Consider the following 72,089-nt stretch of genomic DNA (forward strand, 5'->3'; position numbering starts at 1 on the left):
TTCTTAATTTGCAAACCATATCATTGTCATCTGTCAAAGAAAATCCATCAGGTTGTTCAATATAAACTTCCTCTTCAAGATCTCCATTCAAAAATGCACATTTAATATCCATTTGATAAACTTTGTAATCCTTGTGAGCTACGAAGGCCAAGAATAATCTAACTGCCTCAATTCTGGCTACCGGTGCAAAGGTTTCATTGTAATCAACTCCTTCTTTCTAAGAATATCCCTTACACACTAGTCTTGCTTTATTCCTGACAACCTTACCATCTTCATTGAGTTTGTTTCTAAATACCCATTTGGTTCCAATTACATTTTTATTTTCAGGCCGGGGAACTAATGTCCAAGTATTATTTTTCTCAATTTGTCTTAATTCTTCTTCCATAGCTTTAATCCAAAATTTATCTTCACATGCCTCATTGATAGATAATGGTTCAATTTGAGAAATAAGACATACCTCTTCATTTGCCAATCTTCCTCTTGTCATGACTCCTTTAAATTTGATTCCAATTATTTGATCTTCAGAATGATTCAGTCTTACATACCGGGGTGTCTTAGTCTGTTGTTGTTCTTCAATTACTGTGGTATCCTCTGATGATACCGGAGTAACTGGATCATCATTCTGTACCGGTGGATTTACTGTTGGTTCATTTGTCATAATTTCTGTTACCGGTTCAGAGTCTATATACCTTGAAGTTCCTCTGAATTGTTCATCAATCTTTACATTTGTACTCTCAACAATTTTTTGTAATCTTTTATTAAAACATCTATAAGCTTTACTCTTAGATGAATAACCAAGAAATATTCCTTCATCACTTCTAGGATCAAACTTGCCAATATACTCATCTCTTCTAATATAACATTTACTTCCAAAAATTCTGAAATACTTAAGAGTAGGAGTATTACCAAACCATAGTTCATGAGGGGTCTTACTGGTTTCACCTTTGATGTGAACTTTGTTGAATGTATAGATAGCAGTGCTTACTGCCTCTCTCCAGTACACATGTGGTATATTTGCTTCTGATAACATACTTCTTGCTGCATCCAAAATAGTTCTATTTTTCCTTTCAAAAACTCCATTCTGTTGTGGTGTCCGAGGTGCTGATAACTATCTTTTGATTCCATTTACATCACAAAATGTATTAAAATCTTTGGATGTGAATTCTCCTCCTTGATCTGATCTTAAACATTTAATTTTCTTACCGGTTTCATTTTCAACCATTGCTTTGAATAGTTTGAACTTCCCAAGTGCTTCTGACTTTTCTCTAAGAAAAGTAACCCAACACATTCTAGAATAATCATCAATAATTAGCATGAAATATCTATCACCTTGTAAGCTTTTCGTTCTAGCCGGACCACATAAATCAGTGTGAATTAAATCAAGAGCATTATTGGATTTTTCTGGAATACTTTTGAAACTAGCTCTAACTTGTTTTCCAAATTGACATTCCTTGCAAATTGTATTATGAGGTTTCACAATTTTAGGTAGATCTCTAATTGCCTTAGAAGTACTGATTTTTACCATGCAATCAAAATTTACATCACATAGTCTTTTATGCCATAGCCAACTTTCATCTATATGAGCAATTAAGCATGCCTTTTCACTATTAATCAAATGAAAAATATTACCTCTAGTCTGATTACCGGTTGCAATTTCCAAACCAGTTCTATTCATGATTTTGCATTTTCCATTTTTAAATTGTAACTGAAAACCTTTCTCAACTAATTGACCAACACTTAAAAGATTATGTTTTAATCCTTCAACATAGTAAACATTGTCAGTGTTATGTTTACCATCAAGAGATAATGAACCCTTACCTTTGATTGAACAGGCTTTGTCATCTCCGAATCTTACTAAACCTCCATTGTATTCTTGGAAGTTCTAGAATTTACCTTTGTCTCCAGTCATGTGATGTGAGCATCCTAAGTCAATAATCCATTCATCCTTTGATTCCACTTTAGCTGCTAGGGCTTGTTCTACCGGTTGAGCAATAGGTATCGGTTGATCTTCTATTATAGCAACAAAGACCCATCCATTGTTTGCTGGATCCTCATCAGAATCATTAGTCACACCTTCATCAGCAATGTAACAAGATTTATCTTTGTTTTTCTTAAATCTATATCTCTGATATTCAGGATTGGGTTTGTATGTTCTTCTAGCTTCTTCTCTTAGTCTAGCATGTCTATCAGGGCATCTTGAAGCCATATGACCAATCTTATTGCAGTTGAAACATTTAAAGGGTGCTTTACCTTCATACTTACTTCCAATTGGACCTTTTGGCATTTTTCTTGCAAATAGTGATTCAAGTTCTTCAAGCTCTTCATTCTCCTTCCTGGTTTCTTCAAGTTCTCTTGCATAGAAGGCTCTCCAGTCTAATTTGTCAAAAGATGGAATAGATGATGTTGATGCTTTGAAGGCCAAATCAGTTTTTATAGTAGCAACAGGACCAAATTCCTCAATTTCAAAAGCTGAAAGTTTTCCAATCAATGTATCCCTAGTTACTGATGTATTAGGCATTGTTCTCAACTCATTAATAGTAGTAACCTTTATTTTATATGCCGGTGGCAAACCTCTTAAGATTTTTGAAACAATCTCATCTTCACTCAATGTTCCTCCACAACATTTGATACCTAAAACAATTTCATTTACTCTTTCCATAAAAGCAGAAATTCTTTCATCTTCTTCCATTTTCAGATGTTCATACCTGACTCTGAAGCTTTCAAGTTTTGCAATTTTGACTATGGAATCCCCTTCATTCAGTTTTTCCAAATGATCCCAAATAGCTTTTGTAGTTGATCTATCTGATAACCCCATGATTTGTTGATCTGATAATGCGCTCAAAAGTGCTTCTCTTTCTTTGCAATCATTTTCTTCATCTTTAGCTAAAGTAATGGGAGTAGTCTGACCAACTACAGCAGCAGTATAACCATTCTTAGTAACTTCCCAGATATCTTTACCAATGCAATTCAGATGTGTCTCCAATTTGATTTTCCATATTCCATAGTTGGTTCCATCAAGTTTAGGACTATCCTTTCTGAAATAATTAGTAGACATTGGATCTCCTCAAGTTGTTAAACTTCTGCAAAAAGAGGACTAGGCTCTGATACCAATTGTAGGTCCCAGGGAAAACTGAGAGGGGGGGGGGGGTGAATCAGTTGTCCAATAAATTCAAACCAAAATCTTATTAACAAACTTAATGCTTAGTACCGGTAAGACAGTTAAGTATGCTGGTAAATAGTGTTAACAGAAAATTGCTATACCGGTAAGAATTAATGCATGAAACATAAACATAAAGTCATCCACAACACATGACACAAATATTTGTATATGGAAACCCTGTAAGGGGAAAAACCATGGTGGGAAACCTTACCCACAATCAGATGATACTACTGCAGATAGTAAGTGTACAAAGAGGGGTCTGCACATGCAAAAAGGCCAACAACCTAGAGCTCACTGCTCAATCATAGATGGGAGTCACACTGACTACAGTTGGATGGTTAAATCCAATGAGAATGTACTGCACAAAATAGCATCTTCATATGCTGGATTCAGTACCGGTGTAATGCTGATATGCTTCTACAAAAACCTAACTTCACCTTCAAATGATGTCTTCGTGTATATCTCTTCTTGATCTCACATATACCCTTCCTTAAATCTTTTTCGCATTCCACACTTGATCTTACAAGTAAGATCTTACATTTATACCATACCCTAAGACCAATTTTAGTAGGTCAGCTCTACAAGATATTACAATAAAAACATTTTACAAATAATACAATATTCGATGCAATAACTGATTGAACATGTCGGCTTAATGCATTTACAACAATAATAAATCATCTCCATAGTGTGCCATGCTGATCTGGAAAAGATAAACCTGCTGGTGTAACCCTAGATAACCTGGACCTATTCACCGGTAAAAGCAAATATGCAAATGAGAATATACCAATGATTATTACTTCAAAGAAAAGTGTCCACATGATGTCTTCGACATTACCAGGTGTCTTCCATGTCAATGCAGGTACCGGTGAACATTATATCCTACCGGTTAACCATATATCAGTGATTGTTTGCACAGTTTACTGTTTGTCGGTGAGTGTTGCTGGATCTCCAAAGTAGGTGTATTTAGCAGGTGTTGACATCAATGACAAAACCATACCAAAATACCAATAGGCCTAGCAAAGCCTTTGTAAATCCTATAACAAGGTGGTTCACAACTGTGGATTTGAAATCCTCTCACAAGGTAGTCTTTAATCAGACTTATCTCCTAATAGAGATTGAGATTCCTAACAGGGTCTGTTCTGGTGAAGAACATTGTATGACCTTAACTGGTCTGGTTACTATTCTGCAGATAGTTACTTGTGAGTTTTATCTCACCGTGGTTTTTCCCATTTGGGTTTCCATGACAAAATCTCTTTTGTTATGGTGATTGTACTTCTGTGGGTGAATGTCTTATTTGCTATTTGGTTTGCATTTGTGTTAACCAGTTTATTAGTAAAACAGTTATACCAACTTACTGCTAAACTATTTATGTGTTTGAGTTCAGTATTTTTTGGTATACTAATTCACCCCCCCCTCTTAGTATTCATCACTCTCAGTACCAGTTAGGGTATTTGTTGTTCATCGTTATTCATTAATTGGTATCAGAGCAACTCCAGGTCCTTGGTGATATGAGCTTAATTGCTTGAGGTAAAAGATCCTACTTTAATGATGAAGAGGGAAGGTCCTAAGTTCAATAGAGATAAATTCAAAATATGGAAGGACAAAATGAAGATTTATATCAAGATTTTGGGTGCTCAACACTGGAGCTATGTTGAGAATGCCTATGTAATCCCCACTGGCACTCTAACTGATGATCAGAAAAGAGAGATTCAAGAAAATGGGCAAGTCAGGGAAGCCCTTATTAGCAGCCTATCTGGTATTGAGATCATTGGTGTATAAGATAAGGACACTCCTAAGGATGTATGGGACACTTTGGAAACCATTTATGGTGGTGATGAGCATGTCAAGCAAGCTAAGGAAGAAAGCCTTAGAGGAAAATTTGAAGACATGAGGATGATTGAAGGAGAGACCATTCAACAATATGGCATAAGGATAAAGACTGTGGTTGGAGATATCAAGAGAACTGGTGGAACAATTGATGATGCCACCGTTGTTAGTAAAGTTTTGAGATCATTGTTACCGGTCTATGCAATCAGAGTTGCTGCTATTCAGGAGCTAAGATCTATCGACAAAACCAAGGTATCCTTAGACTCTCCCATTGCAAAGTTGACTGCATATGAGTTGAATAGCTATGATGGTAGTGTTCAGAAGACTGAGTCAGGCTTTAGAGAATTTGTTGCACCAACTAGAAAAGTCAAAGAAGTAAGTACCAGTTATGAATCCATGCAATGCAGAGGTATGGATGAAGAAGAGATTCTGATGGAGTTTGAAGCTCTTCTTGCCAAGAGACTTCCAAAAGGCACCGGAAAATACAAAGGTAAGATTCCTTTAAAATGTTTTTCCTATAATAAGATAGGACATATAGCTTTTAACTGTCCTAACAATGACAATAAGGATAAACCAGAGAGGTTTAGAAAGTATAAAGGAGGAAGTAGAAGAAATTGTCTTGTTGCAGTGGATGATGGTGTTACTGATGAAGAATTTGAGGATGAAGAGAATGAAGACATACTATTTGTAGCTGTAAAGGAAGAAGTGTCTGACAAGAAAGCCCTTGTCTCTCACATTGATAACTCTAATGAGTGGATTATTGATAGTGGGTGTTCTCACCATATGACTGATGATCAAAGAAATTTTTTGTCTTTAGAAGAATATGATGGAGGTGTTGTCAGATTTGGCAATGATGCACCATGCTTGGTGAAAGGTAAAGGATCCATCTCACTAAATGGAAAGAGCAGTGCGGATGTTGTCTATTGGGTAGAAGGTATTAAGCATAACCTTTTGAGTGTTGTTCAGCTAAATGACAATGGACTCATTCTAGAGTTCAAAGGTGGAGTTTGCAGTATAATTGGAAAGAGTGGTGAACTTATTGCCACCGGTAAGCAAACTAGAGGTAACTTGTTTCAGTTGAATGCCAAGATTAGTCAGTGTCTGATGGCAAAGTTTGATGAAAGTTGGATATGTTATAGGATACTTTGTCATATGAATTTTGACAATATTGTAAAAGCCAGTAAGATCAAGGCAGTAAGATGATTACCTTTGCTGAACAAACCTAAGAATGCTTTATGGAGAGAATGTCAACTTGGGAAGATGTCTTCCTCAACTTTCAAAGGTAAGTCTTTTTCAATAGAGAACTTACTTGATCTTGTGCACACCGATCTGTGTGGTCCTATGAAAACTAGAAGTATTAAGGGAGATAGGTATTTCATGATTCTTACTGATGACTTCTCAAGAATGATGTGTGTCACATTCTTGAAAGACAAGTCTGAGGCATTTGGAAAGTTCAAAGCCTTTAGAGAATTGGTAGAGAAGGAAAGTGATCAAAGGCTAAAATGCCTAAGAACTGATCAAGGAGGTGAATTCACTTCTAATGAATTCAACAAGTACTATGAATAGAACGATATCAAGAGGCAGTTGTTTGCCCCAAGGACACCACAACAAAATGACATAGTAAAAAGGAATAATAGGACTGTAGTTGAAGCGGCCAGAACAATGCTGATCAAAGGAAAGGTTGCTCACACTTTTTGGAGAGAAGAAATGAGCACTGCAATCTATACCATGAACCAGGTACTCATCAAGAAAGGTAAAGATAAAACCCCTTATGAGTACTGGACCAGGAAGACTCCCACTATGAGCTATTTTAAAGTATTTAGCAATAAGTGTTATATCAAGAGAGGTGAGAATCTAAGAAAGTTTGATGCTAAATGTGATGAAGGAATATTTCTGGGATATTCCACTAAAAGAAAATCTCTCAAGTGCTACAACAATAGGAATCAAAAAATTGTTGAGAGTATCAATGTCAGGGTTGATGAATCTCCTGAGAAACCTGAGGAAACTTGCAGTGAGCAAGTGGAAGATGAACCAGGTGTAAACTTCTGGGAACCGGTTAAGAAAGAAACAAGCAAAGGCCTAAGTGTTCCTATATCGATAGAAGCTATAGTAGGTGAAGAAGAAGATAGAGAAGAAGAAGAAGAGGAAAAGAAAGCAAAACCTACTAGAGTCTTTCCTAGATATGTGAAACTATATCATGGTCCAAAGCAGATCATAGGAGATAAAGATGCAGGGATACTCATAAGAAGAAAGGTGAAAGAAAATTTTTGCATGATTTCTGAATTTGAGCCTAAGACTTATAGAGAGGCACTTACAGATGAAGACTGGATTAAGGCAATGGAAGAGGAGCTAGACCAGATAGAAAAGATTGCAACATGGTCTTCGGTACCCAGACGAGAACACAAGAATGTCATAGGTACCAAATGGGTCTTCAGGAATAAGCTGAATGAAGAAGGCACAGTTGTAAGGAACAAGGCAAGACTTGTATGCAAGGAATATGCTCAAGAAGTAGGAGAAGACTATGGAGAAACCTTTGCCCTGGTGGCTAGATTGGAAGGTGTTCGAATGCTAGTTGCATTTGCAGCATTTAAAGGATTTATGGTATACTAGATGGATGTGAAGTCCACATTTTTTAATGGAATCCTAGAAGAAGAAGTGTATATTGAGCAACCAGATGGGTTTTCCTTATCAGAAGATAGTAACATGGTGTGTAGGTTACACAAGGCCCTGTATGGATTGAAACAATCACCAAGGGCATGGTATGAATGATTACACTCTCATCTTTAGAAGATAGCATTTTAGAGAACAAGTGAGGATAGCAACATCTACCTAAAATCTGAGGGTGATCAGATTCTGATGTGTGAAGTGTTTGTAGATGACATAATCTTTAGAGGAGATGATGAAATGAGCCATGCATTTGCAGATGAAATGAAGAAAGAGTTTGAGATGTTGTTGATTGGAGAGATAAATCTCTTCATTGGTCTACAGATTCAGTAGATGAAAGAGGGTATCTTTATTACCTAGTCCAAGTATGTCAAAGAGGTATTGAAGACCTTTGGCATGGAAGAGAGCAAACCGGTTTGTACACCGATGGTGACTGGCTGCAAATGATGAAGGAAGATGATTCAACATTGGTGAATGAGAAGGAGTACCAGTCAATGATCAGTAAGCTTCACTATGTGGTACACAACATACTAGATATTGCTCATGCAGTGGGCATTGTGGCCCATTTTTCAAAAAAGTCCAAGAGAATCCCACTTGGTAGCAGTCAAGAGGATTCTTAGATACTTGAAAGGGACAGTTGATTATTGATTGTGGTATCCATACAATGGTAATTTCAATCTCAGAGTATATACTGATGCAGATTAGGGAGGTAATGTGGATGACCGAAAGAGCACAACCGGTGGAGTGTTCTTTCTTGGTGGAAGAATAATTTCCTGGACAAGTAAGAAGCAGAGCTGTATTTCCTAGTCTACAACTGAAGCAAAATATGTGACAACATTTATGAACTGCACTCAAGCAATCTAGATGAAACATGTATCGGATGGTTTCAATGTACCTATATCTGAACCAATGAGTATATTTTGTGACAACACGAGTTCAATAAATATTTCCAAGAATCTGGTATTGCATGCTAGAACTAAGCACATTTAGCTTAAGTATCACTTCTTGAGAGAGAAGGTTCAAAACAAAGAGGTTGTATTACAACATGTTTCCAGTAAGGAGCAGCTAGCAGACATATTCACTAAGCCCTTACCGAAGACTACTTTTACCTACTTGAGAGGTGAATTAGGGATTTTGCCCCTTCATGAAGTAAATTGAAGAATGTGTGCTCCACATCTGTTAGGTACTATAGTGACAAATCTTACAAGGTTGATGTGTTGAAGGATGCTACTCCATAGGGGGAGCAACATAGTGGAAAATGGAAACTTGTGCCTCCACTTTGGCATTGTTGTCAAAGGGGGAGAAGATATTCGATGTATGAGGGAGAAGATATCTGAAGTGATGAAGATATATGTTATAGTTGCACTAGTCTATGATGTTTATAGTTGCAATGCTACATTGAGTATTGCCATCAATGCTAAAGGGGGAGATTGTTGGCATATAATGAACCAATATGATGATAACATATGTTGTCATTGATGTCAATAAGTGCAGGTGAACCTGTATGAAGATTGGAAGAAGTTGTTATTGATGTTCAAGTTGGAGAACTGGTATGAAAGGATGAAGTAAACCGGTGTCAGGGTTTCACTAAGTATGACTACCGGTTGGTAGTCTCAGCTCTAGGGTTTCTGGTTTGGCAATCTAACTTGTGCGATGCAACCAGTGACATTCTATGATGAGTTAGCTAAGAAATAAGGATGAGATCAAGATGCCATGTCATTGTTATGCACGTGAAGGATTTCCTTGAGGATCTTGCATGTGAAGATCGATTGCATTAAATGTCTACCTTGGGAATAAACATTCTTCTTAGCAGTATGAGAAGAAAGAGTGATGGGTTACTAATTTCCATGTGCGGTGAAGAATTGATGATGCAGAATGACTTGTGATCTATTTGAGATTGTTTTATTCTATGCAAAGTGTTTTAACGGTCAGGATTGGACTGCTTGTAATTGTAAACCTAAAATGTTTAGGGTTTAGGGTTTATGCTACTGACCTAATTTTTGTCTATAAGGTCAATGATGGTTGTTATTGTTTGTGTTGGCAAATGTTGTGTTTGTATCTGAGTGATGAGATACTTGCCAAACCAGTGAGTGGAAAACTGCAGAGTGTGATTGCAGAGTAGAGGAACTAAAAAGGATTTGCCTTAGCATGTAGTGCTATTATCAGATCAAAGCTTTACCTATTGTCTTCTAACCATTTCAATAGTAGGAAAATCCCTTTACCGGGTAGCTTTACCATGCTTATTGTAAATCCTCTAACCAGGTGACTCAAGATCATTAAGTTCTTCAAATCCTCTAGTGAGATAACCTTTAACAGGGTATATAGCCATCCCTTAACTGGGTGATCTTTAACAAGAATGGTTCCTAACAGAACCTTATTGTAAAGTCTTTAACCAGACCAGGCTCCTAACAGAGCGAGCTTCAAAAGAGTTCAAAAACAAGCTTGTGGGTATTCATCCCCACCGTAGTTTTTCCCATTTGGGTTTCCACGTGAAAAAATTGTGTGTCATGAGTTGTGCATTTTTCATGTAACGATTGAGTATTCTTTGTTTAGGTGAATATGCATGCAAAGCTAATGGTTATGGTATTACTGATACAACACATGCATGAGTATATTGGTGAAGTAGTTATCAAGTGTTGAATGTTATTTAAAGTATTCGGTTTTATTGGTTTAGTTGTCTGAAGTCTTACTATGTTTAAACGGTATTGCCATGGTTAAGTTTAGTGATGAAGACAACCGTTTAGCATTGTTTTAACTTGATAAGTTGTGGAGAATTTTTTGTCTATACTGATTCACCCCCCTCTCAGTACCAGTTAGGGTATTTGTTGTTCATCATTATTCATCCGTAATAACAAAGATAAGCAAATTGTGAGAACAACACACAACACCAATATTTTAATGTGGAAAACTTGGTTAAGGGAAAAACCATGATGAGAACTTACCCATAGTAAGATGATATTCTGCAGTAGTATGTGAAAATATTACAATGGGGAATGCACATGCATTCAGGCACACTGCCTAGAGACAAGTCTCACTAACTTACAATAAGAGTCAGACTACAATCTAGAAGAAATGAACTAAAAGAATAGCATCTCCAAATGCCTGATTACAATTCTAGTTAAGCACAAATGTCTGCTCTACAACACCAATCTCTACTCAATCATAACATTGAAGGATGAATCACTTGTTTGTACACAAACCTCTCTCTGATAATGCAGACATAACATTAACACCTAAATTACATGAACATGTCACCTATATATATATAATTCATCAACCTTGATAACAAGTTCGAGTAAACCCTTAACCCTCAATTACAAAATTACAACACACAATACAAAGATCGACCACCATACCAATATAATGGTTTACATAGAATAAAATAGACCCATAACAAATTCTTAGATGATCAACTCCACTGAAAATCATGCCAAGATCAATTGCAACACACTACACCACCAGGAAAACTGCATAACATGAAAATAATCACTGGTTTATAGAAACCACCAAAAACTAGCAAAATAATCAATGCAGATCATCAAAACAAATAGGACACAATTAGGAAACACCAACAATCACATTAGAATCATCAGGAACAGTTGAACCAACACCACTTATCAAATCTTCTTTGGTCAACATCTGAAAGCTCAAGAACACAACCAATCAACAACTGTCACGAAGAAAGATAACTTGCAGAGTACCAAATCATGATCTATTTGAAATGAAGATACACAAGACCATCCAAAGAAATATCCCAAAAAATCAGGACAAGATCTGATCGCACCAAAATTTACCAGAGGAAATACTGAGCTCTGCAAAACAGTGATCAACAAAACAACACTATAAACTGGATCATAAGATCTTCCCAATTTGTAATCACTGGAGCAATACACAGGAGTATATTGACATCAATGACAACAACATATCCTATAAACAACAATAACCAACAATATCCAACATTTAGATACTTTACCACAAAGTTAAGTGGTTAATTGTGATTTGATTGGTCACATTTTTTTGTTTAGGAGAAGATATGGTACCAAAGTGTTTAAAACAATGTGAAGAAAATTTGCAATATTAACTTCTTTATGTGACTGAAAAATTGAAAATTAGATTACCAAATTTGAAATGTGAAAGTGTGAGAAAAATTCAGCATAATATAAAAATAAAAAACCAAATAAGACATCATATTTACATGGAGAAACCCTTTTGAAAAAAAACCTAGTAGAGAAAGATAAGTATATTATTTATCTTCAAAAGGGAGCTTAGTACAACAATCCACTTCACTTTACTTCTCTAATCAAAATCGACCACCTAGATACCTACAAATGAATAATACACTATCACTATGACAAGGCTCCAATTTATAGAAAAATGTGGGTGGAATGAATCATACATTACACAAGAATCCATTGAATTAGAGCCTAATGCCAAACCTATGATAGAAAATAAAAGACATTTGAACCGCAAGCTTGAGCTCTCATGAAAAATGAGTTGAATATTTTGATAGAGGTAACATTAAATTTTTCATTAAGAAAACATCCTAGATCTCTAATTTAATGCCTGCGAGAAAGGAAAATGGAGAGATAAGGCTATGTGTTCGCTTTAGGGACTTGAATAAAGCCTCAAATATTAATAATTGTTGCCCTCAATGGAACAAAAATTGTAAGTTGTTTATATTTAGAATATTTCTATTTGCCCGATGGGTATTTTAGTTCTAACCATATTTTAGTGAAAGAAGAGGACCAATACAAACTTGTATTCACACTCAAGTGGAGAACCATAGCTTGTATAAAAATTACCTTTGTCTTGTCCAATGCAAGGGAAACATCTCAAAGAACTATGAACATGATTTTAAAGGACTTATGAATAGGATTGTATATGTGAATCTTGATGATATAATTGTATTTCCAAAGGATGCTAAAGATCACTTTTCTCACTTAAAGTAGGTTTTTGACTGGTGTAGGGAGTTTGGAATTTCACTTATTCCTAAAAAGTGCATCTTTTTTTTTTTTTTCATTAAGGTAAGCTCATTGGCTATGGTGTGCTAAAGGATGGGATTTCCCTTAATTCTAAAAGGGAAAGTCTCATATTATCTTTTCCTTTTCCAAGAATTAAAAAATGTTTGAAAAGTTTTCTAAGATAGATTAACTTTGTAAGGAGGTTTATACTAGATACTGAAAATATTTTAAAGCCACAAACCTTGATGTTAAGAAAAATTCTTTCAACTAGACAAGGGATAAAAAAAGGAGTTGTGAGGCCATCAAAGAATCCATAGTAGCAAAAACCACACTCATAAATCCTCATTTTGCTAATAATTTCACACCATATTCTATTGGAAGCATGGGTACTATCTCAACTATGTTAGTATAGTAGAATGAAGAGGAATTGGAGTATCCAATAGCCCTCTTTAGCCAAGGTTTGAAGGTTATAGAAAGATATATTTATTTGTTGATAATAATTTCCTTACTATTATTAGATGCCTTAAATTATTTAGACATTTGGTTTTAAACAACAAGATTCATTTGATGGTTTCCTACTAAAGTGTCAAGGAATATTTATTAAGAAAGGATTTAAGTGAGAAGACACTTGGTTGGATAACCAAAGTGATGGAATCCAATGTTGAAATAAAGGTTAAAAATCTTGTTAGAGATAAATGATTGTGTGAATAGCTAGATTCTGTTGGTATTTTGGTATGGTTTTGTCATTGATGTCGACACCTACTGAAAACTAGCACTTTGGAGATCCAACAACATTCACCGACAAGCAAGTAACTATTGCAACAGTTACTAGTATATGGTTCACCGGTAGGATATAATGTTCACCGGTATTTGGAATGATATGGAAGACACTTGGTAATGTCAAAAACATCGTATGGACACTTTGTTTTGAAGAATTAATCATTGGTATATTCATATTTGCATATTTGCTTTTATCGACAAATAGGTCTAGGTTATCTAGGGTTACACTGGCAGGTTTATCTTTTCGAGATCAGCTTGGCACGCTATGGAGATGATTTATTATTGTTCTAAATGCATTAAGCCAACATGTTCAATCGGTTATTGCATCGGATATGATATTGTATGTAAAATGATTTTATTGTAATATCTTGTAGAGCCGACCTAATAAAATTGGTCTTAGGGTATGGTATATATGTAAGATCTTATTTGTAAGATCAAGTGTGGAATGTGAAAAAGAATTGAGTGAAGGTATATGCGAGATCAAGCAGAGGTATACACGAAGACATCATTTGAAGGTGAATCTAGGTTTTTGTAGAAGCATATCAGCATTACACCGGTACTGAATCCAACATATGAAGATGCTATTTTGTGCAGTACATTCTTATTGGATTTAACCATCCAATTGTAGTCAGTGTGACTCCCATTTTGTGATTGAGCAGTGAGCTCTAGCCTGTTGGCCTTTCTGCATGTGCAGACCCCATTATGTACACTTACTATCTGCAGTAGTATCATATGATTGTGGGAAAGGTTTCCCACCGTGGTTTTTCCCCTTATAGGGTTTCCACGTACAAATATTGGTGTTATGTGTTGTGGATGAATTTATGTTTATGTTTCATGCATTAATCCTTACCGGTATAACAATTTACTGTTAACACTGTCTACCAGCATACTTAACTGGTTTATTGGTATTAAGCATTAAGTTGGTTAATTAGTTTTTGGTTTGAATTTATTAGACAACTGATTCACCCTCCCCCACTCTCAGTTGTCTCCGGGACCTAACAATTGGTATCCGAGCCTAGTCCTCTTTTGTAGAAGTTTATCAACTTGAGGAGATCCAATGTCTACTAATTATTTTAGGAAGGACAATCCTAAACTTGATGAAACCAACTATGGGATATGGAAGATCAAGATGGAAACACATCTGAATTGAATTGGTAAAGACATCTGGGAAGTTACTAAGAATAGTTATACTGCTACTATAGCTGGTCAGACTGCTCCAACTACCTTAGCTAAAGATGAAGAGAATGATTGCAAAGCAAGAGAAGCACTTTTGAGCGCATTATCAGATCAACAAATCATGGGATTATTAGATAGGTCTACTGCTAAAGCTATTTGGGATCATTTGGAAACACTGAATGAAGGAGATTCCACAATCAAAATTGCAAAACTTGAAAGCTTCCGAGATAGGTATGAACATTTGAAAATGGAAGAAGATGAAAGGATTTCTGCTTTTATGGAAAGAGTAAATGAAATTGTTTTGGGTATTAAATGTTGTGGAGGAACTCTGAGTGAGGATGAAATTGTTTCAAAAATCTTAAGAGGTTTGCCACCGGCATATAAAATGAAGGTTACTGCTATAAATGAGTTGAGAACAATGCCTAATACATCAGTAACTAGGGATACATTGATTGGAAAACTTTCAGCCTTTGAAATTGAGGAATTTGGTTCTGTTGCTACTATAAAGACAGATTTGGCCTTTAAAGCATCAACATCATCTGCTGCATCATTTGACAAATCAGACTGGAGAGCCTTTTATGCAAGAGAACTTGAAGAATCCAGAAAGGAGAATGAAGAGCTTGAAGAGCTTGAAGCATTATTTGCAAGGAAAATGCCAAAAGGTCCAATTGGAAGTAAGTATGAAGGTGTGAGGCCTCACCTCGACTTAGTCTGACATTTCAGTGATTTTTATATTGAGACTATTATGGATACTTTATTTTGATGCATTTTGAAACTTAGAACTTATATGATTTCAGGATTTGGATAACATTGCTATATATTGATGGTTTATCTATATGCTTTATGAGATAGAGCACTACATGATTGTTAGATAAGATGATATTGCGGTAATAAATGTCGTTATTGAATTTGCAGGACCTTACTATGATAATAGAATTATGAAGTATGTTTAAGTTTATGAGATTTAAGATGAATTGCTTATGTGAAGTTGCTTGGATAAAGGATGTATTTAATTTGTGCGGATGTAAATTGTATGCAAGTGATGATGTGTATTATTATTCTTTTGAATTATATTATATGTGAATATTCGAAAAGTACTAATGTGTAAATTGAGATGCGTAGGAAGTTATCCATGTGACCATGGAAAATTTACGGAGAACCAAACCTAGACTTATGTATGTTTGTAAGCCAGGGGTTGTCTATTTGGAGAGACAACACCCCGTTTGTGTTGTATTTTATTCATAACAGTATATGCTACATGTGTGTTAAGTGTATTTAATTTGCTTGTGTAAAATCCACAAGAGACGATTTCATGTTTTAAATTGTAAAAGTGTTTTGTTTGTGTCACTTGACACGTGTGGATTTAAGTTTAAATTTTTATTTTTTTCTCTTGGTGGGAAAGTGTTCAACTATAGTTTTTTCAATTAATGTAACGTGATGTCATAAATACCTTGGGTAAAGAATCTTTGGGGTGGTCAACATAGGTTTGACCCGAAAATAAACTTCAGAGGGGTTTAAAATCGGTTAAATGAACACCTAGGGGTAGTTTAATAGGTTTCCTAAAGCCCATAAGGTATACCTAAGGGTTAGGGGTAATTTTAGGCAAGTTTCTACTCCTAAGTGACGTTTTAGACACCCTAAAATTTGACTTTTCTGAGTTGTGCGAAAATTGAAATTAGAAGATTGAACCTAGTTGTAAACTTTCCTTTTGGAATGAGAGTTCCCTTTCCCATTCTGTCTTACCTTCCTCTTTAGTTTTTAGAAACTTGTGAGAACTGGGAGAAGGAGCTTCTTAAGCAAGAATTTGAAAATTTGAGGGTAATCACCCACTCTCCATTTTTGGAGACAAGAGAAATTTGAAAAAAAAATAGAATAGATTGGAATAGTAAAATTTGGCTAAGGGTAGAAGGAGAAGATCCGTGGATCTGGGCAGCTCTTCCTCAACTATACTATCCTACCTTTGGGCAGATTAAGGTTGGTTACATTCTTCTTAAAATGACTTCTTTTTGCAATTGTTTGAAAGTATGTTGGTGTAAGAAAGTTGTTTTCTTGTATGTCCTTATTGGGAATTTCATTTGGTATTTTATATTATGTTTTGTATGTGTTTTTGGGAGTCTTCAAGACCTCTTACTCTTGGGAGAGAGGAGGATCTTGTGGGTGGTAGTAGTGACAACCCTCGAGTGAGAGACTCTCGTTATGGGAGCGATCACAAGGGATTTTTGTGTGACCCTTGTTGCATGGCCTGTTTGTGCAATGAGGGTCATAAGGAGGGATATAAGGCTAGAATGCCTTGGGGGGCATAAGGAATAAGGGGTTGAAATTCTTGATGTATTAGTTGTGCCATGAGGTGGCTACATGTTTTCCATACTTGCAATTCTCCTCAGGGTATTGGTCCACTACCACCCTTAAAAAGGTCATCACCAAAGTGTGGTGTAGTGTAGCCGGGATGGGTGTGTGTTTGAAATTTGTGTGCATTATGTCTTCTATGTGTTTGCATGTTTGTATTCCGTCTAGGGCTTGGTTCTCCTAGCTCGGGGGTGGCTACCAGTTAGCCTAGGCTGGGAGGTGAGCACTCCATGGTCATAGTTGTGATTTAATATGCAAGATTGTCAGGAGAAAAGAATAGGACAAGTGGAAGTTTGTAGGTGTTATTGTTGCAAAAATTTATTTGCAGTTGTAATTATTAGTTTCAAAAGGAGAAATATACCTTCATTCGTTGAAATGGGAGGCTAATTGTAAATTAGAAATAAAGACATGGGATTTAGTTATTTGATATTTAGATAAAGAAACATCTTGTAAATTTTGCAGAATACTTTTAAAAATGAAATAAACTAGATATACTCTTCTTTCTATTTGAAAAGAAATGCTTTTGAATAGCATGTAATAGCCCACTGAAAAATAAAAATCATTTTTGTTTGATTCTGTGTTTTCATTTTTTATCTGCGATTTTGCCTTCATTTTAAATGCAGAAAATATGAGTTGTAGTTGTTGTTAGATTTAAAAAAAATTAAAAATAAAAATTATATATCTATTTAGTTGCTGTAATAATTGCAGAATCAGTTATTTATTTATTGTAGGAAGAAATGAGTATTCCTAAATTAGTATTTTTATTCCATTCTTAAGCATCTAAAATAAAATAAAACACGAAAGGCAAAAATTAGATTTGCATGCATATTGTAGATTTAAAATAAATTATATATATTTTTGTTTTCTGTAAAAGCAATGTAGTACAATAAAGTTCTAGAAATTATTCTTTCATTTATTTCAGAAAGTTAGTATGTATATAGATATTTCATCTAGTTAATATAAAATCTTAACTTGTTTAAATTGCTATTTAAAATTAGTTTAATTCAGTCAGTTACTGTATGTAGAAGATAAATTTAAGTTTAATATAGTTCATCTATGTTTTAGCAATAAAGTATTTTGGGTTTTAAAAGCAAAAAAAAAAAATACTATTGCTGTGAGTGATCTAGAAAAGTATTAAATCATTTATATTTTTCTATCTAAAATCGGAATAATGGTCACCAAAATACAAATAAGGTATTTATTTTTGCATGTATATAAAAATGCTATGAATATATTTATTTATATATATTTATACACACACACACACACACACACACATATGTGTATATATATATATATATATATATATATATATATACATACATACATACATACATACATACATACATACATATATATATATATATATAAAATTATATTTTTCAAAAAAATATTTAACAAATTTTATTTTGTTTAAATAAACAAAAAAAAATATATATTTTATTTTTGCAAAGGGGAGAAGGGATGGCCGCGTAGGGCACGCAGTCCCTGTGCGGGCTGCGACCAGTATAGAGGTCGCAGCTTTTGTGTGGGCCACGAAACCCACAGGGCCTGCGGCTCCCTATGTAGGCCGCGCTCCGTGCCAGTGGCTGCAGCCATTATGCGGGCAGTGACACACACAGCGGCCAAGGCCGCTGTGTGGGCCGCGACCCCCACAGTGGGTTGTCCCATTGGCGGCGTCTCCCACTTTCGGCCGCCTCTCCCATAGTTCGGCTGCCTCCACCATTTCGGTCGCCCACTGTTAATAGCGCCGCCGAGCTGCATAAAAACCCCTGCAACATAAAAATAAAATAAGATGAAACCCTAGCCCGGTTAGGGCTAGGGTAAATAAGTGAATAATGAGTATTAAAATAAAATAAGGGGGGGATTATTTTTAAGTAAAAAAATGTTAGGGTTTGCATGGTAATTAGGTTTAATGTTTTTTTTTTTTTTTTAAATATTTGTTTAGAGATATATTTATATATCAATATATCAATATTTATATTTATTTCCCAATGTAAAAGATTAAAACAAATTTAGATTGATATAAATAATTAAGTTTTATAAACTATAATCGCCTTAATTAATATATGGGTTAGTAATGGGTTTGAAATATATATATATATATATATATATATATATATATATATATATACAATAATATTTTTGAGATCTAACTTATAGAACTCTTTTAGTAAATGGGGTAGTTTTAATTTTGGTTATGGGACTAATTAAATTTATAGGTGAGTATTCATAATATATATATATATATATATATATATATATATATATATATATATATATATATATATATATAGGCCCGCTTGTCAATTTAATTTAAAGCCTTTTTATGCTTATTGAATTAAATAAATTTAGGTATTCATGAAATAAATATTAATAAAGTTAATATTTATTTTTAAAATAGCTTGAATGTTTATGAACCAAATATTAGGAAGTTGATATTTAGTTATAAATTAAATAGATTGAGTGACAATAAGCTAGTCTATTTTAATCCGTAGTTAATCTTAAATTATTTTCTGTTATTTAAGCTAGAAGATAAAGATTATTTTAAACATAGTTAAAACCAAAACTGCTTAGTGTGTTTCGTGTTAGCGAACTTATTGTTAATTAGTTAGTATTTTTTTTTTTTAAATTATTCCGTTCTGGCCCTAAATTTTGGGCATGACATTTTGGTATCAGAGCAAGGTTTCCACACTAGGAACTTTACTCCACTTACGTTTTGCCTTAGATTATTTAAATTATTTTTGTTAAATTGATTTTATAAGACATTTAAATTTAATTGAATTAATATTATTCTAAAAGAAATTAATTATTTATTTTACTTTATTTTTTCCTCTTAGGATGCCTCCGACAACGCGACAAGCTCGCAAGCGCGGACGGGGTCCTAGACGTGTGCACATAGCACGCGAAGAGGTAGTGAGGGAGGCATCGGTTCCAGAAGAGAACCCAGGAGCACCTCCTGAACAACCAAATGAACCTAACCGAGGCCTCTTAGAAGCAATAAAAAATCTTATTGGCATAGTTCAGGAAAGGATTCCAGCAGAGAACCCTCAGGTTAGAAGTCAGGACTCTGGGAGTCATAGATCAGTTGATAGAGAATGAAGCAGGAGCCCAACTCCTATTCCTGTAGAGAGTCGGGGTGGAAATGAGCCAGAGTCTGTGCACATGCCAGGACCACCTCCAGTGGTGGAACCAGTTTATTTTGAGAGAGCTCGTCGGGATCCAGGGGATCTTATCAGGGAGGTCATGCGCCTCCAGCCACCGTCCTTCAGAGGTTCTACCGATAGGGTAGAGGCCAAGGCATGGCTTTTGAGTCTTAAGAGGTGCTTTGCATTGCGTTCTTATGAGAGCAACCTAAAAGCACGTGTCGCAGTCCATTTGCTGAGAGGGTCAGCCTCCACTTGGTGGAGACAGGAAGAGTACAAATGCGGATTAGTTCCTGATACTCTCACTTGGGAGATATTCACAGAGAGGTTCCGCGAGAGGTACCTATCAGAACACTTCAGACAACATCGTATAGACGAATTTCATGATCTCCAACAAAAGGGCTTATCAGTAACCCAATATGAAAGCAAATTCTTTGAGCTGTTGCCTTATGTCGATTATCTAAAGGATGAGAAACTTCTTATAAACCGCTTCATCAGAGGGTTAAATGCCGGTATAGTCGGGCCTGTTAGGATGTCCGCTCGAGAGAGCCTTTGGGTTGCCGTGGAGAAGGCATTGATTGCCGAGGAAATTCAGGTCAGACCACAGGACAATAGGGATTGCTTTCAGAACCGAAATCCCACACCTCAGACTTATGGATTCTAGAAACCACATTGGAAAGGAAACAACCAAAATTCTCAGGGGTTCTCCAAACCCTCTCCTCTGCAATAGACACCACAGAACCAGAGGCAGAAGCCTCCATAGTATCAGCAGGGCTCCAAGCCCAAGCAATGGCAGACTCAGGGACAGAGATGTGATCAGAGAGCATAGGTGCAGTACACACCATTGGCGAGGACTCAGCAGTCCTCTAGGGGTGGGTACAACGGATCCAGTAGTACAGGAGGTTAGGCTTTCTCTAAGCCTTAGGGTGCCCAATTCCAAGCACGAGGTGCTTGCTTTACATGTGGAGCCATGGGGCATATGGCGAGGGATTGCCCTCAGGGTCAGGTGGCAGGGAATCAGCGGATGGCCACTTCAGAGCCGACAATTGGTGATATGTGCAAGTCCCATAGAGTATTCGTAGCAGTTGACAACCGCCAGGTTGAACATCAGGCCACAGTTATCGAATCTACAGGTATGATCAAAGGTAACAATGTATCTATTTTGTTTGATTCAGGAGCTACTGACTCTTTTATATCTCCATTAGTTGTGGAGCATTGTGGGCTAGTGGCAACTAGACAGGGTGTCAGTTGGGAAGTGGTATTAGCTTCAGGGGCTAGAGTGTCAGTGGAATTAGAGGTTAGGGCATGTCAGCTGCAGATTGGCAAGACCACCACTTTAGTAGACCTTAGAGTGACACCACTTGGATCTTACAGAATCGTACTTGGCATGGATTGGCTTTATGCCCACAGAGTCAAGATGGATTGCCACCTGAAAAAGATCGAGTGTGAGGATGATCATGGTTCGCCCATAGTTATCACTGGGATTCAGAGGCTCGTGTCTCTTCGTATGATCTCCACAATGCAGCTTAAGCGCAACTTGTGAAAGGGATGTCAGCTTTTTTCTATCACTATCAGTGATAGAGGAGAAGAGGAAGAAAAAGAAACATCGCTTGATGACCATCCTATCCTTAAAAGATATTCATATGTGTTTCCTTCAGAGTTACCAGGAATGCCGCCCCGTAGAGAGATTGATTTTCATATAGACCTAGTACTAGGAGCCGAGCCAGTTTCCAGAGCACCTTATAGGATGACTACAAATGAGCTTAATGAACTCAAAATACAGCTTGAGGAACTCCTTGAGAAGGGTCATATTCATCCTAGCGTATCCCCTTGGGGTGCACCAGTTATCTTCGTTAAGAAGAAGGATGGATCTCTCTGATTATGTATGGATTATCGGCAGCTAAATAAAGTAACCATCAAGAACTGATATCCCTTGCCTAGAATTGATGATTTATTCGACCAGCTTCAGGGTGCCAAAGTCTTTTCCAAAATAGATATGAAGTTAGGATACCATCAGCTGAGAATAGTGGAGAGTGATATCCACAAGACCGCATTTTGCACTAGATATAGTCACTATGAGTTCACCGTAGTCCCATTCGGACTTACGAATGCCCCAACAGTTTTTATGAGCCTCATGAATGGGGTGTTCCATACATTTCTAGACCATTTTTTTATTGTGTTTCTCGATGATATACTGATATATTCTCGGAATGAGAAGGAGCATGAGGAGCACATGAAACAGGTATTGCAGTGTTTGTAGGATAACCAGTTGTTTGACAGTTTGTTGAAGTGTGCTTTCTTTCGGTTAGAGGTCAAGTACCTTGGGCACGTTATTTCCGGTGATGGGATCTCAGTTGACCCATCAAAGATTAGGGCTATTATGGATTGGCCAGTGCCAACCAGTGTGACAGAGGTCAGGAGTTTCATGGGCTTAGCAGGGTATTACTGACATTTTGTCGAGGGATTCTCCAAAGTTGCACACCCTATTAATTCTCTTCAGCGTAAAGGGAAGAAATTTGAGTGGACAAAGAAGTGCGAGAAGGCCTTTTAGGAACTCAAGAAGGCACTTACTAGTGCTCCTATCCTTGTCGTACCAGTTCCCACAATGACTTCATGGTTTGTACCGATGCTTCACTAGAGGGTTTAGGAGCAGTGCTTATGCAGGATGGTAGGGCCATAGCTTTTGAGTCTAGGAAACTTAAGACTCATGAACTTAATTATCCCACTCATGACCTTGAGCTCGTAGTAGTAGTGCATGCACTTGTGAGGTGGAGACACTTCCTTTTAGGTCATCACTTTGAGCTGCATTCAGATCATCAGAGTCTTCAGTACATCTTCACTCAGTCGAACCTTAATGCACGTCAGAGGAGATGGATGGAGTTCTTGCGCAGATATGATTTTGACGTTCACTACATCAAAGGAAAGGAAAATGTAGTTGCAGATGCTTTGAGTAGGAGACGTCATGAGGTTTACACCATATCTATGGGCACGGATTTGAGAGACCGTATACTACAACACTTGCCAGAGGATGGATGGTATGCAGAGGTTGGTCAGGTAATACAATCTCAGGTTACTCTAGAGGGGAAATATGTGGATTATTCTTTGGAGTCTGATGGACTGTTACGCCTTAGAAGGTGCATTTATGTACCTTCCTCTAGAGGGTTGCGAGAGTTCATTGTCATGGAGGCTCATAGAGCTCCTTATGCAGCACATCCCGGAGTTAAAAAGTTGCATGCTGATTTGAGGCAGTTATATCATTGGTCAGGAATGCGGCAGTTCATTATTGAGATAGTAGCTTGATGCCTCGAGTGTCAGAGAGTAAAGGCAGAGCACCGCCATCCAGGTGGGTTGCTCTAGTCTCATGCTATACTAGAGTGGAAGTGGGATATGATATCCATGGATTTCATCATTGGTCTTCCTATGTCTTCTCGTCGCCATGATGCTATCTTGGTGATAGTCGACAAGTTGACCAAAGTAGCTCACTTTTCACTAGTCCGTACTACTTTCACAGCTCCAGCAGTAGCACAAGTGTTCTTACGAGACATTGTTAGACTTCATGGCGTGCCCCGCAAGATTATTTCTGATAGGGATTCTCTTTTCACATCTTCCTTTTGGAAGTCATTACAAGCAGCTATGGGCACTAAGCTCAATTTCAGTATAGCCTATCACCCGAAAATAGATGGTCAGACAGAGAGGGTCAATCAGGTGTTAGAGGATATGCTTCGCATGTACGTCATGGATCATCAGACCCGGTGGGAGGAGTATCTTCCCTCAGTGGAGTTTGCCTATAACAATGGGCATCACACTTCTTTGGGGATGCTACCCTATCAGGCATTATATGGCAGGCCTTGCAGGATGCCCTTGAGTTGGGATCGTATAGAGGACAGAGTTGCTATTGGTCCTGAGATAGTTCAGGATATGGAACAATAGGTGTATTTGATTAGGCAGCATCTTAGAGAGGATCAGGATAGATAGAAGAAATATGTTGATGCAAAGAGGATAGATCATAGCTACTTGGCTGGAGACAGAGTCTTCTTGAGAGTGCGACCACATAAGAGTCCAATCCGTTACGGAAAGGGTTCTAAGCTCGCACCTTGCTTTGTAGGACCTTTTGAGATTCTTGAGAGGATAGACCCAATTGCCTACCGTTTAGCATTGCCACCTAGCCTGTCACCTATCCACGATGTGTTTCATGTGTCAGTTTTGAGGAAATATATATATGATGAGTCTCATATTTTAGATTGGGATGCCTTGCAGGTGGAGTCAGATGGGCAGCTAGCTTTGGAGCCCATTCGCATTTTGGCACACCGGACGTTGGCCCTTCGAGGTCGAGAGCTGGACCAAGTTAGGGTCCAATGGGATTGTTATGATGAGGTTACGTCTTCATGGGAACACACAGCATGTATGAGATCAGAGTACCCCCACCTCTTTGATGAACTCCAGGAGGAAGTTCATGCCTAGAGGGGGAGGGTGTGAGGCCTCACCTCGACTCAATCTAACATTTCAATGATTTTTATATTGAGACTATTATGGATACTTTATTTTGATGCATTTTGAAACTTAGAACTTATATGATTTCAGGATTTGGATAACATTGCTATATATTGATGATTTATTTATATGCTTTATGAGATAGAACACTACATGATTGTTAGATAAGATGATATTGCGGTAATAAATGTCATTATTGAATTTGTAGGACCTTACTATGATAATAGAATTATGAAGTATGTTTAAGTTTATGAGATTTAGGATGAATTGCTTATGTGAAGTTGCTTGGATAAAGGATGTATTTAATTTGTGCGGATGTAAATTGTATGCAAGTGATGATGTGTATTATTACTCTTTTGAATTATATTATATGTGAATATTCGAAAAGTACTAATGTGTAAATTGAGATGCCCAGGAAGTTATCCATGTGTTCATGGAAAATTTACGGAGAACCAAACCTAGACTTATGTATGTTCGTAAGCCAGGGGTTGTCTATTTGGAGAGACAACACCTTGTTTGTGTTGTATTTTATTCGTAATAGTATATGCTACATGTGTGTTAAGTGTATTTAATTTGCTTGTGTAAAATCCACAAGAGACGATTTCATGTTTTAAATTGTAAAAGTGTTTTGTTTGTGTCACTTGACACGTGTGGATTTAAGTTTAAATTTTTATTTTTTTCTCTTGGTGGGAAAGTGTTCAACTATAGCTTTTTCAATTAATGTAACATGATGTCATAAATACCTTGGGTAAAGAATCTTTAAGGTGGTAACCATAGGTTTGACCCGAAAATAAACTTTAGAGGGGTTTAAAATGGGTTAAATGAACACCTAGGGGTAGTTTAATAGGGTTTCCTAAAGCCCATAAGGTATACCTAAGGGTTGGGGGTAATTTTAGGCAAGTTTCTACTCCTAAGTGACCTTTTAGACACCCTAAAATTTGACTTTTCTGAGTTGTGCGAAAATTGAAATTAGAAGATTGAACCTAGTTGTAAACTTTCCTTTTGGAATGAGAGTTCCCTTTCCTATTCTGTCTTACCTTCCTCTTTAGTTTTTAGAAACTTGTGAGAACTGGGAGAAGGAGCTTCTTAAGCAAGAATTTGAAAATTTGAGGGTAATCACCCACTCTCCATTTTTGGAGACAAGAGAAATTTGAAAAAAGAATAGAATAGATTGGAATAGTAAAATTTGACTAAGGGTAGAAGGAGAAGATCCGTGGATTTGGGCAGCTCTTCCTCAACTATACTATCCTACCTTTGGGCAGATTAAGGTTGGTTACATTCTTCTTAAAATGACTTCTTTTTGCATGTGTTTGAAAGTATGTTGGTGTAAGAAAGTTGTTTTCTTGTATGTCCTTATTGGGAATTTCATTTGGTATTTTATATTATGTTTTGTATGTGTTTTTGGGAGTCTTCAAGACCTCTTACTCTTGGGAGAGAGGAGGATCTTGTGGGTGGTAGCAGTGACAACCCTCGAGTGAGAGACTCTCGTTATGGGAGCGATCACAAGGGATTTTTGTGTGACCCTTGCTGCATGGCCTGTTTGTGCAATGGGGGTCATAAGGAGGGATATAAGGCTAGAATGCCTTGGGGGGCATAAGGAATAAGGGGTTGAAATTCTTGATGTATTAGTTGTGCCATGAGGTGGCTACATGTTTTCCATACTTGCAATTCTCCTCAAGGTATTGGTCCACTACCACCCTTAAAAAGGTCATCACCAAAGTGTGGTGTAGTGTAGCCGGGATGGGTGTGTGTTTGAAATTTGTGTGCATTATGTCTTCTATGTGTTTGCATGTTTGTATCCCGTCTAGGGCTTGGTTCTCCTAGCTCGGGGGTGGCTACCAGTTAGCCTAGGCTGGGAGGTGAGCACTCCATGGTCATAGTTGTGATTTAATATGCAGGATTGTCAGGAGAAAAGAATAGGACAAGTGGAAGTTTGCAGGTGTTATTGTTGCAAAAATTTATTTGCAGTTGTAATTATTAGTTTCAAAAGGAGAAATATACCTTCATTCGTTGAAATGGGAGGCTAATTGTAAATTAGAAATAAAGACATGGGATTTAGTTATTTGATATTTAGATAAAGAAACATCTTGTAAATTTTGCAGAATACTTTTAAAAATGAAATAAACTAGATATACTCTTCTTTCTATTTGAAAAGAAATGCTTTTGAATTGCATGTAATAGCCCACTGAAAAATAAAAATCATTTTTGTTTGATTCTGTGTTTTCATTTTTTATCTGCGATTTTGTCTTCATTTTAAATGCAGAAAATATGAGTTGTAGTTGTTGTTAGATTTTAAAAAAATAAAAAATAAAAATTATATATCTATTTAGTTGCTGTAATAATTGCAGAATCAGTTATCTATTTATTGTAGGAAGAAATGAGTATTCCTAAATTAGTATTTTTATTCCATTCTTAAGCATCTAAAATAAAATAAAACAGGAAAGACAAAAATTAGATTTGCATGCATATTGTAGATTTAAAATAAATTATATATATTTCTATTTTCTGTAAAAGCAATGTAGTACAATAAAGTTCTGGAAATTATTCTTTCATTTATTTCATAAAGTTAGTATCTATATAGATATTTCATCTAGTTAATATAAAATCTTAACTTGTTTAAATTGCTATTTAAAATTAGTTTAATTCAGTCAGTTATTGTATGTAGAGGATAAATTTAAGTTTAATATAGTTCATCTATGTTTTAGCAATAAAGTATTTTGGGTTTTAAAAGCAAAAAAATAAAATACTCTTGGTGTGAGTGATCTAGAAAAGTATTAAATCATTTATGTTTTTCTATCTAAAATCGGAATAATGGTCACCAAAATACAAATAAGGTATTTATTTTTGCATGTATATTAAAATGCTATGAATATATATATATATATATATATTTAAAAAAAAAAATATTTAACAAATTTTATTTTGTTTAAATAAACAAAAAAAAAATATATTTTATTTTTGCAAAGGGGAGAAGGGAGGGCCGCGTAGGGCACGCAGTCCCTATGCGGGCCGCGACCAGCACAGAGGTCGCAACCTCTATGCGGGCCGCAAAACCTACAGGGCCTGCGGCTCCCTGTGTGGGCTGCGCTCCGTGCCAGTGGCCGCAGCCACTGTGCGGGCCGCGACACGCATAGCAGCCAAGGCCGCTGTGTGGGCCGCGACCCCTACAGTGGGTCGTCCCATTGGTGGCGTCTCCCACTTTCGGCCGCCTCTCCCACAGTTCGGTCGCCTCCACCATTTCGGCCGCCCACTGTTAATAGCGCCGCCGACCTGCATAAAAACCCCTGCAACATAAAAATAAAATAAGATGAAACCCTAGCCCGGTTAGGGCTAGGGTAAATAAGTGAAGAATGAGTATTAAAATAAAATAAGGGGGGGATTATTTTATAGTAAAAGAATGTTAGGGTTTGCATGGTAATTAGGTTTAATGTTTTTTGTTTTTTTTAAATATTTGTTTAGAGATATATTTATATATCAATATATAAATATATATATTTATTTCCCAATGTAAAAGATTAAAACAATTTTAGATTGATATAAATAATTAAGTTTTATAAACTATAATCACCTTAATTAATATATGGGTTAGTAATGGGTTTGAAAGCCATAAGGATATTTTTAAGGGTGTGTTTTTTAAATATATATATATATATATATATATATATATATATATATATATATATATATATATATATATATATATATATATATATATATTCAATAATATTTTTGAGATCTAACTTATAGAACTCTTTTAGTAAATGGGGTAGTTTTAATTTTGGTTATGGGGCTAATTAAATTTATAGGTGAGTATTCATAAAAGAAAAAAAGAAAAAAAAATAAAATATATATATATATATATATATATATATATATATATATATATATATATATATATATATATATATATATATATATATATATATATTGGCCCACTTGTCAATTTTAATTTAGAGCCTTTTTATGCTTATTGAATTAAATAAATTTAGGTATTCATGAAATAAATATTAATAAAGTTAATATTTATTTTTAAAATAGCTTGAATGTTTATGAACCAAATATTAGGAAGTTGATATTTAATTATAAATTAAATAGATTGAGCAACAATAAGCTAGTCTATTTTAATCCGTAGTTAATCTTAAATTATTTTCTGTTATTTAAGTTAGAAGATAAATATTATTTTAAACATAGTTAAAACCAAAACTGCTTAGTGTGTTTCGTGTTAGCGAACTTATTGTTAATTAGTTAGTATTTTTTTAAAAAAAAATTATTCCGTTCTGGCCCTAAATTTTGGGCATGACAGAAGGTAAAGCACCCTTTAAATGTTTTAACTGCAATAAGATTGGTCATATGGCTTCAAGATGCCCTGATAGACATGCTAGACTAAGAGAAGAAGCTAGAAGAACATACAAGCCTAATCCTGAATATCAGAGATACAGATTTAAGAAGAACAAAGACAAATCTTGTTACATTGCTGATGAAGGTGTGACTGATGATTCTGATGAGGATCCAACAGACAATGGATGGGTTTTTGTTGATATAACAGAAGATTAACTGGCACCTACTGCTCAACTGGTAGAACAAGCCCTAGCAGCTAAAGTTGAAGCAAAGGATGAATGGATCATTGACTCAGGATGCTCACATCATATGACTGGAGACAAAGGTAAATTCTTGAACTTTCAAGAATACAATGGAGGTTTAGTAAGATTTGGAGATGACAAAGCCTATTCAATCAAAGGTAAGGGTTCAACATCTCTTGATGGTAAGCATAACACTGACAATGTCTACTATGTTGAAGGATTAAAGCATAATCTTTTAAGTGTTGGTCAATTAGTTGAGAAGGGATTTCAGTTACAATTCAAAAATGGAAAATGTAAAATCATGAATAGAACTGGTATGGAAATTGCAACCGGTAATCAGACTAGAGGCAATATCTTTCATTTGAATAACAGTGAAAAGGCATGCTTAATTGCACATATAGATGAAAGTTGGTTATGGAATAAGAGACTATGTCATTTAAACTTTGATTGCATGGTAAAAATAAGTACTTCTAAGGCAGTTAGAGATCTACCTAAAATTGTGAAACCTCAGAATACAATTTGTAAGAAATGTCAATTTGGAAAACAATTTAGAGCTAGTTTCAAAAGTATTCCAAAAAAATCCAATAATGCTCTTGATTTAATTCACACTGATTTATGTGGTCCAACTAGAACTAGAAGCTTACAAGGTGATAGACATTTCATGCTAATTATTGATGATTATTCTAGAATGTGTTGGGTTACTTTTCTCAGAGAAAAATCAGAAGCACTTGGAAAGTTCAAACTATTCAAAGCAATGGTTGAAAATGAAATCAGTAAGAAAATCAAATGTTGAAGATCAGATCAAGGAGGAGAATTCACATCTAAGGAATTTAATACATTCTGTGAAGTGAATGGAATCAGAAGATAGTTATCAGCACCTTGGACACCACAACAGAATGGAGTTGTTGAAAGGAAAAACATAACTATCTTGGATACAACAAGAAGTATGTTATCAGAATCAAATCTACCACATGTGTATTGGAGAGAGGCAGTTAGCACTGCTGTCTATACATTCAACAAAGTTCACATCAAAGGTGAAACCGATAAGACCCCTCATGAACTATGGTTTGGTAATACTCCTACTCTTAAATATTTCAAAATTTTTAGAAGTAAATGTTATATTAGAAGAGATGAGTATATTGGAAAATTTGATCCTAGAAGTGATGAAGGAATATTTCTTGGTTATTCATCTAAGAGCAAGGCATATAGATGTTTTAATAAGAGATTGCAGAAAATTGTTGAGAGTACAAATGTAAAGATTGATGAACAATTCAGAGGAACTTCAAGGTATATAGACTCTGAACCGACAATAGAAATTGTGACAAATGAACCTATACTGAATCCATCGGTACAGAATGAAGATCCAGTTACTCTAGTATCATCAGAGGATTCGACCGTAATTGAAGAACAACAACAAACTAAGACACCCCAGTATGTAAGATTGAATCATTCTGAAGATCAGATAATTGGAAACAAATTTAAAGGAGTTATGACAAGAGGAAGATTGGCAAATGAAGAGGTATATCTTATTCCTCAAATTGAACTATCATCTATCAATGAGGCATGTGAAGATAAATTTTGGATTAAAGCTATGGAAGAAGAATTAGGACAAAGTGAGAAAAATAATACTTGGACATTAGTTCCTTGGCCTAAAGATAAAAATGTAATTGGAACCAAATGGGTATTCAGAAACAAACTTAATGAAGATGGTAAGGTTGTCAGAAATAAAGCAAGACTAGTGTGTAAGGGATATTCTCAGAGAGAAGGAGTTGATTACAATGAAACCTTTGCACCGGTAGCCAGAATTGAGGCAATTAGATTATTCTTGTCTTTTGCAGCTCACAAGGACTACAAAGTTTATCAAATGGAGATCTTGAAGAGGAAGTATATATTGAACAACCTGATGGATTTTCTTTGACAGATGACAATGATATGGTTTGCAGGTTAAGAAAAGCTCTGTATGGATTGAAACAAGCCCCAAGAGCTTGGTATGCAAGGTTGGATAAATATCTTTTGAAGATTGGTTTTACTAAAGGAAATGTAGATAGCAATTTATATTACAAAATAACTAATGATAACATCTTGATTATTGAAGTATTTGTTGATGATATAATCTTTGGAGGAGAAGATGGATCATGTAAGGAATTTTCTATTAAAATGCAGCAAGAATTTGAAATGTCTATGATTGGAGAAATAAAATTCTTTTTAGGTTTGCAGATTTCACAGACTGATAAAGGTATATTTTTGAGTCAATCCAAGTACTTGAAAGAATTACTAAAGAAATTTGGGATGGAGAACTCTAAACCGATAAGCACACCTATGACTACAAATGACAAATTATCTCAAAGGGATGAATCTACACCTGTTAATCCAACTAGATACAAATCTATGATAGGAGGTTTACTGTATTTGACACAAACCAGGTCAGATATTATGAATACAGTATGTATTATTTCTAGATTTCAGAGTAATCCTAGGAAAAATCATGAATCAACAGTAAAAAGGATTTTTCGGTACTTACAAGGCACAACAAATCTTGGATTATGGTATCCTAAAGATGAAATTTTTGACCTATGTGCATACACAGATGCAAATTGGGCAAGAGATGTGGATGATAGAAAAAGCACCACTGGAGGATCATTCTTTCTTGGAAAGAGATTAGTTTCTTGGTTGAGTAAGAAATAGAGTTGTACATCTTTATCAACAACAGAATCAGAATATGTTGCTGCGGCAACTAACTGTACACAGGTACTATGGCTTAAGAAAATGTTAAAAGACATTAAGGTAAAATGCAAGGAACCTATTACTATATATTGTGATAACACTGCAGCAATTGATATATCTAAGAATCCGGTATTACATTCTAAAACAAAACATGTTTCTATCAAACTGAATTTTCTAAGGGAAAAAGTTGAAGAAAAGGAGATAAAACTGGTTTATGTGAATACTAAAGAACAGCTTGTAGATATTTTCACAAAACCTTTGCCTAAGGAGACTTTTGAATATCTCAGAGATTAGCTTGGAGTCATACCACCACTGACAGAGACTTAAACAGTTGATGATTGTCATCAACCAGAAAAATTAAAAGACAAATCTTTTATTCCGGTCTTTGATGAGGAAGCTACTTCTCAGGGGGAGTAGTTGGTATTTTGTATGGACTTAAATTTTGTAGCTTTGGCATTTGATGTTAAAGGGGGAGAGATATCTATGGAAAAACACATTATCTTTTGAGGAAGAGATTGGTATTGAAAATAAATCTTTGGATAAACACATGTTGCTCCCAGGGGGAGAAATGAAGATTGTTGGTTTTTGGTATTTGGCATTTCTGTTTTGACACTTTGATGGTTTTTCCATCTTGTGTTGCCATCAATGCCAAAGGGGGAGATTGTTGGTATTTTGGTATGGTTTTCTCATTGATGTCAACACCTACTGAAAACTAGCACTTTGGAGATCCATCAACATTCACTGGCAAGCAAGTAACTATTGCAAAAGTTACTAGTATATGGTTCACCGATAGGATATAATGTTCACCCGTATTTGGAATGATATGGAAGACACTTGGTAATGTTGAAAACATCATGTGGACACTTTGTTTTGAATAATTAATCATTGGTATATTCATATTTGCATATTTTCTTTTATTGGCAAATAGGTCCAGGTTATCTAGGGTTACACCGACAGGTTTATCTTTTCCAAATCAGCATGGCACGCTATGGAGATGATTTATTATTGTTGTAAATGCATTAAGTCGACATGTTCAATAGGTTATTGCATCAGATATGATATTGTATGTAAAATGATTTTATTGTAATATCTTGTAGAACCAACCTACTAAAATTGGTCTTAGGGTATGGTATATATGTAAGATCTTATTTGTAAGATCAAGTGTGGAATGCGAAAAAGAATTGAGTGAAGGTATATGCGAGATCAAGCAGAGGTATACGTGAAGACATCATTTGAAGGTGAAGCTAGATTTTTGTAGAAGCATATCAGCATTACACCAACACTAAATCCAGCATATGAAGATTCTATTTTGTGTAGTACATTCTTATTAGATTTAACCATCCAACTGTAGTCAGTGTGACTCCCGTTTTGTGATTGAGCAGTGAGCTCTAGGCTGTTGGCCTTTCTACATGTGCAGACCCCATTATGTACACTTACTATCTATAGTAGTATCATCTGATTGTGGGTAAGGTTTCCCACCGTGGTTTTTCCCCTTACAGGGTTTCCACGTACAAATATTGGTGTTATATGTTGTGGATGACTTTATGTTTATGTTTCATGCATTAATCCTTACCGGTATAGCAATTTACTATTAACACTGTCTACCAGCATACTTAACTGGTTTACTGGTATTAAGCATTAAGTTGGTTAATTAGTTTTTGGTTTGAATTTATTAGACAACTGATTCACCCCCCCCCTCTCAGTTGTCTCCAAGACCTAACAGATTCTAGGTTGGAATATGATATAGAAAATGAAAAGGAGGTTTCCATAGTCCTCCAAATTGCCTCCCAAGAAGTTGCACATATCTCTCCTACAAGTTGGGTATAAGATATGGCATACTTCCTCCAAATAGGTGAGTGTCCATGTAATGCCATGTGAAGGAACCACCGAGAATAAGAGATAAATACACATAAGAATGAATGAAATAGTTTCCTTTTATGAAGTGATTAAGTATAACACATGCATCATGGACAAGTCCAAATATCAAACCTCAAGAACAAAACATCATGTCAATATACAAAACTATGCAAGCAAAAGAATTAACACTGGAAACATCATTTGAACATAGGGAAAGGTCTTCAAACACATAAAAAACGTTCAAAAAGATGATTGGACTCACATAAGACCCTCCCTTAAGTTAGAAGATTTTATTTGATGAATATGACCTTCTACTAGGTCTTAGGTGTCCATGATAGGCTTTGACAAGTATCGAATCACACTTGAACACCTCTAAAACCACTCAAACTCACTCTAAACATCATAAATATTTTTATAAGGGGTACAAGACACTAGTATCTTTGAAATATAATTAAAACAAATTCAAATAGACAGTTTGAGCTCGTGAAAACCTTGCCAAACAAAATTGTAGGACTAGGGTGCCCAAAATGGACACATGTGCCCATAAAGGAAACCTAGGCACCAACAAGACACATGAATGATTCTATAGTGTCCCATAATTATGCTAGTGTCCTTGATTCATGCATTATTTCTTTTTTGTGTTGGCATCCTCCAAGATTGGTGACCCATCCCGTTGTCCTCTAAGACATGCATTTGTCCTAACTAGTGATCTTCCTAGTTGGACAAAATGGAACCCTAGACACACAAAACACATTGGTGAATACTAAAAGCCTCTATGAAACTTGAATCAAGAGAATTTAATGAAAATGTGTGAATTTAGGATGTTGACAACAACTTCACTCACTAGGTGATACCTACAAGCGTAGGATAAAATTGGGTAAATCCTAATCATATTCAATCCACCCTAAACTTCCCTAATTTGGTTTGAAAACTCTTAGAAAAGTCCTAATTACCTAAAAAACACATTGGGACACTTTTAAAGGTCATTTAGTTTGTCAAAAAAATATTCAAAACATCACCAACACACTCGAATCCTACTTAAATTCACTCAAAATCAATAAAATTAATAATACAACAATTATGGGAGACTAAGACACCCTAAATACACCACATGATATCATATAGGTTAATTTTAAGTACCAAAAAATGTGTTCCTATGAACCAATCCAAGACTAGCACAATGATCATAAAGAAGATAACATAATCAATTATATCTGATACCAACACTAGCACACGTAAAATAATCAATTCATATTCAACATCAATATATGAAATCCAACTCTATGAGGAGTGTTTAATTACACAACAATATAAATGCTTACAATGATATTAAATCTAATACATATTTTACAATGGAAAGAGTTGAAGAACAAGAAGGGGAAAGAGAGGGATCGAAGATCAACTGTCAATGCCGATCCTCCAAGCCAAGTCCTCTAGTCCTCAATGGAAGTTTGCAATGCCACCCAACAATTTTAAACCCTTAGGTCAACCCCAAATGCTCGTAGTGATATATACACAACCCAAACACTCAAGAAAATAAGACACAAGGGATAAGGTTTACACAAATACTGACATGGAGTAAATACTCAACATGAATAACACATACCAAACATAAATCATAATGCAATATCAAATAACAAATACCACAACAATACATCACCATAATCATAGAGAAAATAAAATAAGAAATATGACAAATCATCAATAATCCAACATGAAAATAAGAGGAAGCATCCTAAAATAGCAACATTAAATACAAGGAGGCACCCCCAATGAGCAACACCAAATTTTTCATAAGGCACAATATCATAATGCAATAATTGAAATGAGAAACAAAAATAAATCTCTCGAGTGCTACTAAAACTACCAGGATTTAGATACTAGAGTACTAATGTAAGGAATGCCATCATGTGTGCCCTAAGGTATGACACCACACATAAGCAAGTGGTCCTTTTATATGGATGAGGAGACTTAGTCATGCTAGATCAACACCCTACAGATGACTAGGCCTTACCAATACATCCTTAGCCTCATACTAGTGCTCAAGGAATGCAAGGGGAATCCAATTATCTTATTATTAATGTTTAATGCCATCCCAAGTTTTAATTAGGTATTAATTATCTTAATCTCACTCTCTAATGAGTTACCCTGACAACCACTTTGGGTCCCAACCCCTATTGGGAACCACCCAATAACACACTATAGTACCTAATCCTAAGGCTAACCCCATTAAAAAAAATGAGGAAAAATAAATAAATCCATAATGAATATCATATCAATTTCCATTTCCAATCTCAAGGCACACTTGTCCAATAAATAATCATTTTCAAATGTACTCACAATTGCCCAATTGGCCATAAACACATGAAAATGGATCAAAATTGATCCACAAATGAAAATTCATACATGAAATCCTTCATTCCACATTATAATATCAACTCAAAACAATCAAATTCCTCTTTTTACTCAGTTCCCAAAATAACCACTAACTGTGTCCATGGCCTTGCCACTATTAATGGACCTCCAAAAAGCTTTAAATTTCAAAATATAAAAATACAAATTATAACAAATTACCCTTTTGGTTATAATATGAAAAAAATCATATTCCAACAATAAAATTCACCAATTCTGCACAAATTTTGACAACATAATTCTACCTAGGGCACAATTTTGGATTTTCAACAAAACAATTGATACAATGCATGAAACCACTTGGTTCAATCATATAAACTATTACAAATAATAAAAAAAAAACCAATTTGAGTAAAATAAGCCACAACACATAAGTTATCACATATGTAGCTACAAAAAGGTAAGAAAACATCTGAATGCAACAAGACCATCATTATCATCGTGAAACAGTCTAACACATCATTGGGCCATAACAAGAAGATAACATATTTAAAAGTAAAACATAGAATAATAACCCAAGATAAAAATGTAGCAACAAAGCCTCCATAAATAATGCCACATCATTCCAAAATAACCCCATAATCAAACTACAAAAAGGTACAACCATAGGCGCCATGTTGAATCTACATCAAAATAAATGCACTGCAAATGAGAAAACATGAGAGGCATTACAATTGACAAGGGTTAGAGAAGGAAAAGATAAGTTATTTTAGATTATAACCTATCTCTTATGTGCTCTTGGTGTATTGTTCAAGAATCATTTAAATGGTGTTTTGTTAATATGTATTGATTCTAACCAAGTTGATCAAGTTTTACAGGAATTTAATAATGGGACAATGGGAGATTACTTTTCTGTGAGGTTAACAACAATTAAAATAATGAGAGAAGGCTATTATTGGCCTGAATTATTCAAATATGCTCATTCATGGGTAAAAAATACAAGAAATGTACATTTTCCATAGGTAAAGAGAAGATAGTAGACATCCCCTTGCAGCATATTCAAGTTGAATAAACTTCTATGAAGTGGGGATTGGATTTTATTGGAGTCATTAACCCACCTTCTAGTATAGGTAATTAATGGGTATTTACAACCATTAGTTCTTTTATAAGGTGTACTGAGGTCATAACACTAAACGAGACTAGTGAAACTAAAATTTTATGAAGACCTTTAGCAAGAATTGGTGTGCCTAATTCCATTATATTAGACAATACCATGGATTTTGTGGGAATAGAGATAAGTGATTGGGTTGTAAATAATGGTACTTTTTTGAAAACATCATCAAATTATTATCCTCAATGAAATTGCCTAGCTAAGTCCACAAATGAGAACTTAATCAGGACCATTAAGAGGAAAATATAGGATAATTAGAGACCTTGGCACACTAAATTGAAATCTGCCCCATGCACCGATAGAATAAGATCTAAAAGTTAAATTGAAAACATACTATACATGTTGGTTTATGGAAAGGAAGCGAGGTTTTCCATATCCCTTGAACTTCTAGCTCGACATGGAAAAAAATTGAAAAATGATGGAAGAAGATCCAATTTAAATAAGGTTTACACAATTAATGGAGTAAGATTAAACAAGGAATAAAGACACGAAGATAATGGAGCTTCATCAAAATCGAATAAAGAGTTATTTCAACAAAATAATAGCCCCAAGAGTTTTGAAAGGAGGAGATGTTGTACTCAAGTGGGATGAACTAAAAAGTAGGCCTAGAAAACATATTGAGTTTAATTCAATATAGAGTGCACCTTACATAATTTTTGAGTACAAGAAACATAATACATTCAATTTGTACAAGATGGATGTAGAGGATTCAATTATCCTAGTTAATGGGACACATCTCAAACATTGCTATTGAGGTGATGAAATATTTTTGTACATATTAGATTAGTTTTCTTCAAATTAATAAGTATTATTGCATAATTTTTTAGGTATATTTTCTTCCAAGTGTTGGTGCATAGTTTTATTTTCCATTAGGGGACTACAATTTTTAGCTTTGTTTATCAGATTAGTTTATTATTTTGAGGTGTTGATAACTGATTGTCAAGTCTCATTTTTAATTTTTAATTTTGTTTCAATTTTTATTATTATTTTGCCAATGGAATGTCAGATGCATTTGGTCTTACAAGTTTTAGGAGGTATAACACCCATAGAGCTTGCCAAAACTGTTATCCTAATTTTACCTTCAAGCTATCAAATGGTCTTGAACAAGTTATTGGTCTAGTCCTAGTCTCTAAATCTTCCTAATGTATCTACAAGGTAAAACCAAAGTAAGTATTGTTTGTTCATCCTCAAGATCATCGATTATGTTTTTCTACCGTTTGTAGACAATTTATCATTCTATAAGGTTTTAAAACACCTTAGTATTGCCAAAAATACATTTACTTAGTTAAAATGCACATTGCTTGCTTTGGAGGGAAGTCTTCTAAGAAAAAGTTTTTTAATCAGACAATTCAACCTCCTTTATGACCTTTTGGAATTTTTTAGGTCTTTTTCACAACATTTTGAGGTCTTCATGATAGTAGGGACCATCATTAGTCTTTAATGGAGAGATACAAGAAAGGGTATGTTTCTCTTTAAATGTCTCTATTTCTAGTTAATGAGGAGGAATGCATGCCATATATTTGCTTTCAATTTTTTCCACCTCTAGCATCATAAATTGTATCCCTATACAATTTCATTCTCACTTAGGCCTCATTTTAGCATTCTGGCATTTCATGTTGTGACTATGATTTATTTTTCTCACACCAACTTTTCAAATTTCAATCTTCATGTTCACCTGGTTTAGTGGTCCTAAGTTCAAACTTGATAGACTGGACAAGGATGTTCTAGATACCCTTGTCTTTGACAAGGGCACCCCAGGCACCCTTGTCAATATTAAAGGGACCCAATTTTGGACCGTTCAATGGTCAAAAAATATGGGTAGAAATTCCCTTCCCGTATTAGCCTGATTCAAAATTTCACACACATTTCATGAGGTGAGGTATAAAAGAAAGCCTTAACACCTTGTTTGAGACACCTCTCCACAAGTTTCCAATTACACATTTTCAAATTCAAGTGAGCAAGCAATCAAGCATTATCAAGGCATTGAAGGAGAGGTCAAGTATTCATATTTCAAGCATTTAAGATGATATCTATGATCAAGATATTATGAAGAAATTTATACACTCCTACATGAAATCATCAACCTTTGTATGAAGACTTCAAGGAAAGACTCATCAAGGTATAACATTCCAATTTCAACATTTCAATTTAGATCTAGCATCTAGCATCTGACCTTTTAAAGGCACACTTGACACTTCAATTCTATTTAAATTTCAAATCAATTATAGGGTTAATTAACTTGGGGTTTGACCTAGGAAAACCCCTATCAACAACATAATTTTCCTTCCACTATGTGCAGGTGACTGGTTTAGAAGAAAAAAATGTAGATTCAGGCAGAATAGACAGAGACAATCAAATCCAATTTTTTTAGAGGCAAAAAGTGGAGGACACGGTATGTTTGACAATTTTTTGATGAAACTTTATGAAAAGATTCTAAGTAGCATCTTGATTCCAAAAAGATACTTGTTGCCTACATTTGACACTTTGAGGAGAAGGTTTCCCCAAGCACCATTATTTGACACTTTCAGGCCCAAATTTCATACACAAGTCCTCTCATCTCCCTAATTTCAAATCTATACTTATTCTCCATATCAAATCTAAAAATTCCCATGCATGTTAATTCTTGTCACTTTTACACCTTTATCCCTAGATCTTGCATTCAATTTACATCTTTCCATAGCCCATTTTAAACTCAAACAAAGAGACATGAATGTACCTTGTGCTCAACCCTTTTCAATCAGATTTGTGATTGAGACAAGTAGATTCATTCCACTCCTTAAATGTACTCATTATGGAAATAGACTTACTTCCTATTTTGCATGCATAAACTTGTGAACACCTATTTCCCAACATTACACCATCTTCAATGCCTTGAAGAGTTGTGATAGGGCAGTTTAGCATATGTACACATCCATAATGAAGAGAGTGCATTTGAAAATGGTTGAAGGAGTCCCAAGTATTCCCATTTAGAGACCATGCAGAGATGTACACATGAAGCTTCAAGATCAGAGAGAGGATCTATTATATATTTGGGTTCATTCCGTTATCTTGAAGTGTTCATAACCATTGATATAGATTACATTTGGATGAGAACTTTTATGTATCTCTAGGATAATGTATTTATGATTGTTTGCATGAGAATTATATAGAGAGAAGACAATATAGATACTTTATTATAGGTTTGAACTATTGGCAAGAGATACTACATATGTTATCAGGTATTTTCATTGATGGCAACCCAAGTCAGTGTACCCATCCGTATTGCATGATCCGATTATACTGAAAGTCAGATTCAAAATTTGTTCAAGTCCAACAAGCTAAGAATAGAGCATCTAACAGAGTTTAGTATTTTGGTCAATACCTTTTTTCTGATTAACATTTTGTGTTGCAGATCTGAGGGAAGGTTGTTGTATGTTTGGAACACCCTATTGCAGCGTTTTGGTCCTTGGTGATGATTGGCGTGCAAGATAGAAGCTTCTGAGTACTAATTTTTGGTTTGATAGTGCAGGACAACCAACTAGTGTAGTTGATATTTGTGCAGATTTGATGGAGCGATTTTGGTGATTGTTTCTATGATCCAGGAGGTTTGGCCAACATTTTTGGTAATGTGTGAATAATTAGTTTTTCTCCGCATAAGCAATCAAGCTCAAATTCCATTGATTGTTCATACTCATTTGAATACTGTTATGTCTTCATGAGCCAAATAAAGATGGATCTAATTTCTTGTTGCGGATATATATGATCTCAGTTTTTGATTATTCTATATATGCAAAAGGTGTTAATGATCAATTATGCACAGTTTCATGTGTGCATGATAGAGATCTAGGCTTCAGATCTTTGACAAAGCAATGAGGGATGGAGTGTATGAATCAATATATTGTGCTTAAACGAAGCTGTATTTTGGCATTTGTAGATGTTGTTCTTTAGTTCAAACATTTATGTAATCTTTTGTTAATGATTTTGTAGGCAGTAAGCCTCCTTTTGAACAATGAGCTCTAGGCAGTGTTCTCGAATGCAAGTGCATTCTGTATCATAATACTTATAATAGAGTATACCTAGTTTGTGTGTTCATCCCCATTGCAGTTTTTCCCTTAACCGGGTTTCCATGTACAAAATATTTGTGTTATGGTGCTGTGATTATTTGTTTTATGTTCTTGCATCTTTCTTTTGATTAAATGTGTTAAGTTCTTAAAATAACAACTTAAAAATAAGATTTGCAGAACACTGATTCACCCCCCCTCTCAGTGCTCATTGATTCCAACAATTGGTATCAAAGAATGGTTACTCAGAGGAAGTTTAACAACTTGAGGAAGATCCAAGAAGGTGATTCAATGGATTTCAGTGGTCTTCATCAATAACTCCTAGTTGCACTAGATGATCTTGATTAGTCCAAAGATGAAGTTTGAGAGTTGCAAGTGAACCTTAAGGATGTTGAAGATTTCATTCAGTAATTGAAAGGGCAACTAAAAAAGTCTACGGAAAAGAGTAAGGAACTCAGTGAAAAGCTAAAACAAAAAGAAAGCAAAAGCATGGATGATGGTCACCCGAGTCAAGCCTTGGAGGAGAAGACAAAATAATGTGAGAGTCTTGCCAAATAAAATGCAGTCCTGAAATATGAGATGGAATCTATATTGATGGGATTGACCAAGGAAATTGAGGGAAGAAAGAAGAATGAAGAGAATCTTAATCATTCCTTGAAAGCAAGTGCTGATGAATGCTGAGACTGGATTGTGAGATTGGCCAGCTGAAGCTTGATCTGCAAGAATCCAAACACAATGAGGAGGAACTTGAAAAACATATTGTCATTCTTAGGAATTAACTTGTGACTGCAAATGAGTACAAGGAGAAGTTCAAGATTAGCTCAACTAAACTTGATGTGCTGCTTGAAATTCAAAAGAAGGTAGATGACAAACAAGGTCTTGGATTTGAGAAAGGTGAAAGCTCAAGATTTGGTCAAAGCAATCCTAAGTCAAAAAATAAAAAAACAAACCTAAAAGGTCTCCAATAAGACAACCTAATCCATCTTTCAATGGTATTTTATTTGTTTGCAATAAATTTGGTCATAAAACTATTCAATGCAGAAGTAGAATGAATCTAAATGGTCCATCTATCTTCTGTCAGTGTTTCAATTGCAATAAGTATGGGCATAAATCAAGTGAATGTAGAAGTATGATAAATAACTCTTTCAATAGAGGGAATGTTAGATGTTTTACATGCAATAGGTTTGGACACATCGCCAATCAGTGTAGATCAAGAGGAAATAAAGTGAATTACAGGTATGGACAAAGAAATGTTGTATGCTACAATTGCAACAAATCCTGTCACATTGCAAGATTTTGTAGAAGCAAGAATGTGAATAGGAAGGGTCCGATAGACAAAAACAAAAGTGTGTAGAAAGATGATAAAAGGAAAAGGGAAAGTAGATGAGATCAGGAAGAAAATGAACAAGACATGGGTAAAGAAGAGTGATATTGATGCAGGAAATGGGTCCGCACCTGAATATGGTGTTGGAAATTCTTTTGGGAATTAATTTAAGGCGTCCGGCCTAGGGGGAGGTTTCAAGAAAATCTTATCCCCCCTGCTAGTAGTTGGTGCCTGAATCTGGCAGGTTGACAAAAGTTGTATTAGGGTATTTCAAATGAGTTGGAAGGATTTCTGGAAGAAATTGAGTGATATTAAAGATTTTCCATGGAATTGTTGTAAAGTAGTTTGAGAAGAATGGTATCTAGAAGGTTTAGGGCAAGCACATTTATTGCTTCAAACTTTCAGATGTGTAAATGATAAAAGGTCACTTATCCTTCTCATTTGTCACTTTGCATTTAAAGTGAAAGAAGTTAAGAGTGCTCTGCAAGAATATTTCCATGAGATCAAAGCGTGAAGACAATTTTGTGTGAAACCCTAATCCGACAAGAAAGGTATTTATCTACAAATCTTTTCAAATTCAAATTTTTGAAAGTGGATACTCCAATGGTTGTGGATATCACTGAGATGCATCACCCTAGGTTTAAGAAACATCCTTTCAAATTTGTTGAGGTAGAACCTCTAGGTTCTTTTTAATCTATTTTGTATGGAGTTCTTCATGTTAAAGATGTTAGGGAATACATTCATGCCAATCTGGATGAACTTGGGAGATCTCAATTTCTAAATTTGTTCATGAATCAACTTAGAGATGAATATTATAACCTCAAAGCTGAGTACAAAGTATTGGAGATGAATAATTTCATTTAGTTCATCAAGTTTCTATTGTTTGAGGAAAATGAATGGGTCTAGTATGTTTTGAGTCAGATGCATGATGAATTCATTTGGTTGATGAGCCCATTCAAGATTACCAAGGATGCCATCAAGGCCATAATAGGTTTGAGCTCATCTGGAGGGTTGCCCATGCTGAAATCCATGAAGAACTAGCTCATTACTGATGCAACTAGATCAAAGTTTGATAAGAGGGAAATGACAATCAATAAAATTATTGAACTGAATGTTAAGTTTTCCTCTATGGTTATTGGTTACAAGATCTATCACTCCAGTTGGGAGAATTCTGTATCCAATAATACAATCTATGCAACTTATCAGATGATTAAGGAGAATGTAGAATATGACCTATGTGAGCTGCTATGGAGCTAGCTAATCAAGATTTTGGCTAAGATAAAGAAGGATAAGAAGAATGCAATCAAGTATGGCACTCTGGTCTTATGTTTATTCTTTTACTTCATGAATGAGGTTCCAGGAGTGAAGGGAGTCTACTGGTCAAATGACAAGCCAGTTGTTGCCCATATCAAAGATCATTTATATAGCATTGGTGATAGCAAATCTCGGAGAACTAATCTTTGGGGATATTTCAAAAATTTCCAGGGTATAATGCAGGCTAGGGAAAGGATTCCTCAATCCATTGTTGAAAAGTATAAGGATTCTATTTGCTTTAAGGTAGACATGGATCAGTGCTTGATGGAAGCAGTAGAGCCTAGAATAGTTTGGATCATGCCTATGGGGTATGAAGTAGATAAGAAAATACTTTAGATGTATGCTCAACATATCTTAAGCAAATCAATAGATAATACAAAGGAGAGATTTGGGACCTATGAGGAAAAGGGTTTATAATTACACTCTCAAATGAAGTGAACTGAGATAGTATGAAAGGTCAGAAAATAGGTTGAGGAGTATGCAGAGAGAATTGGAATTTCCAAGGAAGCTGTGAAGGAAGCCAGGAAGGGGACAAAGGTAGTTGAAGAGGATAAACCCACCAAAGAACTCTGTGAGGCTCTACTAGCAAGACAAGATATACTAGAAGCTCTACACCCTCCAATTCTCCTAAGCCAGCCAACACTGAGAAATCTCAAGGCAAATCATCCAACAAGGAAAGACAAAGAAGTTGAGAGCATAAGGGTGTATGTCACTGTTGAAGATGATGAAGAGAACGAATGATGAGGTAGTGAAAGAAATCAAGACCAAGGGTACAAAAGCCTCAAAAGTCTCTAAAGACAAACCCTCCGATGGAGAAAAGGTAAGCAAGAAGATGAAATTTGTTTCAATTAAGCTCATTATGATAGTTGATGAAGTTGTAAGTACTATTACTAAGTGTGGCAATCTGAAGCCTCTATCTGAATGCTATGAAAAATTTAATGAGGCTAACAAAAGAATTCTTGAGGAAGCCACTGTTAAGTATTTGAATACATTCAATAGGACTCTTGTTGAATTAATGTTTGAGATACCTAAAAGTCTATATGACCTTTTAGAAATGAGAAGAGTTGGTGCAAAGGTTGAGGATGAAATACTAAAAGAGTATGTGTTGATCAATCTATCCCCTATGATATCTGTAGATGAAATGAATGAAATAGTTAAAGAAGCTAAAAAGGAGTTTAGGAGCAAAACTTGAATAAATAGGCTAATGATTGGGCAAATTGAAGAAGTTGTTGAAGAAACAAAGAAGATCCTGAAATCAGTTCTGGAAAAGAATAAATTTTATGTTGTCTCAGAAGAAGCCCATGGTGGTGATGATTCATCTGTTTCACACAAGGGCTTCACTTAGTAAACTTGGGTTATATCACGCACGTTCATGGCATACTAAAGAATCCCCCTATTTTTAAAAAATATTTTCCCTAGAATCCCTTTTTTCCACCCCTTCGCAATATACAACCTGAATTACAAGCCCCCCTATTTTGACCAAATATTGCATTTTTCATAGCTCAAATTAAAAACCCCCCTATTTTCATCGATAGGCAATATTGTACCCTCATTTTTGATATATTAAACCCCCCAATATGAATGCACGTGATATGATATTGCCCAGCCAGTGACACTCCCATGCTATTATGTTTTGGATGTGCAAGAATTGCATTCAAAAGTTGAATAGGTTGAAGTAAATGTTTCCTCTGTTTCAGAAGAGGAAGGTGTGAATAAAGAGAAGGAAGATGTGTTGAACCAAGGTGGAGAGGAGACATGGAAAGAAGATAAAGTTGACGATTCTCAGAATCCTCCTGACCAATCAAATAAAATGGACACAATACCATTTGTGGAGACTCGAGCTCCAACTGGAAATGAAGGTCCAAAGGAGGTCAAAAGAGAAATTGACACATAAGTAAAAAAGAGTGAGGTAATTGGTGTTATTTCTGAAGAAAGAGACACTACATAGTTGTTGGCATTGTGTTGTCATTGATGTCAACCAACATAGGATGGCAACCGGTATGAGAGATGCATGTGCAGTACTATCATTGGTACATACAAGATGTGATGTCTTTGATGTCACCTTCACGGGTACACAAGTTAGCGTTTGAATTGTGCTGAAGATATGGACAAGAGACCGATATGATATAACAACCGATAAATGATATCTGTAAGAGGGAAAGATGTTGGCCTGTTGATTGTGATGAAGAGGGGGAATATTATCAAAATCACATCAATACTAGAGGTGAAGTATGCGCAAGCCACCGATATGTTGTGTGGATGAGAAACTATAGGACTCCCACCGGCAAGTGGAGCTTATCTCCTATTATGCATGGAATGCATCATAGTCCTCTAAGATAAATAAAAGAATTGAAGGTAGGGATTGAAGGCTCACACTAGATCAATTGGTGAAACTCTGAGTTGCCTCAAGTGCATGAGATTAGAAATATGCACTAGATCGACTGGGTAGACATGATGAATTGCTGGTACAGAGATTGAAGGATATGTTTGTCACTTTGAGAAACCAATTGATAGGAGAATCGGTCTATTCAATGAAGAAGGCAAGGTTGAGCAGAAGAAGACAGATGGAGATTGGTGAAGGCTGATGACATGATGTCATCAAGGTGTTTACTAGTTAAGTATGTCCATCGATAATGCTGACAAAGCATAGATGCAAAAGGCTCCCATCTGATGAAGGTGTGTAGGAGACAGGTTGGCATGTGTGCTGACCAATTTAGGTGCTCCACCAGAAGAGAAACAAAGTGCAAGGTTGAAGGAAGACTAGTTAGGGCATAACCAACAGGGTCTATCAACCGGTAGATGAACCCGGTTGTGTGCTTGGTCGGTGATCCTATCCAAACTGATGTAACTAACCTAGAAAAGGTGGATTCTGATAAAGGGGCCACATGGAGGTGAAGTGACATGCATGCACAAGTCAGTGTGGTGAGTCGGTGAGGTCATTGGTGGCTGGTCCAACATTTATGATGACTACGAAGCTTGAGGAATGAAGGCAAAGGATTATAGCTTGAGATGAAGGAAACGATAGAGATCTAGTACAGACTGATCTTGTAGATTGAAGAGAAATAAGGAAACTGCATCATGCATGTGATTGATTAGACAAAAGGCTAAAAAACATGCTACAAATGACTAAAGAGAGAAGACGTGTTTTGCAAGGTAAACAGATGGGAGATGCTCATTGATTGAGTGCTGAACATCGATCAAGGACATGATATTATATTGGATATGATATGTCAAAATGATTAAAGATCAAATCGGATGCAGATTAAGTGCATGGTGGAAACCCTAGTGTGCCAATGTTCAAACTCACGTTTACGCGAGAAAATCTGGCTATAAGAGTGTGAGCCAAATATGTTGTTGGTACTTTTGTAGGAGAGAGGAAATCAGTAAGTGTTCAATGAGAATCAGAGGAGAGATTGTGTGTGAGAGAGAATCAGGTTGAAGAGTTCAACCGACAACAGTGAGGCATCTGGTAGTCTTCCATTGAGTCTGATAGAGGATTACACCAATGGTGACTGAATCGACAGATAAGAGATATAGAAGATTGTAGAGAAGGTAAGATGAGAACTGATAGGAATCAGATGGTAGACATCTGACTAAGTTATCAAGACTGGTTGTGGATAGCAACAATATGATAGAGAGAGAAGAGAACTGACAGAGCGTAGAATTAGTAGAGAATAAGAAGATGTTGAACCATCAAAGGTGCAATAGAGAGAAAGGTGCAGCAGAGTGTGAGTTGCAGCAGGAGATAAGGTTGCTATAGAGAAATGGTGAATAAAGAACCAATAGAGATATGTAGAGAGGAGAACCGGTAGAGACACATACATAAGAGTTACAAAATTCTTTTGTAACAAAGATATTACTTTTGTATCTGATATATTTTTATTATAGATCACTGAGTTAGAGCTCGGTGCAGGGGTTGGTGCTCCTTGGGTTGGTGACCTAAAATAAGGGGTTGGTGCTCCTTGGGTTGTTGCCCTAAAGAAGGAGTGGTACTCCTTGGGTTGGTGCCCTAAATGTTGTAACCAAATTTTCATTGTGAGGCTGGATTGGAGCAGTAGTCTCCAATAGTATTTCTCACCAAGGTTTTTTCCCATCTTGGGTTTTCCTCATACATATGGTGTTATGTGGTGTCCCTTTTATGTGTGGTTGCATTTGTGTCATTCTCCCATCTAATTAGTATGTCTACTTTATGTTAGATCTGTTAACCGATATACACACATAGGATGTAAATGGGTTAAGTTTGTAAATCACTGATTCACCCCCCTTCTTAGTGACATCTAGTGTTCAACAATAAGATGTCAAGGACTTCCTTGAAATGGATAAATAGGTTTTTTATGATCCAACATTTTCCTAAGGGCCTATAAATTTGGCCACTCTCTCTCCCATCCAAAAATTGAAGTTATTATCATTTTCTTAGGCCAAGGCAAGAGAGGAGATTCTGAAATCTCACATGGAGGATAATGAGCTACTAGGTCTTGCATTAGGTGTCCTGGAGAAGATAATACCCACATTTGTCAAGGACACATCTGATTCTCCCTCTTGATAGCTAAAGAGCTTAATCAACTCCGTAAGTACTCATTTTGAGTCATTTTGAGAAGTCAATAGAAGTTAGGGTTCAGAATGAATTTAATAATAAAATATTCAGTGAGTTAAAGAAGATGATTGCTAATGATAGGATTTTGCTAGACACCTGTATAAAGAATATTAAAAATGCCTTATCTGAAGGAGTCAGTGTTTATAAATATTTTTTATCATCTTCTAAATTTGTTGAAGATATTGAGAAGTAGATAAAGGAGAATGAGAAGCAGTTGGCAGGTATTTCTCAGTCCTTTGATCCCTTGACAGTTTTCGTGGCTAGTTAAGAAGGTCAAGTTATATCTTTACTTGACAAGATTAAGAGCTTGATGCATGTTAAAGATAAGATTGTTGGTAGAGTTGGTGAGCTCTGGATTCTAATTTGTCCTAAGTTGGAAACAGTGTTTAGTGCTTTAAATGAAGCTCAAGATGCCATGGTCACCCGTGATCCTCCAGATCTTCAAATAGCAGAAATGTAGGCATTTCTCTTTTGTGGAAAAATCTCAGTTTTGGAGCGCCTAAAGAAAGGTTGGGACAATGATCTGACACTATTGAAGAACATTTTTGTAGATGTCTTTAATTTTATGTAAGTTAGAGATATCTATTTGTACTTATGTTGTTGTATGTAGAATTTTGTATGAAATTTTTGGTATGTTGTCTTTGCCATTAATGTCAAAGGGGGAGTGTAGGGTAGTGAAAAATGTAATATTCATCTCAAGGAGATTTTTGAGTCTTTGAGTTTTTAAATTTTGGAGTGTGTGTACATATGTGGTACTGATTCTAAAACTTAGTCATTTTTCACTATGTTGCCATCAATGCCAAAGGGGGTGATTATTGGCAAGAGACACTGCACATGTTATCGAGTGTTGTCATTGATGGCAACCAAATTCAATGTACCCATCCGCATTGTATGATTTGATTATACCAGAAGTCAGATTGAAGATTTGTTCAAGTTTGACAAGCTAAGAATAGAGAATCTCATGACAAAGTTTATTATTTTGGTCGGTACTTCTTTTCTGGTTAACATTTTGTGTTATGGATCTGAGGGAAGGTTTTTAGATGTTTGGAACACCCTATTCTATATTTTTGGTCTCCGATGATGATTGGTGTGCAAGATAGAAGCTTTTGAGTACCGGTTTTTGGTTTGACAGTGCAGGACAATTGACTTGTGTAGTTGATCTTTGTGCAGATTTGATGGAGTGATTTTGGTCATTGTTTTTGTGATCCAAGAGGTTTGGTCGATATTTTTGGTAACACGTGAACAATTATTTTTGGTCAGCATAAGCATTGGAGCTCAAATTCTACCGATTGTTCATACATGTTTGAATAAAGTTATAAGTCTTCATGAGCTAACTAGAGATGGATCTAATTTATTTTTGCGGATATATATGATCTCAATTTTTGATCATTCTATATATGTGGAAGGTGTTAATGATGGATGTTGTTCCCCTTCCATGCTTCATTTTACTATGGGGGTTGGTGATGGTGCCCTAATTTTGTCTGTGGGTGCTGGTCTTGTGACTACTCTATCCGGTGATGCTACCATTGCCTCTGATGGTTGTCCTATTAGGAATTTTGTGGGTGGTAAGTCTAGAGATTTTTAATAACAATTAAGGTTGGAATACTAATTCACAACTTAGGGATTTTTATCCATACTAAGCAACGCTTCATGAACTAGAAGCTACATTTAATTATCAACCCAGGGATGTGAACTTGAAATGAATCAACATTGTATATGCACTATGGAAGCCTTCTAATTTGTTCTATTAGTTGTGTATAGAAAATAAATTCAAAACAATAAACTGAATTAAAAAGATAACAATGCTAGAAATAAAACTAACTACACAACAGTGGCTATATATAGACTGGTTATTCGCAACAACAGTGGCTGCAGACAGACTGTTCTAAAACTACTAAAAAATAAATATGCTGAAACAAAACCTATCATAGCCAACTCACTAATAAAAGTAAATCATAATGAATAACAATCTAAACTATTGTAAATATAGACTATGATGGAGTCACAGTCCCTCAAGTGGGCCTTGTTTGAGTGGCTTCAATATGTCATTAGCATTCCATATTCAATAAACAAGCTTCATTGCTCAAATCATCTTCTTATTACAAATCAAAGATTACATGGACATATATCAGACTTGCTGATTAAACATGGACACAATTAACAAGACTCAACACTAATTGGATACTCTCTCAACACTACTGACAACTCAACAAGATCTTAGATTTATGCATGAGGCTTGAGAGTTGGATTAATTACAAAATCAACAACTTATTAAAAATTTCATTTATCCCACAACAACAAGGAGATGACTTATTCAAAGAAAAAACTAATAATAAATACTAAACTAACAAGAGTTGAGAGAGTTCTAATCCTCTTAAAACTCTTACAACTATAAAATACAGTCATGACTGAACATGTTATAATTATTTATGAATCACCCAATATTATTTCAATAATTTTTTTCAATGTTTCCTAACTTCAATAACTCCAAATACACAAACTCATGAAGAGGTAGAAGAGTCCAAGCTGAAGTAGAACTCATTCCTTAACTACTGCCTAGAAATCTGCTACTTTGTTCTTAGTCAACTTTTGGTGAATTTTGCTCATTAACTATTGCGAATCAAATCAAATTTTTTAAAGGGTTTTTTAGATCTCCATTTAATATTTTCCTAATTTAAAATGTGAATTTTATTAAGAAATGGGTGCCTATTTTACAAAAAGTAGTTTTTTGACTTTTTCTGCACTTCCAGTCAACTACTACATCTGTCAATTGCCAACTTGTTCCTCCTTCCTTCTATCTGTACGAATGACTCAAACCATACAAACAACATGTGAATCATTACAAAGTACTTTACATTCAATAATAACCATTTATTATAGTATTTTACCATTATTTAACATCAACTAGCTAGACATACATATGCATATCAAATACCAGCAGTCCTAGTTAATGCTTCATAAACCAATGTAATATTTAGAAATCAATTGGAAAGACATTATAAAAATGAGGTAAAGTATCCTAAATCATGGAATCATATGTTCAATTTATAGGCTTATCACTCCCCCCTAGCTAAAATTTTGCTTGTCCTCAAGCAAGGGATAAACATTGGTTAGACATAAAAGCTCTTTGAGTGTTATATCCTTTGTAGTTTTTCTGATTGTCATTTCCTTTTCTTTTCTTTGTATTTGCTGCTATAGAGGTCTGAAAATATTCTTTCCATGTTTTTCTATTTATAATCATTCTTTAATCTTGTTCCATCATCTTTTCTACTCTATATGGTCAATTTGTGGAAGCTTTCTTCATTGTTTCCAGTACTATGCTTCATTCACACCATTTGTAATGCTTTCCAAAATACCCTAGAGAAACTAACCATCTAATATGCAAATAGAGATATGTTTTTTTAAAACATTATCTTATATAACATATACAATTATCTACTCTTATGCATTTAACATCCATTAACAAGATATACATGTTTCATCACGAACATAAACATAAATTCATAACAATATGAACTCATTACACAAGCGGATATAAGCATAACATAATAATTATTCTTACCTAGGGCATCTCAATGTCATTGCTTACAATCTCATCAAGATCATATCCATATAAGTATAAAATCATAAATTACTACCATGACCAATGCATTCTAACTCAATTAATATTTCTCTTTTCATGTATACATAAGAATCCTTCATTATCCTAACTATCATGAATACATCCATTAATAATGCAAATCCCATTAAACCCCTAAGATTCATTTTTAAGATCACCAATCCAAAAGTTCCTAATCCCAATTCCTTATTCAACATCCTAACATCATTATTACACTTCTAACACTAAATCCACTTCCTTAATCATCATAGACATTCACATAACACTAAATACATATCCATAGAACCAATTCCATAATTGAGCATTACAACAAGATACAACATTACATTCTCTTACATGTATTATGATCATGACATAATACATCATCTACCATTACATATACATCAACCTTTACATCAAGGAGCATAGATCTCATATACAAGTATAATTACATCATGAACTATACAAAATACACGTGCCATATGAAACATAATACATCAAACTACTACAAGTATCCATACATAGTTGAAGAAAGAAGATTCCGTATCCATGTACAAGAGCATCCAATGAAGAACATCCCAATGGAAGAAGTCATCAAACCACCTGACCATGTGGAACCACCCCCCGTGCTAGGAGATGACACAAGATCCCATACAAACTCTAGATCTAGGCTGACACCTAACAACCAAAGGATAACACTCCTCACATCACATGGCTAAGTCAAGACTCAAGAATCATAAGACCTCCAGAGGCTACTCACAAAATCAAGACTCAAGGTGCTAGGACCTACATGTAGGGAAAGAGTGTCATCACATACTATCACTATCGAGGGATATCCTAGAACTTTGTCCTGACATCTGTGATACACGTGCGAAACTGTCTCAACCTTTGAGGAAATCAAGGGAGTTCGGTTTATCTAGTTACCAGATTGTCCCATACCTCACTCCAGTTTATTCTAGGCCATGAGATGGGGAATCACCACATATACATATTTCTTATCTTATTAAGATGAGTTATACTACCCAACCCACTTATGATAATTTATTATGTTATCACTTGATTATTACCATAAACCTCCAATGAGCTATCCCAATGGTCTAGACCCTGGCTCCATAACAAAAAGAATCCTAGCAATCCATTCCCCATGACCTCAACAGACTCATGGAATCCCACTCCCCCTAACATGGACCTAGACCTTAGGGTGACAACACATACATGTCATAATAAAAATGAAGGGTCTCAACAAATACATTCACCAATGACATTTACATAAAAATATACAAGAACCATAAATCCCAACATTGAATCAATAGCCTCATACTATCAATTACACATATAGGCAAGGAAAAAATCATCTTGCATATCCAAATCACAATCTCCTCTACAATGAGGCATTGGTCCTCTCGTTGGAGCCAAAACATATACCACTCATGACAAGGAACACTCGTCTTGCTGGAGCAATGCATCATAAACCTCAACATCATGGCACAAATCAATATCACAATCACTAAATAGATCCCGTAACAACTTCAAGATTCAGATGATAACTAAAAAATCCTTTGGATAAACTTAAAATCAGAAAAACCAACAGAGAAAACCAAAAATGATTAAAATAAGTAAGCAAGGTAGATTGGTGCATGTGTTAGATGTTTTAGCACATATGAGAGGTAAATCAATGCTTCTAAATCATTTTGTAGCGCATATATAATATTATAAAGTGCTTTTACTTCTTTTTTAGTGCAACTGATAATTATAATGACACATACACAACTTTTTGTAGTGCATAAGATACACAAAATGACACATTGAACAATTTTGATAGCGCATACAGCCAAAACAATGACACATATGACAAATTTAATAGCGCATATAACACAAAGCATAAAAAAATCAGAAAATGAAAACATAATTATGATAACACTCAAAAATATTCACAAGTCTTTCAATCAAGAGCAAGATCACCCAAAAAGGATGCAATGCAAACATTAACCAAGGTAAATCGAATTGAAACAACAAGCAAAAATATAACCAAAGCACAACAATCATCTACTGACAGACACACACACAAGAAAAATATGCAAATGACATTCATGGTAACACTCCAGAATAAAAATAATATAATTACAACCCCATATAAAATCAATCAAGCTTTAATATTATATTTTGCAATACAATTTCCCCCGCTTGAAGACAATCTTTTCACAGTCTCGATGCATACAGTCCTTTTCAAAAATCAAATACAAAAGAGAAGATCCTCCAACTTGGTTATTGAAGTTATGGAATGACACCCAAATTGATGAAGTGCAATAATCCAATCAATTCAAATCCAGGCCAAGCCAAGAACTCCACAATCCAAATTTGTAGAAAAATCAACAATAATTTTCCAGAAAACTCACATAGGCCAACCACCGTGAAATCACGGAAAATGCATTATATAGAAAATCAAGCCAAAACCATAGAATATGTCGGTCAATGAAAATAATAGATTAAAATATATTTCATACCAACCCCTGTGCAAAATGCCAAGGTAAGAATATAAAATATTATTTAATTAACTTACCCAATATTCTCATCCAATAGTAAAATAGGGTAGGTAGAACAAACACATATTAATTAACCTAAAAGAGTAAAAAGGAAAATAATAATATAATCAACCAATTAATTAAATAAACAGAGGTATAATAAAATATGAAGGCCCAATTAAATATTAAACCATAAAATAATATAAATAAATAATTAAACAATAATATCTTACAAGCACATCTCCCAAGAGGGTCCAATCATAACAAAGGGTAAGTAAATAAATAATAACAACTAAATAACCAATAAATAGATAAACCCACAATAAATAAACAAACAAATAAATAAACAAATAATTAGTTGTACGGATAGATATAAATACTCCAGCTAATATACTATATAAATATAATATTTTATGCATAATTATAAATGCCAAATACTATAATCCACAAAATAACATTAATAAATAATAATCCCACTAAAAATAATCTCACATTAATATTAATATCAACTATTAAGTTAATTTATTATTATAAACTATATGAGCCAACTTAATTAATTAATAATTAATTAACCATTAATCACAAGGCAACTCCAAACACAAAACTAATATTGACAAGGTACCAACTTAAACCTAGAGTGTAGAATGGGATTTCATGTCACCTCCAATCAACTTGCCATTGGGATGAAGACACTCTCAGACCTGGGAAGCCAGGTGGAGTCGATGTCTGGTGCCTACAAACCCGTCATCACCAATACATGAACAACAACATATACAATAACATATATCATGAAATAAATAGACAAGTGAAAGGGAATCACAATATCATATTGTGCTCACAAATGAGTGGTATGACATCATCCCTATCACAATCGCAGTAGAAGGAAATCACGACAACCAAACACTATCGTAGTCATCATCATATCCCATATAATCATGAAATAGGGTTAGTACATAGTTATGATACCATCAAATCATATTAAAATAGACTAAACTATATTAATATAATGCTTTGATGTACAAAAAAGCAAGATGAATCAAGGAGGGGCACTACACCATTGTCTTCTTGTCAACTTCCTTTCTCTTTGTATCATGATTTCTTATCTTTTTTATCTCTTCATAGGATAGACATTTTTATTATTCTTTTATATTGTTCATTGTTGTCCCAAAATATTTTATAATTTGCATCCCTGTTGCAATCTTGTAGTTTGTTGATTTTGAAACTCTTTTCCAATTTTCTTCTTCTTTGCACTTGTGTTATGCTTTTCTTATTTTTTGTCCACTTCTCATCTCAAAATCTTCACCTTCATTGTTGTCTTCATGCTTCATGAATAACATTTTTGCTACGACTGTCATATGCATTTTTAACAACAGACTGTCCTCTTCATTCATGTTTCTCTTTCAAACTTTCTCTCTACTATCATGCAAATCTTACAAGAATATCATATGAGTATCTTCCAACACAACAAAAAATGTTGTCATATGGTGTAGACCACTTCCCAAGGACATTGAAACTTTAGTATTAAGAAGATCATTCAACATTTTACTCAAAACTACCATTCACTTTGCCACTCTCTTTCTGATATAGGTGTCCCTAAACACTTCTATCCCTTTTTTCACTTTGTGGCAATAATGGTAAAGAGGAAAATGAATACAACAACATGTCAAATGAAGAAAACATAGTCATGAATCTAGGAGGAAAGTATGCATATATACAACTATAACAAGATCATCTTATTTTTAGGGACACCTCTCTTACTCAGGATATTTTGTTCCAGAAAATACAATGGGCGATTGTGAAGAATATTGGGATCATTGGGGGTCCCTGTTTTTCGACCAACCCAATGGAATCTCACATTTTAAGTTCTTGGAATTTGAAGAATGCTAGCAGTTCTGATCCCAAGAAAAACAAAAGACTAGAAGCAAGGTGGCAAACTCCCCCTCATGGTTGGTTCAAAGTCAATTTTGATGGTGCTGCAAAAGGTAATCCAAGCCCTATGGGATGTGGAGCTATTCTTAGAGATGATAAAGGTATATGCAAGGAAATGATTGTTGTTCTAATAGGAAGTCAAACAAACCACAAAGCAGAAGCAATGACAACACTCCAAGGTATTCTCCTCGCAAAAAGATGGAATTGCCCCTACATATGGATTGAAGGGGACTCAAACAACATCATCAAATGTCTCAAGGGGACCTCTAAGCCCTCATGGTCTATCAATAACATTATAAAAGCCACTAGAGACCTCATTGACACTTTTGAGAAAAGTTACATATCTCATATCTACCGTGAAGCTAATGGATCTGCTGACTGGGCAACCAATGCGACGGTCAATCAAGACAAAATGATTACTTGGAAGGGTGAACAAGGCCTCTTTGAGGATGTCAGATTAGTCATTTTTAAGGACCAATATAATACCATCCCAAAGATTTTTGATGGACAAAACAATAATGAAACGGATTAAAAGGAGTACTTCAAGCAATTATAATATTGTTAGCACCATTTATTATAACACTCAATCAATCACTTCCCACGCTTTCTGGGTAAATTTGGTAGCTTCGAGAAAATTTATGTCTAAAGTGCTATGCAAGTTTCAACATTCTGCTCTGAATAGCGAAAATATGGGCGGAAATAGATGCCGATACGAACCTAGCAGCTGCAAGGAATGGAAGCACAAGGAAGCGGTTTGGAACATTCTGCAGAAGGGTGGGTTTCAAAATTTATGGAGAGGCTTCATGGACGGGATGCCACAATCACCAATTTTTTTTGTAAAAACTGAAGAAAGGGCATTTTGAAGATGGGAGACTAGTCTATTGTCATAGATGAAGACCTTATTGCCCAGGCCACGGGTCTCCGAAGGGAAGGTAGAAACTACTATAGAGATAGAAAAGTGAGCAAGGAGGCCATTGAAGATATCTTGAAACTGATAAGGAGAAAAAATGCCTGGTGAAGCTAAGTAAAACTTACTATCCCCCTAGGGCTTTTGTTAAACCATGGAGGGAGGTCCTTTTTGTTATAATGCGCTATATTACTTTGGATGGTAGATTCACTAAAGTATACAGGTACCATTTTGTTTTGCTGAATCATTTTAGGCATGACGAGAAGGTTAACATTCCTTATTTTGTGTTATGTTCAATGAACACCACCATTAAAGCCTATAAAGAGAACCCTACGAGGGACACTACCATGAATCAGGGTTTAATGGTTTTTATTTATGACCATCTCAAGGCTAACCAAATAGCCCACCCGCAGCCCTCTATTTTAGAGTCTGAGGAGGATGGGTCGGACTGTGTCTTTTCTTTGGATGAGGGTTCTGATAGTGATCCAATGAGCAAGACTGAGGAGTGTATGGATGACTCAGAAGTTGAAGTAGGTGAGAAGAGGAAATATTTGAAAACTAAGCCCTCCTCCTCAAAGGGAAAGAAATCCAAAGGAAAAATTCTCCAGATTAGCTCCTCCTCCTCCTCAGAGGTCTCTAAAGAATCAGAGAAGGTGAAACCCCAGGGTTCTCTGAAAAAGAAAACTAAAGTCCATACACAAAACAAAAACAAACAAAATAGAAAGGATGAGAATGTGAAGGAGCTAGATGATCATAAGCAGAAAAAGATTTCGGAAGCAGACCAAAACTTGGAGGAGGTGACCACTGGAGAAGTACATAGGGCTGATGACAAAGTTACTGTTGGTGACACTCCAAATAAGGAACAAGACAACTTCGATAAGATTGATCTCTCCTTGAACCCACCTCTTGAGGGTATGAAAGGTTTTATGGACACCATGGAATGGTTAATCACCAGTTACAAGAAAGCTGTGGATGATAACAAGAAGCTCAGCCACAGAATCTAGATTCTGGAAACTATCAACACTGGGGAAGGGAAGACTATGGTAGATTATATGGAGGATTTGACAAATACTGTTGCTAAAGCTGAAAATATAAGAGACTCCTTCAACCCTAGATTTGAGCAAATTGAGAAAGACCTACTAGAGAGGAAAGAAAATGCAAATGCTATGGATCAAACTATTTTGGGAAATGTCAGTAAAGTCAACAAAATTGAGGATTGTCTCAAAAGTATCGCAGAGCAAAGCTTAAACATCCCGAAGGTCTCTGTTGGTAATACTAAAACTCTCATCAGCAAATTAGATGAGGAGAAGGATACCCTGGATATTGACCCTAACACTAAAGGTACATGAGATGTTCAAGGACCCAAAACAAGAACTAGAGGTAAAAAGAAGGAGAAGAAGCCTAATAAAGACCTGGATGAACTCAAAGCTATTGCGGCCTCCTATGACCAGCTGGTGATTAAGGTAGAGGACCTTCTGAAGACTCTTTAATTGTGCAGTGTTTTCCTGGCTTCTATTGTTTTGTTGTTTCTATCTTTTGTTGTCTTTTCTATTTACTGGCCTTTTTGCCAATTGTTTTGTAAGCGGTTTTTATGTTCTGGATACTCTATGATGACATTTCTTAATCTCCTATGTTAAAGGTTTCGGGTCCTGAAAACCTATTTTTCTAATTAATCAAAACAAGATCATTTTATTTTGTTGTAGGACAACAATACAAGGCATGAATGTTTTCCCCCAGCTGAAAGATCACGTGTCCTTAAATGACAATGAATGGATGAGGGTGACAAAATAAATCAATCATGTAGTATGTAACTAGAAAATGACAATTGAAAAACACATTGTAATGCATAGATAGTCAATTAACTAAAAATGATAAATATTACAAATAAATGGAAATCATAAATGTAAATACCTTTAGTGATTTGAAAAGCTGCAAATGTGGTGAAGACCTAAAAGTATAGTTCCCAAAATAGTTGAATGGACATGTCCCTTTAAGAGTGTTGCATATAATGCAGCCATTGCAAGTAGCTTAAAAATATTGCAAGCTTATTGAATAGTTACTACACCTCCATCCAATGAGTTTAATACAACTTTATATGTTGTCCATTTATTAGTAAATAGAACATGAGTAGATCAACTAGACTATATCATATGGATAGACATTTTTCATTCCATGAAGACCAAACTATCTAAAGAAAACTTTTTGACAACATATACATAAACTTTCTTTCAAAATTGAAGACGTGATTGACTCACAACCTTGAAAAATAAGTAACCTTGAAATATGGCAAAAAAACCAGCTGTAAACTGAAGGGACACAATGGACCACTGAGAGGGGGATGAATTAGTGGTAATCACAAAACCATGAGTAGAGATATTAAACAGATCAACACACACACAAGAGGCATGCCCATAACACAAGAATATACGAGGAAAACCAATAGTGGGAAAAACCTCGGTGAGAAGTGTTGTTGGAGTCTACTGCTCCAATCCAGCCTCACAAGTAAAACTGATTACAATATTTAGGGCACCAACCGAAGGAGCGCCAAACCCTGATTTTATGAGAACCTACCCCTTCTCTGAGCACCCACTCAAAGATTTACAATGATTGTTCAAGTTTACAATTGCAATGATAAAGCCTTGTTACAAATGAGTTTTGTAACACTTACAGATTTCCCATATCATGAGAATGAATTACTCTGGCTACTGAAGTTCCTCCTCTGTTTCTTCTTCTTCCTCAATCTCGTTTTCTTCCTTTGTCTCTTTTTCTTCTTTTGTCTCTTTTTCTTCCTCTGTCTAGATTTCTTCTTCTCATTTCAATTTGCTTACTTTCCCTATTTTGGTGGATACCTTTGTCTTCTCTCTGCAGCAACACACTCTGTACTTCACCACAACACCACACCTCTCTTCAGCACACTGCATATTCTCTCTACATAAACCATTAGTCAACTTGTTAAGATATCATTATTTTCCACCAACCAATATCGAATCATATTTACAGCTACTGCTGGATTAGATCGACTCTGTACACATCAAATTTTTCTCCTACTACAGACTTGAATATTTTATTCAAGTCAGTTGTCTTGGAGGTCTGTGACTCAAGAGATTTTATTCTGTCCTGGATAAGATTTCAGATCAGGTGCCTAAATTAAATGCATCCTGTGTGTCTTCAGATCATTCTCTGTACTTGGATTACTAAGTTTAGTAATCTTCCTCTGCTCGAAATGATCTGAAATCCTTCCTCGAGCCACACAACTTGCTCGCAACTCGGTCGCCATTAATGTGCTTTCCATCCTCTATCGACCTATTCTAAAAAGATCGACAACTACCACACTAGAATCCTTCGTCACTAACTAATGCATATCAAATATCTTCTTCGACCAACTAGGGAGTCATATGTCTCCATTTCCTTTGCCTAGATCATTTGGTCAAGATCAGTTGGCCACCATGTAAATTAGTTTGCTTATCGACATGCAAACATCTTCTTATTCAGCATCCAAGTCACTTGGTCAATCATGGTCAATCATCCACATGGACCTTTGAGTCTATTGACCCGCAGACATGGCCACAAAGTCAGTCACAATCTTCAATTCTGTTGGAAAAATACCCTTTCATCATTTCTAAAGGTGTCCTCTGAATTGCTCTGTACATGCCACGTTGTCGGGTCAAATTTGGTCAATGCTCATGTGGACTATCAGGATACTCAGATCCATTGAACTTCATACTGTTACTAACCTTCATGTTTACACCTCGCATCTATGTTCTACTCATGCGGGATAAGATTATGTCATTCTCAATAAGCCTTCCTCTTTCTTTGTTATCCAACACCACATTGTCATAGTCTCTTAACCCATGCAGGATAAGGTTTTCCTCTTTTGTCTTTGCTTTTCCTTATCTCGCAAGTCTCTTCTCATCCCTTCTTGGTCACGTGGGATAGTTAGACTCTTCAATGCCTACTTTGCTTTTCCTTATCCCGCATGCTTCTTCACATCCCATCTTGGTCATGCGGGATAAGAAGGCCCTTCACTTCCTTTTGTTTTCTTATCCCGCAAGCCCACTGACATCATCCTCATCTTGTATGAGATATGCACCTTCAAGTAATCATCCTTTGATTTCTTATCCTACAAGACCATTTCTCTCCAAGTTTCACCACGTGGGATAAGGAGTCACCTTTACTTTTGTTAGCTTGCATGACATTGTGTGATCTTCTTAACCTGTTTGGGATAAGGGAATCCACAATCATCCCTTTAGTTTCTTGTCCCGCGCGACATTTTTTGGTCACTTTTGATATTACAGGGTAAGAGGGAACATCTCTCCACTTTGACCTCTTTTGACTATGTTATCCCGAACAACCATAGTTGATCACTTTTGACATCACGAGATAAGAGGGACCACCTTGTTCAAAAAGCTTAAGTTATCCTGCACGACCATCGGTGGTCACATTTTGACAACGCAGGATAAAGTATTACACCGTTCTCTTAACTTAAGTGTTATCCCGTAGGGTATTCAACACTCATCCAACATATTGCGGGATAAGAAGAAACATCATGTGCACCTCACACGTGTTAACCCACGAGGTCAACACTCTTTCTTAGGAATGCTATAGGATAAGAGGATAGCCCAATTTATTCGTCAACAATGTTATCCCGTAGGGTATCTTCCTTACATTTAAACACACCATGGAACCCTTGGATGCACATGAACCAAATAGTTGCTACCACGTGGAAATCATGACTCTCAACCCCAACTTTGAGACTCATTCTCTACTGCCAACATGAAAAGACAATGAATCTAGTCTAAACCCCTGTAGCATAACACAACGTGTTATGCACAATTGCACAACATAACCTTCATGTTATGCATGAGTTCTATCTGCTTCTCTGTAACCTCTATACACCCCTTGACATCTACCTACTTCTCTGCAACCATTTGACTTCCCTTGACATCAATGACAATAATGCCAACAATCTTCTCCTTTGGCATTGATGTCAACACACTTGAAGACCATTTTGTGACCATTTTGTCCCCATTTGACAACAATGACAAAGGGTGAAACAACTGATTGTCAACTGTACATGAATGCCCCTTTTGATTTTCTATAGCAATGAATGGAACTTCCAATTTCAATCATGACACATCATCAATACATTAGAAATTTACTTTACAACTTCTTGACCTCTGTTGTCTATAGCTAGATGAACCATTATTATAATATAAAGAGCAATGCCACTACTGTTTACAAAAAAAATTCAAAACTCTCCCTAAGACTGTACATGGGGTTCAAGGTGGAAAGTGTAGAAACAGTATGCTCCCCCTGAACCATGAATCTCAAATAAATGCTTTAAGTGTAGAAGGAGGGTGAGACAACACCCAATTTTTGTCTCAAGTACTCAAAACTGTCCTTGGGCAGTGGCTTAGTAAAGATATCAACTATTTTCTCACCAATACAAACATATTCAACTTTCACTTCTTTCTCTGCAACATTTTCCCTAAGAAAATGATATTTGATTGCAATGTGCTTTGTCCTAGAATGAATGACAAGGTTCTTTGATATATTGATTGCACTTGAGTTGTCACACATGATGGGAATAGGATCTAAAAATTCCACCTGAATGTTCTTGGGAGTTTGCTTCATCCACAAAACTTGAGAACAACATGTGGCAGCTGCAATATACTCAGCTTCAATAGTTGATAGTGAGATGAACAATTTCTTCTTGCTATACCATGACACCAATCTATCTCTAAGAAAGAAAGCTCCACCACTAGTGCTCTTCCTATCATCTACACATCCTGCCCAATCTACATCAATACAGGCTTGCAAACTAAAATCTCCTTTCTTTGGATACCATAAGCCATAAGTAAGTGTGCCTTGTAGATACTTGAATATTCTTCTCACTGCATTAACGTGAGATGCTTAGGGGCTTCTTGAAATCTTGAAACCATGCATACAACTTGAACTATATCTGGCCTTGATATTGTAAGATACAACATGCTTCCAATCATGGATCTATACAAGGTCTGATCCACACTAGGTGACTCATCATCTTTTCTTAATTTGCATCCTGTCACCATGGGGGTACTAACCGGTTTGTTGTCTTCCATCTGAAATTTATTCAACATGTCTTTAGCATACTTGGTTTGAGAAATGAATATGCCCTTATTCTATTGTGATATTTGCAAACCAAGAAAATAAGATAACTCTCCAAGCATGGACATTTCAAACTCTGACTGCATCTAATCAACAAATTCTTTGCATAAAACATCTTGGTTACCTCCAAACATGATGTCATCTACATATACTACAACTATGATCATGTGGTCTCCATCTAGTTTGATATATAAATTGTTGTCAGTATTTCCTTTTTTGAAACCTTGCCAATGGAGGTACTTATCTAGCCTATAATACCACGCACTAGGTGCCTGCTTTAGACCATATAGTGCTCTCTTCAATCTGCAAACAAAGTTCTCATCTTCATGCAGCTGAAAACCTTCAGGTTTCTCTATGTAGACTTCTTCTTTAAGATTTCCATTCAAGAATGCAGATTTGACATCCATTTGATATATTTTATATCCTTTATAGGCTGTGAATGCCAAGAACATTCTAATTTCTTCAAGTCTTGCAACTGGTGCAAAGGTTTCTTCAAAATCTATGTCCTGTACTTGAGCATATCCCTTACATACCTTGCCTTGTTCCTTATTACCTTGCCTTCTTTATTCATCTTGTTCCTATAGACCCATTTTGTCCCAATGACATTTTTATTAGCTGGTTTGGGAACCAATTCCCATGTTTTGTTCTTTTCAATCTACTAAAACTCATCTTACATGACCTTCATCCACTTCTCACTCTTGTTGGCCTGATCATATGTCTTGGGTTCCATCTCAGTCATGAGGCTGAAATTTACTTGCTCAATGTTCCTCAATCTCCTTCTCGTTTGCACACCATCATTTCTGTTTCCAATAATTTGATCCTCAGGGTGATTCTTTTGCACATAGTTGTTTGGGGCTTTGCTAGGTGCGTCTTCATGTTCACTCTCAGATTGATTTTCATCTTCATTGTGTGATTCTTCAATCTGATTTATTGTAGTTTTTTTACCTTTATGTAAATCCTCGTCAATTATCACATGTAGACTTTGAACCACTTTCTTCAACTTTTGTTAAAACACTTGTAGGCTTTGTTGTGAGTAGAGTAGCCCAAAAAGATACCTTCATCACTTCTAGATTCAAAACTACGTAGTCTATCTTCATCTCTTTTGATGAAGCATTTGCTTCCAAACACTTTGAAATAATTGACTGAAGATCTCCTATCATACCATAGTTCATAAGGTGTCATATTGTTGTTCACCCTTAGTTGTACTTTGTTTAAGGTGTATACAACAATGTGGACTGCCTCTTTCCAATAAACATCAGGCATATTTGCTTCATTTAACATTGTTCTTTCCATTTCCTTGACTGTCTTGTTCTTCCTTTCCACAACACCATTTTGTTGCGGTGTCCTAGGTGTTTAATATTGTCTTTTGATCCCATGTCTCTCACAGTAATCTTCAAACTTATTTGATGTGAACTTGTCTCCACGGTCTGATCTTAGACATTTCAACTTGTATCCACTTTCCTTCTCAACCATCTTCCTAAATATTTTTAATCTTTCATAGGCTTGAGACTTATCTTGCAGGAAGGTGACCCATGTCATCCCAAAGAAATCATCTATAAGTAGCATAAAGTATCTTTCTCCATTTAAGGCTCTTGTTCTTGTAGGCCCACACAGATCAGTATGCACGAGCTCAAGAGGTCTTGTAGTTGAGTATTCTTTAGTTTTGAAGATTACCTTAGTTTGCTTCTCTCTTTGATACTCATCATAGAAGGTGCTAGAAGGTTTGATAATTTGCGGTATGTGCCTTACACAATCTTTCTTTCTTACCTTAATAAGGTTATCAAAATTGACATGACCTAGTATTCTATGCTATAGCCAAATCTCATCAACTTGTCCCATTATACATTGAGACTCAAAGCATTCTTTAAGATTATATACATTGGCATCTGTCCTTTTTCCTTCAGCAATAAGTTGTCCATTTCTTTCTTTTCTAATTTGACATCCTTTTGAATCAAATGTAAACTTATATCCTTTGTCACACATTTGACTCACATTGAGAAGATTATGTTTTAGACCTCCCATATAATACACATCATGAGATTTTAGCTTTCCATCTAAGTTTAGAGTACCTTTACCCTTGATTTTGATTGATGAATTGTCTCCAAACCTCACTGAGCCACCATTGGAACCTTCAAGCTTAATGAATTTATTCTTATCATCAGTCATGTGATTGAATCAACCACTATCTACTACCCACAAGTTTTTCCTTTCAACATGTAGGGCAGTTTGAACAATCAAACTTGACTCAGCCTTATCTTTATCCTTTTCTGCCCAAACTTGTTTGGTTTCTTTCTTCTTTTCTATTGTCCCATTCGGTTTTGATTTTGCATTGAGTTTAGATGTTGACTCTATCTTCTTTTGCTTAGATGTCCTAAGCTTATAGTGTTTGCAAGGTGGCCCAAGTTTTGACAATGATAGTATTTTACATTTACATTGAATGATGAATTTGAAAATATATTGTAGGACTGAGATACATTTCTCCTACATTCATAGCTTCTATGACCTTACCCATTACAATGATAACAAATAACATTCATATCCCTCAAAGCAGCAAATTGATTTCTACTTTCAAAACTAGGAGGAGACCTATGCATAAGCCTACATTCTGTAATTCTATGACCATAAGTATCACATTTATAACAGTAGCCATGGAACTAAGGTACATACCAATCATTAGTTGTTAGAAATTAGGATCTTAGGATACTAATAATTATAAACAAGATTATAAAGTAAATGAAGTATGAAACATACATGCAAAATGTACACATTACACAAGATATACATGGGGAAAACCCTTACGGGTAAAAAACCTCATAAAGCATCAATTAATTAAAACACTTACAAATATAGTCTATCATAAAATAGACATGAACCTAGGGACACTCCTCCAATACTTCCACATGGCCAATAATACCTCATATGCATAGTGATACAACTCACCATAAAGCTCCAAATTCACACACCTCTCAAATGAGAGAGAACCTCCTTAAATATAGGAGGAAGGGTGACTTCACTAGTCACACCTTTTCAATAACCCCCACTCATAAATAATTAATAATCTAATAATTATTAGATTATAATTATTTCAAATGGGATATGCTTACAAAGCATATAATATATAAGGTTTTATAACCTTATATTAGAACATTATATATAAATGTTATAAGGATGTGATCCCTAATAACATTATGTTCTAACACTCCCCCTTAATGTTAATAGGGGATCACATGTCAATTTCTATAAAAGAAAAAATGAAGTACCCCAGTAATGTAGGTCTTCTTTGACAGTGATAAATAGGGGCACAAATATATGCCAAGATGAAGATCATGCATTACGGACTACATGAAAGTCATCTTGTCATAATTTATAATTCCAGTGCTTTAAAAATGATGTTGTGAGGTCTTAAGAAATTATATTGGAGCCGCGGTCCCCTCAAATTAGCCTCTCCCCAAGTTCATTACATAGTGTCCATAGGTCTTAATACAATGCTTTTACAAGTGGAATATTTACAAGGAGAAGAATTTACAATATGCCCATAGGTCTTACGATAATGTGCCCGTAGGACTTAAAAATAAAAGGATTTAGCCACTAGGTGGTGTCATTGACATGCACACTCCCCCTCAATGGCATCACCTAAGGCCAAGCATTATTTTAATTTGGAGCATATAATGACTAAAGGTCTTATGCCTATTAGGTCTTAAATCTAGGATTTAGCCAGTAGGTGGTGTCATGTACACTCCCCCTTAATGGCATCACCTCAAGCCAATCATTGCATAGAGGATTTCAAAGTGATGACTAAAATTACAATATATAGTATGTGCCCATGATCTTCAAAGTGTCTTTATTGTAGAATGATTTCACTTGAGTGAGGTGCCCATGATCTTCAAGGTGTCTTTATTATAGAATGATTTCACTTGAGTGAGGTGCCCATGATCTTCAAGGTGCCTTTATTATAGAATGCTTTCACTTGAGTGAGGTGCCCATGATCTTCAATGTTCATTTTGATATTTAGAAATGACATTATCTAGAAAGAGTAAAGTAACTTCAAGTAATATGGTACTTTCATATGTATCCAAATGGAACTCTTCCATAAATCTTCAAGGCCATATTGATTCTTCAAGAGCTACATTCATATTTTGTCCATTTGATTCAAAGACACATAGAAGATAGTCTTCTTATTAAAGTATTGCACCATCCATGTAATAGCACTTACACCATATGTTTTGAAGGCATAACCTCTCCATAGAAGAAACAATATAGTTAGTAACATAGTAATCAATTAAATTTGATTTCTGGTGCAAAGAAAGAACATAATAGTATGCATTTTTCATTTGCCAAAGATCATATAATATTCCTCATAAATATAAAATATAGTCCAATAATTGGTAGCAAGGAGATCAATGTATATTTTCATGAGAATAAGCATGAATAATTAGTTGTCCTGTTTAAAAATACAAAATAGACATGCTACTACATATAGTAATGATCCATAGAAAATTTTAGGCAATGGGTGAGCTATCCTTTCTAGGTTTTCTCCCCAGACAGTTTATAAGGGCGATAGCCACCCATTATAAATAGTGTGAAAAATAGATCAAATACAAATTAAAACAATAGATCTCTTTGATCTACAAAAAAAATGCTAGTGATAAATTTTTAATTTACTTATGAACTTTAATAGCCTTTATATTTTATAGATAAATATTTTATGCTCTATCTATGGATAAATAGATGATCATTGTGATAGTTTGATAGTAGTTCATCAAATATACTAAAAGTAGAAATATTCTCAATATAATCCTCTGAAATATTATTGGGAGATAAATTATGATGTTTCTTCCCTTTGTCTCAATCAGTGCACTAATGAGTCTTTTGTAATGCAACTTAGAACACTATTGTACCAATTAATTTGGAAGGAAAAATTTGAAAATAGTAATTGGCACTCGATGCACCAAACATATTATAGCATTATGTGGAAGCATCAACACCATTAGTTATGAGGTGCTTCCTTCTTTGTTCACGTCTCATCCACAAGTGATTTACAAGAAGATAGCATAAAAATGAAAAAAAAAGGACATTATTATATCTACCCATACTAAATGACAATCAAAATTAATTCTAAAGTGCCTTTATATAGGGAATTACGAAGTATCAACACTTATAATGGATAATCTAGGAAAGAACAAGTCTACACCATTACTTATAACTTTGTGAAAGCAACACTCTTAACTCTTAAGGATATTATTCATATATGCATGTATTTTCAATGATATGATTGACAACAAAAAAAAATCTTACATTAATCATAGACAATGTGTTTTTCTTACATTGACCATTTTTAATGATAAGATTATTTACAAGTATGTTAAATGTGAAAGCTTGTTGGAGACCTTTAAAATATTTGACAACATAAAAGAATGAGACATCTCATAGAACATATGGAATTCCTCATGAGATAATCACACCAATTTTTTATATACATATGCACACTTTTCTTTCTTAAAAAATTAACATCAAATTAAACAGATTTATAATGGTGCATGGAAGGATGTAAAATTCAAATGTGAAGAAAATAATTTATGAAAATAATATCATGAGAATAATGAGTTTCTTTCCAGCCTATAATGAATTAATTTGTGAGAGGTGCTTAATCGAAATTGTAGTTGCAACCAATGTTTTATTGATGAAAAAATAAACTTTGATGTGCCATAAATAATCAACTCAAACCCTTTCTAAAATTGAAATGAATTGATAACAAAAAATATCTTTAATTTTGATGGTTTCTGAAACTCATAGCTTGACAACTAATTATGCTAAATAATCATTAAGATTCAATTTTTCAAACTCTTTGAGTGTGGCTACATAACAATTCACTTGTTGGGAGTAAAAGAAAAATGTAAATTTATTTTATTGAATGCTCCAAGTTTATGTGGATATTCTCTTGCGTGAGCTTTATATCTGTCAAGAATAAGTTATGTGCTCTCATATTTGCCATTTACATTGTGTGAGGAATTTTTGCATTGTGGAGTCAAAGTGATTCTATCTTTTCTGCTATATTCTTCTTCTTTGGGCATGGTGACTTGGATATCCTGACAACCTATATTAATGCAATTGGGATATAGTTGGATGAATATATAATGATAATTTTAGTAGATGGTGTGACCTTTCTGAAGAGTTCAAAAATGCTCAAATTTTGAGATTGGTCGCATGTACTTCCAAGGGCATCAATATATTAAGGCAGTGAATCGCCTTACCATATGCTGGCCACATGGAATAATGTTAAGTGTGGAGATACTCTTGGCATGAGAAGGCATGGCTTTTTTTATGCCTTAAACTGAGACAAAGGCATGGCTTTGTTTATGGATTGAACTGAGACAAAGGTAATCTTAGTACTATTTATTGATAGGAATTTTGGAAGTGGGAAGTCCCGAGCTAAGTGTTGGACATAATTCTGAGGAGTTAAAGAGTAAAATCCACATCGTTTATTGCTTCTCATCTCCTATAAATTCCACTTAGGAAGGTCAATATTTATAAGTTGTATATCTATTTGTAGTTGCTAAGTATGGCCAGAAACAGTGCAGAAATAAGAATGTTACTCATCAAGTTTGTGGAAGAGAGATCTATGTAATATCAACAATGAGAATAAAGCATTTCATTTATTATCCCATAGATATAATTTATATTAGGAAGTTGTGAGAATGGATCATGACCAATATGTTAGGATTGCAACTTATGCTTTTTATGATAACTAGTTCAATATTAATTGATCATTGTGGTTGGCCCATAACAATGCACTATCAATATTAAAGGATAGTTACCTTTTCACAAAAGGCACATCATTTAGATTTAGATTTTGTATAGGGTTTTGATCTATCAAAGAGAACATACCTCTCAAAAAATGTATAAAATCAAAAAGATTGATTGAAACATTAAACTATTTGATATATGGTGAATTTAAAATGGTTTTGTTCATGTACTTGTTTTGAGATGGTGTAACTCATTTTATGAATTTTTTAATTGATTTAATCTCAAAAATCAATCAAGTGAAGATCTTTTAGCAAGAGAAGAAGTTGTGGGATGGATTTTCCTAAGGTTATTAAAAACAAATATCATGGAGATATAGTTAGATATCGTATTATTAAATTGTATATACTTTAGATCCTCTTGAAAATAAATCTAGTCTTGTTGGAAAGAATCATGATTAACTAATATCATTTAATTACCTAAGAAGGTGAAAAATGCATTCTAATCTTTCAAATGAATATGCACCTTTCACAAGTCATAAATTTTTGTGTTAAAATAATTTGATGATACATGTAATTCAAAAAAGTAATTTAATTTTTTCTACATTATACAAGATGCACATAAATTTTACATATTCAATATTTCCAAAATTGGAGGAAAGTAAAAAAAATTTAAAACTATTTGTCAATTATTCTCATAGAAAAACTTTCTATTTTTTTTTAAAAATATCACTCTTTACCTCTTGAAGTGCAATCCCAAATGCTAGCCTCTTTTTTTTGGAAAAGGTGACCTTGTAATCATGCTACTCAACTAATGCAATTTATGATACATCTCTTCCTAAAAAAATAGCAATAAACAATTATGTCACTTACTCAAATTTGTGGCATGGATTGTAGGAAATTTCATAAGGAGATTTTCATCAATCTTGACATATTTTTTTTAATTAATATAACCTGTAAAAATGATTCCTATAGCCTAACCTGCTCTGATACCATGTTAGAAATTAGGATCTTAGGATACTAATCATTATAAACAAGATTATAAAGTAAATGAAATATGAAACATAGATGCAAAATGTACACATTACACAAAATATAAATGGGGAAAACCTTTACGGGTAAAAAACCCCATAAAGCATCATTTAATTAAAACACTTACAAATATAGTCTATCAAAAAATAGACATGAACCCGGGGACACTCCTCCAATACTTCCACATGGTCAATAATACCTCATATGCGTAGTGATACAACTCACCATAAAGCTCCAAATTCACACACCTCTCAAATGAGAGAGAACCTCCTTAATATAGGAGGAAGGGTGACTTCGCTAGTCACACCTTTTCAATAACCCCCACTCATAAATAATTAATAATCTAATATTATTAGATTATAATTATTTCAAATGGGATATGCTTATAAAGCATATAATATATAAGGTTTTATAACCTTATATTAGAACATTATATATAAATGTTATAGGGATGTGATCCCTAATAACATTATGTTCTAACATTAGTGAAGTTATTTCTCATTGTCTCCTTGGAGAAGTATAACTTGGTCTTCTTGAGTTCACCCTTCGTGTATCCTTGACCTTTGTGAAGCCTCCATTATCGATGTTGGATTTTCTTTTAAGGTCAGCATGCTGGTTCATTGACTGATTTTTTGTAGTAGCAGCATATGTCTTCTTTCCATTTGGCTTGCTGACAATGAATGCTTATTTGACTTCACTTTCAC

The sequence above is a fragment of the Cryptomeria japonica genome, chromosome 10 (assembly GCF_030272615.1).
Source record: "Cryptomeria japonica chromosome 10, Sugi_1.0, whole genome shotgun sequence".
In the NCBI taxonomy this organism is placed as follows: Eukaryota; Viridiplantae; Streptophyta; class Pinopsida; order Cupressales; family Cupressaceae; genus Cryptomeria; species Cryptomeria japonica.